This window comes from Marmota flaviventris, chromosome 10 (assembly GCF_047511675.1).
Source record: "Marmota flaviventris isolate mMarFla1 chromosome 10, mMarFla1.hap1, whole genome shotgun sequence".
In the NCBI taxonomy this organism is placed as follows: Eukaryota; Metazoa; Chordata; class Mammalia; order Rodentia; family Sciuridae; genus Marmota; species Marmota flaviventris.
Genome location: NC_092507.1, coordinates 117383892 through 117454076, shown reverse-complemented (window position 1 = coordinate 117454076; position 70185 = coordinate 117383892). Strand labels below are relative to the sequence as shown.

General features: G+C 41.7%; 1 long non-coding RNA gene across 1 annotated transcript; it reads left to right on the top strand.

The window, feature by feature from the left end:
• The first annotated feature begins 22475 nt into the window (after positions 1 to 22475).
• Positions 22476 to 40447, top strand: LOC114082428 (uncharacterized). The gene is made up of 3 exons (XR_011709050.1): positions 22476 to 22565; positions 38479 to 38823; positions 39570 to 40447. It is a non-coding gene; the product is annotated as an uncharacterized lncRNA (long non-coding RNA).
• Positions 40448 to 70185: the final 29738 nt, after the last annotated feature.

The following is a 70185-nucleotide window of genomic DNA, read 5'->3' as shown; positions in this document are numbered from 1 at the left end:
CCTGTTGTTCCCATTTCTCCTCCTCCTGCTGCTTCAGGAGCATGTACTTCCTCTTTCTCTGGTTTGTCCCCTGGTCACCCCACTCCTTGCTGCAGCCCTTTACCATTCTCAGGACTCTCTTTCTTAATGTCTCCTAACCCCACATCCCAACTTTCCACTGAGATCTCCATCCTCCCCACCACAGCCTCACCTCCTGACCTCCTCCAACACACTCACACCTTGACCTTTCTCCACCACCCCTCGTAAGGTCACCAGGTCTGTTGTGGCGTGGATGTGACATGTCCCCCAAAAGCTCATGTGTGAGACAATGCAAGGACGATCAGAGAGATGATTAGGTGTGAGAGCCTTTACCAACCAGTGAATCAACCACCTGATGGGATTAACTGGGTGGTGATGAAGGCAGGCAGCATGTGGCTGGGGGAGGTGACATCGAGGGCTTTGGGTTACAGCTGTATTTGGCAAGTGGAGATCTCTGTCTCTCACTGATCATCATGTGAGCTGCCCCCCTTCACCACACTCTCCTGCTTCCTTGAGCCCCAAGAAATGAAGCCTGCTGTCTGTGGACTGAGACCCCTGAAACTGTGAGCCCCCAAATAAGCTTCTCCTCCTCTACAATTGTGCTGGTGGGGCCTTTTAGTCACAGCAGTGAAAGAGCCGAGCAGAACAGGGTCCTAGCACCCCAGCACTTAGCACGGCTGACCTCCCTCGCTCTTCCCCGTCTCCCCCCTCAGTTTCCCTGACACTCACTCTCCTGCTCCTCCCTCTTGCCGTCCTCCGTGGGCTCAGCTGCAATGGCTCCTCTTCCTCTACCTCTCAAATGTGGGTCCTTCCAAGGCTTTTGCCACAGTCCTCTCATCATCTCATCTTGATCCTCACCCTCGGGCCCTTGTGCCCCTGGCTTCCATGGTCATTGTCACCTGCCAGTGCCCAGCCCTGCATCTCCACCCACTGCCCCTGGTGGGCCTCAGCCCCTGTGCTCCACCCTGCCAGTCTCCACTGGCACCACACCCACATGCCAGGGATTAGTTGAGTGGTAACTAAATGCACTTGTCACCGACTGCTGTTCCCGGTCTCAGTCATCACTCCCATCCAGACCCTGGCCCTGGCCTGGGCGCCTTCCTCTGCCTGACCCGGGGCAGTGGGTCAAGTACTGACAGCATGTCAGGTCCATGGCCAAGAACCTCAGATACAGCAATTGTATTTTATTGTCACTTTTTCTTTTAGCACTACTGAGGGCTGAACCCAGGGGTGCTCTGCCACTGAGCCACACCTCCAGCCATTTTTATTTCGAGACAGGGTTTTGCTAAGTTGCCCCAGGGGCCCTCAAATGTTGTCTTCCTCCTGAGTCACAGGAATTACAACATGCACCACCACCACCCTGCCGAGCTACTGCCATTATCTTAATAGATAAGGAAGAAAGAACCAACTTTGTTTAAAAAAAAAAAATTTGTAGTTGTAGATGGACAGCATGCCTTTATTTTATTTGTTTATTCTTATGTGGTGCTGAGGATTGAACCCAGTGCCTCACACATGCTAGGCAAGTGCTCTGCCACTAAGCCCCAGCCACAGCTCCAAGGATGAAGCTTTGTTTTTGAGCAATTATTAATGAAGATGCTGAAGGAGAGCTCCCTAAGCGATCACATTTTTTTTTTCTCTCTGAGCTTTTCATCATTTTTTGGCATCTGGAACAGATTCCCCATCCTCACCCAGAGCAAGGCCAGGATGTGCCCCTTGATGTTTTTATGTGTTCCAGTCCCTCCCATCACACGCTATGGCAGGGTGCCGGTTTTCTTGTGGGAAGCCATGTATGAATTGTGGGTTTGTTTGAGCCATCACAAGACAAGGGGGTTGCTTTTCTGAGAACTCCTGACCTGCACCCACCAGTTGCAGATGGCTCAGATTCAGCTGACAGCTCACCTTAGCTCACAGCCCTAGGGTCAAATGCAGCCTCCTCTGGAAGTGGGCATAACCTCCCTAGCCCTGTCCTTATCTGGTTTTCTTCTGGAAGCTTGCCACACTGAAATCTCTTGCTGTTTTTCCCCTTAAATAAAGAATTTGGGCCTTTTTCATTGTGCATTTCCAGTTTCTGCCAGGACTGAAAAACCCACTAAGCCCCAACTTTTAAAACTATTTCCTACCTCTTGTCTTTTGTTCCTTATTGATTATTTTTAGGCTTTTAAATTTTCCCAGCAGGTTCACACTCCAAGCAGGAATCTGGGCTGCTGGGGTGTTGGTATCAGTTCCTTTTTTTTTGTATAATGTGGAATTTGGCAAGATAGAGAGGATGGATTTTTCTTCTCCAAGAGGAAATGAAAGCAGAAGCAAGTATTAGGTGTGTTATCTGGAAATAAATATTTGTGTTTTTTTTTCCCATGGGAAAGATTGCCATAGTTTCAACTAGTTTACCTGAGTCTAAAATGATTGAAATGCACACTTTGAAATTCCACTCTATGGTTCTCACCTTGGCCCCAGGTTCTCCTGGAGATCACTGGTGTCATGAGGTAAGAATCTAACTGCAATTTCCCTGCAGGGGGTTGAGCAATGAGAGCCTGGAACTTCTCTTGCAGAGAAACAACTGGAGGAAGGAAGAGACACAGGATCAAAGGGCAGCACAGGGCAGGATGGTGGTTGTGTTCAACTCAGGCTGTTGGCTGAGGCAGAGCCTGAAAGTGACTCCACAGAGGGAAATCCTGGGTGGCCAATGCCAGACTCTGATGTATAGCAGTATCAACAACCCAGAATGTTCTCAGATCAGTGGGATTTTTCATAGGACCTGGTATCACGAGGGGGCAAAATTGTGAAGTATGCAGTCAAAGGGAGAAATAAAGAATGTCCATGCGCTTCTACCTCTTTCTATGCTTTATTCACTCAAATTACTCAATACAATTCACTCTATAGGTTCTTAATCAAGAAAATGATGATCCTTAATGCTAGGCACTGCAATAGACATGATCAATCCACAGCAAACAATTCTAGACTAATTCTAAGTGCTGCAAAACACACTTAATCATGACAGGCTATTGACAGGCATTCCCTCTGCATGCTAAGTTCAGAAGTCTCAAGCCTTAGGCTTTAAGACCAGCAGATGGACACTCACTCAGACCAAGTAACCAGGTCTGGAACCGAGGCAGGCTTTTCCTGGTGTGGAGCGGAGGACTGATTGAGGAGGGGATTTGTTAGACCAGGACGCAAGAAAAGACCACTGACTCCAATTAAAATCAAATTAAAGCAAGCTTATTATTTCGACCGGCCGGGCTGCCTCTCGCTCCCAAAACGGCGGGAACAAGACAGCACCCCACCTTTCCTACAGCCCAGCTTTATAGCCCAGAAAGTTACACAAAAGGGGGGTTACAGATAACAGAACTCTGACAAGCATCACACTCATGGTAGTTTACATTTTTTTTTTTTTTGCTGGCCCCAACATCAGAATTTATGAGGACCATTAGAGCCTCAGAGAGGGTCGTTGTCTGGCCAGGGAAGGCCAAGATTTGTGAGGTGTCACTAAGTTTCAGAGAGGGCTGCTATCTGGTCAGAGAGCCAGGCATGGGTGAGTTCAAGGCACAGGCAGGCATTCCAAGCAGGTTCAGAATTTGCAGTAATTTATAGTAAAGCCGAAATTATCTTTTCATGGTTTTGTGGCGAGATGCCCAATTTTAAGAAAAGATCAGGTTGGGTCTATCAGGTTGTAGGGAGGAGTTGCAGCTCTCACCAAGGTCCAGACAAGGTGGTAGAGTTTGAGAGAGGTGAGGATCATGCAGAGGATCAGGAGAGGTCCTCATCATGCTCTCCAGCTCAAATGCATCCTTGTTTCAGTTGGCTGAATCCCTGTTCATCAGCTCTATTATTTATACTAAATTTTGGGGGCTTTTTGACCCTCCATGCAATCCTTATCAGCTCCAAGACATCATTTACCCTGGGGTCAGAAGCATCTGGTCTGGTGACCTTCACCCTGATCTTCTCCCCTTTTCCTCTTATCAAGTGAGGATAGCCTGCCAGAGGCTTCACTCTGTTTATCATGTGAGGGGAAGTGACTTGTTTGAAGCCACACTGGAGGGCTCTGAGGGTGTGCCTGGGGACACTGCAAGTTTCAAACTGGAGTTTTCAAAATGGAGTTGCTGAGGCTCAGGCCTAAGACCATCCTCACACTAGGACAGAACCAAGACAGGAGGCATGGATACAGGTTTGAACAAGTTAGGAAAGGAGGTGGGGGGACTGTGAGATAGTACAGTTGGAGATTTATGGAAGCCATGAGGGGACTTCGTTGTGCCAAACCCTGGAAAGGGGTCAGACCAACTTGAAACAAATTCTCAGAACAATTGGCAGACACATGAACTGGCTCATCCAGCAGCCATGACATCTCTGATACAGGGTGCCTTCCTACTGAAGCCAGAATTAGACAGGCAGTCAGCATAGATGGGTAAATGGAGTCAGGTGGGATCAAGGAGGCCGATTTTGAGTTCTGGGAAGTAGGAGACTGTCCCCTGAGGGATTGAAATGTTAATTCCCTCAGAGCCCTTCCTCCACCCTTATCAAAACCTGCTCCTGCTCCAACCTGTTGCCAAGGTAACCTGTCCCAGAATTGCCCCGCCCCACAAGGAATGTGTCCTTGGCTGCTCCATCCTGCCCTTCCCCCTTTAGCCCACTGTTTTCCACCTTTTGGCCACCCCACTGAGCATTCCTGGGCCTAGTCACATAAGCAGGAAGGAGGAAGATAAGGGGAAGAGGGCAGGAGAACCAAGGAAGCTTAGGCCATATAAAAAGGGCAGAAGACCTCGCTTCTGGGGATACCAGGACACCAGCCATGGCCCCCTTCTTCTCCTGGAGAAGTCTATGTTACCCTGAGAAACTGAGGTGACCCACAGAGTGTTCCTAGGCACATAGCCACCATGCTGAGTCATTTGTCCATGAATAACAGGAAAGGCCTGGGGAGCCAGATATCCCTGACTGCAGGGCTAGAGGTCCTTGTCTCAGCAATGCACATTCCTGGAAAGACCAGAGAATGCTTAAGGCCTAAGTTTTGACCTTAAAGACCCAAAGCAACAACCAATCAGCGTGAGACAAGGAAGATATCTGGAATGCAGGCTGCCCTCCCAGTAGTTTCCCGATTGACAACATGATTAGGACACCCTGCAGTTTAGCATATACACTCTTGCAACCCCTGCTGGCCTAAACCAATCAGTTCAAATGTATCCACCACTTGAATTCACCAATCACCCCTACCTGACTTGTTCCCACCAACGAATACGCTAATCAAGAGTTGTTGTTTGATTTTCCCGCAGTGTGAAATGATTTGCTGTGTGACGTAGTGACGCATAGAGTATCTCCCCAAACCTATAAAATCTCACTGAACAAAGGATCAGGACTCACTCCCTGGGACCGCTGCAATGGAGATGGGTGTGAGTCCAGGCTCAAGCTTGCAATAAAGACTCTTGTGTGATTGAACCGGATTCGGCTCCTGGAGGTCTATTGGGGTCCCACGGATCTGGTATACCAACCCCTTTTTAAATAAACCCTGCTTCATAGGCTTGCCTCTGCGTGCTTCTCTAATGTTCAAACTTCAGCATGTGGGGAAGCAGGACTCATCACCGATCACCGGCAGTATCACTATCCTGAAGTGGATGAAAAACTCAAAACTACTTTTTTTTTTTTTTTGGTACCTGGCATTAAACTCAAGGGGCACTTACCTCCTGAGCCACATCACTGAATTGCTTAGCACCTTGCTTTTGCTGAGGCTGGCTTTGAACTCCCAATTCTCCTGTCTCAGCCACCCCAGCTGCTGGGATTACAGGTGTGCTCCTCAACCCCTACCCTCCGCAAGAATATTTTTTCTTATGTGGTGCTGGGGATGGAACCCAAGGCTTTGTGCATGGAAGACAAGCACTCTACCAATTGAGCTATACTCCCAGCCCCTAAAAATACATTTTTTTAGTATGCTTTTTCCCCTTTGAGTAGTTACAAAGAATGCTGTCTCTGTTATTTTTTTTATTTTTATTTTTTGATGCTGCGGATCACACCCAGGGCATTGTGCATGCAAGGCAAGCACTCTATCAACTGAGCTATATGCCTAGCCCCCTGCTAGATATTTGACTAATACAAGATGATATAAAATAGTTGCTCACAAAAGCCTTTAAAGGAAAATTGAATATGGAATTCTCTATCTAAATGACTTTGAAGGATCTAATATTTTTATTTAATTGATTTAAAAATTGTGGGAGACCAACCTTGCATGTGACTGAGTTACACTCCCTGGCTGGGTGCTGAGGTGCTCAGTCACAGAAATGTGGCAGAGCTTTCCTCACCCTTCTTGGGTTTGAGGGTCGGTGTCTCGTGCATGGGTGTTGTCAGATCAGTCGGGGCAGGCAATGGCCAAAGGAGACAGATTTAAAAGGACCGCTGAACAGGCTTTATTGAGATATCACTCCTGGGCAGAACTCCATCAGACCCACAGAGGGGACAGGGGAAGGGTCTGAGGAGAAACCGCCTGCAAGCTTGACTGGACTGGACTTTTATGGGGCTTACAGCAGGAAGGGAAGGGCTCAGGACAGGAGAAGGTATTTCTAGGGTCCCTTGCCCCTTTGGAGTTGGTCAGGGGAATTGGCTGAACACCAGGATTGGCCAGGGGGTCCTGTTGATTGACAGGTGTTAGTCAGGAGATCTGGCTGATTGACAGGCATTTCCGCAGGCAACGATTGATGATGTTCTTTTCCGGTGCGGGCTGCTTTGTTCTAAGTTGCCACTAAGTCGCCGCCAAGTTGCCGCCACCAACCTAACAGGTGTGTCTTGCTACAGCCCCATGGGTGAAGCTATGCTCACCTGTTCCTTTGTAATATAACCCCTTGCCCCCTGTTTAGGATAGAATCTTCCGTGGAAGTGCCTTGTGTGTGTCCCCTCCTCTTACTGTGCCCTTGGGTGTGGCCTACCCAGGTGTCAGTCAACCTGCTGACAGTGGACATCATGAAGATAAACTTAGCCCCCTGAAACCTGGCCCCTTGCCTCATTTGAATAGCTTCTCCTCAATAAAAGGGGTCAGCTCATGTGTTCTCTCTCTCTCTCTCTCTCTCTCTCTCTCTCTCTCTCTCTCTCTCCCCTTTTGGACCTTTAAGGTCAGAAGAGCTGACACAGGGATCCCAAATAAAAGGGTACTTGTGTCTCTTGTGTGGTTATTTTGTGCAGCCCAGTCAGCCCAGTTTAATTGGAGTGACCCCCGAGCCTTTTAGTCGTGAGAACAGAAACCTGCAATTGGTGCCCAACATGGGGCCAAAGGCCTGAGTCTTTAAGCTGCCAGGACAAAAGCAACAAATGCTGGCTCTTAAGGGGACTCCAATTTAAATATTAGAAGTTTAGTGAGTTGAAAGTTCTCTTCAGAAGTTAAGCATACTGAGGACTGCAGAGTATCGTGGGCAGAATTTTAATAAGTAAATTAGACAGAAGGAAAATCTGTGACGTTAAATTTTTTAATATTGGGGTATAATTTTTTATATATTTTTAATATATTCTAGAGACTCTAAATAAATGTAAAGAGTTATTAAGATGATTAATGGGCTGTGTTGTTGATTTGAGTCCTCTCCATGGAAAGAGTGCTTTTATGGACTTTTTTGAATTGTTTTTGTAAATCTTTATAAAAGATTTGTTGGACTTTATGTTCTAGAAGTTTGTGCTAGGAGAGTGGGCAAAAAGGAGAGAAAATGTTGTGATGTTTACCTGGAGAGAAGTAAGTTTCAATTTTCTATTGTTTTTGTCAATACTCAGAAAGTTTGTACTGACCTCTTTGCTACATGATTGTCCTATGAATCAGAATGGCTGTAACTCAGCCACTGGGGAGGAGAGACTTTAGCTGCAGCTTGCTGCTTGGTATGGGGTCCTAGCCCCTGTGGCCAGCAGTGCTTTGAACCCTTAAATGACTTGACCTGAATGCCGAGCACAGACTAACTTAATATCTGATGGTAACACTGGCGTCTGCTGCTAAAAAGCTTTCGGAGCACCCACGTGCCACAGAAAGAGGTGCAGGGTGCAGGATACACAGGCTGCAAAGGGAGGTCACAGAGACACAGCAAGCTGCTACCACAGTAGGATCTTGGCCAGGCAGAGGAAATGCAGACAAAATCAAATGAAATGCAATTGGCTAGGAAAACTCTCAGGAAACTTTTGTCAGAGAGACAATGAGCAGCAGACTCCATATTACTTGCGTCACCATAGTAATCATGTAGCGCCTGGACGGAGGAGGGGTTTTCCTGGTCCCACCTCCCACACTTTCGTGGTCTCCCGATTGGTTCTTCCACAGTCACTCAGACAGGACTTCTGGTCCCGCCTTCCAGCTGCTCACCTGTACTTCCTGTTTCAGATTGCTACTGGAGCTGCTCAGAGCGTTCATTTTTAAAAATGCCCACCTGTAAATGCTAATGAAAGATATCTTTTTCAGACAAAATTTAATTCCACAGGTTTCTACATTGCAACCCTAAATTTAAGTTAGTTCTGAGTTAAATAACCTGACTTTCTCTATAGTTGTGTTACTAAATAATGTTCTATTGATGAGAGATATCAAACATGCCTCTTTGTATTTAACTTTAATTTTGGAGGTTATGGGGATGCATTTGCTCGCCACAGGAACAAAAGCCAGCAATGTTCCTGTGATGACCAAAAAATCCTTATTCTCATTCCTGACTATAAGAAATAAATATGTATACATAAGGTTCTTATTTCAGTTACATCAAGTGATGTCACATAAAAGAGTGCACTCCTAAGTAAAAATAAATTGAAAATGATCCAAGTATTTTAAGACCACATGGTTACTATAAAGTTAATACAATTATAAGTTATGTCCTTATTCTTAATATATATTTTTCTAGATATTTAGATAACCTATAGTTGTTAATCTATAAAATAATTAGCACATGTCTAATTGTTTGGTTAATGTATATTTGTCTAATTGTTTTTCTTTAACAGAAAACCCATAATTTATACATTTTATATGTACATTCATCAGATACTCTGCTATTCAGTTACAGATATTTGAGATAAATGTATTTACTATAAATTTGCTTTTAAGAAAAAATACAATCTTCAAGTAGTTTCTAATTCTCAAGTTATTGTACAAATTTATAAGATGATAAACAAGTATAATTCTGTCTACAAAATATCTAAGGATTTTAACCATATTTTCATTGATATTTCTTATCAAAGTACAACAGAATACAACAGACACTAGTATGGCAATATGTAAATCAATGGATGTGTAACTGATGTGATTCTGCAATCTGTATATGGGGTAAAAATGGGAGCTCATAACCCACTTGAATCAAATTGTGAAATATGATATATCAAGTACTATGTAATGTTTTGAACAGCCAACAATAAAAAATTAAAAAAAAAAAAAAAGTACAACTATTTGTTTATAAATTCTAAGGCTTTCAAAAATTGTTCCAAAGTGTGACCAGGAGAAATTCTAGAAGATAAAGCTGCTTCAGCAGAGAGGAAGCACACATTGGAGACCAAAAAAAAAAAAAAAAAAAAAAAAAAAAAAAAAAGAGAGAGAGAGAGAGAGAGAGAGAGGAAAAAGAAGTCATCTTTGGGTAAAACAAGGTCTTTATATTCTAAATTTTAATGATAAAAATATTTTTCTAAATAAAAAGATCTTTATATCATTATCTAACCAGATGATATAAAAAAGTTAAAACAATTAAAAAAGAGAGTTATATGCACTGGACTGACTATAACAATTTTAACTGATTAATTCAAAGATATTTCAGGCTATTTCCCTAATTTTACTATGCTGATATGAGCTAAGATTCTGCCCATATTTTGACATGATAAAAACCTATTAAAATGTTAAGTTTATTTCCTTAAAGTTGTTTATTGCCTAATGATTCTTGCTGTTTAAGACAAAGAAATTTTGGTAAATAGATTCATATCCTTGATTAAACACTAAGTATATTAAACTGCTGACTTAGATCCCAATTTTGACAATTGTCCTTTAAGACTAAATTTGATTGTTCTAAGACACAAAGACACTGTTGATTTTTACATATTTTGTTTGTTAGATAATTATATGAGATTTAAGACAACATTTTATTAGGACTGAAGTTCTCCAAATTAAAATCGTATGTTAATTTTGAGCAATAAAAGTTACAAACTTTAAAAATTCATTGATATTATATAAGTTCTCTGGCTGGACATATTATCTATAAAAAATATGGTAAGACTTATGTACTGCTCCCTACATTGGAAAATAACCTTAATCATATTTTTAAAAACAATTAAGAGATATCTATTTAAAGGATAATATTCTAAAATATAAAGATATTTTGAGATCTTCTCAAAAAGAGATAGTGAGTTCTTACTAAATTATTAGGATGGATCAACTTGTCTAAATTAAAAAATTACAATAATCAACAAAAGGTAAATCTATTCTTATCATTTAAATACTTATACTATAATATGTAACTTATAATATTATGACTTATGTCAAGTCTTTACTCAATTTTATTAAATAAAGAAATGGGGGAAATACAGGATTCCAGAGAGACAAACTAGGATTTACAAAATGTTTTAAAATTTTTTCTTAAATTGTAATATTGAGAGCCTTAATGTTACTGAACACAATTCAGTAAATTATATTAGATTTCAAAGGAAAGTTTAAAGCAGTCATCATGATGATGACTGAGAAACCTGGCTCATGAAGGTAAATTTCCAGCTACAGAGTCTACTCCATGCAGCTTCATGAGCTTGTCAGGTAAGTAAAAATTATGAAAAGACTTATATGGACCCATTTCCCAGGTCCACCTGTAATGTGTCTTGCAGTGTGGACTGGAGAGTCCACCCATGAGACTAGATTAATTGTCCTGACTGTAATGGTCAGTTATACCTATATATTGATTGTGTGGTAAACAGACTGTCTGGAAGTATCTTTTGAGAAAAAGACAGTGTTGAAATAATGGATTGTTCTGCATCCCTATGGATGGCGGCTATGGACCAGATGTGAGTAACACCAACTAAGGGCCAGTTCTCTGTGAGGGATCACGCTCTGAGTCTTAGCACTGCCCTCCTCTTCATCCATCTGTGTCTCTCAGCTTTGTCACAATATTACTGTTTGTCTGTCAATGGCCTTTCTCCTTCCTTCCTGAACACAGCCTCATCTGCCCAGTGCTGTGAGCTGGGCCCTCCATGGAGAAGAAACCTGAGTTTGCTGATCCTAGGGTAAATGCTGGTGTGGAGGCCACAGGGGCATTATCTATCAAGGAGACAGGGAGCCCTCTCAGGGACAATGCCTTGCACACTCCACCTGTGCAAAGGCCTAATTCTTCACCCCCCTGAGAGAGATCTCCTGCCCCATGGCAGCTTTGCTCCCCATGTCCAGCTCAGATGGGGACCCAAGTGGCAGACAGAGACCTAGTCCACAGCGACTGCCCTCTCACCACAGCAGGAAACACCTGCAGCCACTGGAAAGGGCCGTGTCTGGATGCTTCCCTTTTTTCCTATGCTTTTCCCTTTTCCTTTCTTCTCTCATCAGGGTTCTCCTTTGGCAACAAATTTAATAAAAGGGGAGGAGATGTTGGAACAGCCTTCAGTTGCAACTAACAGCTGCGAGCATTTAGAGTTCCTCACAGAGAGGTTACATTAGGCAGAAGATGATTGGCTTATGGATATTGTCTTGCTTATGGATGATTGACGGGCACGACCCACTCGAACCCTATAACAGTTGTGTGCATTTCAAAAATAAACTGAGCTACTGGACGTTGACTTGAGGTTTGTCACCAGCCAGTTCTCACCAGCTCCTGGAGTCTGTGTGTTGATTCCACATCTCTACCCCCCACGACTGAGATAGCCGAGGTAGCCGAGCAACTAATTGACCACACCAGTGACAGGAACTTATGCTAGACAGCAGATAAGAAACCTAAGCCAGCCAATTATGCTGGACTTTAGTGGCTAAGACAATGTTTACCTATATGGACAATTGTTGGAAAGATTATTAAATAGATTTTTCCAATTGTACTTATATTACTGACAGATCTAATAAACTGCTTAAATGTGAGAATTAAGAAAAAAGATGATAAATATCCTGTAGACTGTAAGAATACAACTTATTGCATCATTAGTTATTGCCAGCTTATATTTCAGATCTATAATATGCTGAGGTTAATATTCAGGCTTTGAAACAGGTGTATGTCAATTAACCAGACCTAGCCAAACTGCTGGTCTCATAATCCCTGAAGTGACTACTTTAAATGTTATTCCTTGCTTATTCAATTGCAGCCTTTGTGGCTATGTCTTAAAACTTACAATGTGTGGATTTTCTTAATGTTTGACTTAAATTATTTCCAAAATCCTTCATGGTCAGATAAGTGCTGATGGAAGGATGAGAACTAAGTAATAATGCTCTAGAAGACAATGTAATAAATAATGTGAGTGAGCCCTCTGCTCTGTGGTTTATGGAGAGGCCTAAATGCCATGCCAATGAAAATGTCTGTTAGCATGGCCAAAAGCAATGCCTCCCAATAAAATTAGGAAAAGATTAAGAATCTTCTAATGAGTGTTTGGTGAAATAATAATAATAACCTGGATCTTCCAAGTTGATTGTGTTATGAAGATGATATGTTTTCTACTAATTCTTTTTGTGTTTCAATAGTGGATCATGATGACCTTGGACCAAGAGTCAAGTGACTGAAAGATAGAATTTCCCAGTTGCATTTTTAAAATATATGTTAAGAAAGTGGGGAATATGTGGTAGACCAACCTTGCACATGATTGAGTCACACTCCCTGGCTGGGTGCTGAGGTGCTCAGTCACAGAAATGTGGTAGAGCTTTCCCCACCCTTCTTGGGTTCCAGGGACTGTGTCTTATGCATGGGTGTGTCTTGCTATAGCCCCATGGGTGGAGCTATGCTCACTTTTTTCCTTTGTAATATAACCCCTTGCCCTGTTTAGGGTAGAATTTTCCATAGAAGTGCGTTGTGTGTGTCCCCTTTCTTTACTGTGCCCTTGGGTGTGGCCTACCCAGGTGTCAGTCAACCTGCTGACAGTGGACATCATGAAGATAGACTCAGCCCCCTGAAACCTGACCCCTTGCCTCATCTGAATAGTTTCTCCTCAACAAAATGGGTCAGTGCATTCTCTCTCTCTCTCTCTCTCTCTCTCTCTCTCTCTCTCTCTCCCTCTCTCTTGTTGAGGACCTTTAACTTCTGAGGAGCCATTACAGTGACCCCAAAGAAAAAGATACTTGAGTCTCTTGTGTGGTTATTTTGTGCAGCCCAGTTAGCCCAATTTAATTGGAGTGATCCCTGAGCCTTTTAGTCTTGAGAACAGAAACCCAGAAAAAATTATTTTGTCTGTCCTGTATAATAGATACTCATCTGAGTCATCTAACAAATATTACTATTATATGGTGAGATGCTGGTAGTTCATAGCACCCAGCTCTAAATGATCACCTAGAGTTACCTGGAACAAAGTGTGTATTGAAGGTAAGACACAGACATATTGAATGACTCTTGTGATAGAAAATTATAGGGAGGAAAAATAAGGACTATAAGGTTTGTGTGCTGCCCTAGATGCTTCTAAATGTGCTGGAGATAAGCTCAATGTTAAAAATTCTCAGTTTAATGAGTGATCAGACAAGCAGAAGCTTTCTCTGTCTACTACAAAATAATCGCTCAGCTCCCACAGCCAAAAATCAGATACAGAGTCAGATCCTGCAGGTTGCTGAATTTCAAAGTAGGTTGAATTCTCAGCCTTTTCAATTATCTTGTTTTAAAGAGCAGCACACTAATTGGGTAAAAACTGGACCCTGAGAACCAGGACCTCCCTAGCCAACCAAAGTGCTCCTACATCCATCTGGAAAAGGAATCCTGCCTTCCCAGTTGTAGTAACCTCATCTCCTGTGAGTTCTGGTGAAGGAAGACAGCAATTCCCCTCATGCTTTGTCTCTCTTAGAATGTAAAACAATGGAGGAGAAGTTTCTCACACTTTAAGACTTGCAAGATTTTGTAAAGTCATATGGGCAAACATCAGGGAAATACTAGTGGGAATAGATTCTCAAGGTATCACAGCATTGGGGGAGAAATGTAATAGGGTCTGGTCATATCCCATCCCATCGGACTGCAGATCTAAGTAGGGAATTACATGATGTTGGTTTGATGCAGTGAGAAGGAAATTGCAGGTGCTCTAGATGCACTGCACAACACAGAGGTATCAGGAAATGGAAGACAGATATCTTGGAACTCAGTGGACCTGATGTGTTGGCACAGTTCTAGGAGTCAAATCATTTGGGTACTATCGGCACATTACCTCAAAGTCAAAAAATTTTGCTTTTCCTTAAATGCACAGTTTTGAACAAAGAGTCACCCACCAGGCCTTGTAGTCTTTTCTGCATTTGGAGGCACTATTCATCGCATCTGGGTGTACTGTGTCAGCACATTCACCAAGATACACATATGGCAATCAACTGTATTTATTTATTATTAAATTTGTTTATTTATTTTATAGTAGGATGCATTTTGACATATTGTACACAATTGGAGCACAACTTCTTATTCTGTAACAGTGGTACCTTCACCTTATGAATGTAGCCCTCATTGCTCTAAGGCTTATTTTTAAAAAATGTTTATTTTTTAGTTGTAGTTGGACACACTACCTTTATTTATTTTTATGTGGGCTGAGGATCGAACCCAGGGCCTCACACATGCTAGGCGAGCGCTCTACCACTGAGCAACAATCCCAGCCCCTAAGGCTTATATTTTTACAAAATGTTTTTTCTCTTCTCCCCTCTCCCCTCCCTAACCAGATTGGGGAGACAGTGTTACCTTTTCTTCCCCTAGTTTAATGCCCTTGAACACACCCACTACAGGAAGGAGATGCCTGCTGAAGATCTGGGAAGTGAATATCTCCCAAATTAAAATGTGAATCCTAACAGCCATCAGGGTACCCTGGGGTCCCCCTACCAGAGCACACCTGGAATGTAACCCTTGAAGTTCCTTTAAAACCCCCCTGTCCCTCCTGATCAAGAGAGACACATTGGCATTGATTGGCACTGGGGACAGGGACCAATTCCTCTGGCTGTCCATGGTGCAGAGTCACTCCAGTAGTGCAATCATACATGTATATGGGGTAATAATGTCTGCCTCGTTCTACTGTCCTTCCCATCCCCACAGCCCACCCCCCCCACTCCCCTCTACACAAACCAAAGATCCTTCATTCTTCCCTATCCCTCCACCCTACTATGGATCAGCTTCCGCTTATCAGAGAAAACATTTGGCTTATGGTTTTGGGGAGTTGGCTTATTTCACCTAGCATGATATTCTCTATTCTATCCATTTACCTGCAATGCCATAATTTCATTCTTCTCTAAGGCTGAGTAATACTCCATTGTGTACAAGTACCACACTTTCTTTATCCAGTCCCCTGCTTAAGGGCATCTAGGTTGGTTCCATAGTTTAGCTATTGTGAATTGAGCTGCTATATTGATGTGGCTGTGTCACTGTAGTATGATGATTTTAAGTCCTTTGGGTATAAATTGTGGAGTTGGATAGTTGGGTCACATGGTGGCTCCATTCCAAGTTTTCTGGGGAATCTCCATACTGCTCTCCGGAGTGGTTGCACCATTTTGCAGTCCCGCCAGCAATGTGTGAGTGTGCCTTTCCCCCCACATTCTCGCCAACACTTATTGTTACTTGTGTTCTTGATAGTTGTCATTCTGACTGTAATGAGATGGAATCTCTATGTAGTTTCAATTTGCATTTTTTAAATTAATAAAGATGTTAAACATTTTTCCATATATTTGTTGACCAATTGTATTTCTTCTTTGAAGTATCTGTTCAGTTCCTTTGCTCATTTATAGATTGGGTTATTTGTGGTTTAGGTGTTAAGTTTTTGAGTTCTTTATATATCCTGGAGATTAGTGCTTTATTTGTGGTGAGTGTGGTAAAAAGTGTGTAGGCTCTCTCATCATGTTACTGATTGTTTTCTTTGCTGAGAAGAAGCTTTTTAGTTTGAATCCATTCCATTTATAGATTCTTTTTTTTTTCCGGGGTTTGGAGGAGGTGTTCCAGGAATTGAACTCAGGGGTACTTGACCACTGAGCCACATCCCTAGCCCTATTTTATATTTTATAGACAGAGTCTCACTAAGTTGCTTAGTGCCTTGCTTTTGCTGAGGCTGGCTTTGAACTTGCAATCCTCTTATCTCAGTCTCCCCAGCTGCTGCGATTACAGGTGTGTGCCACCATGCCCAGCTTCCATTTATTGATTCTTGATTTTACTTCTTGTGCTTTAGGAGTCTTGTTAAGGAAGTCAGGTCCTAAGCCAACATGATGAAGATTTGGGCCTACTTTTTCTTCTATTAGTGCAGGGTCTCTTTCTGTTCTAGTATCTAAGTTTTTGATCCACTTTGAGTTGATTTAAAAAATTTTTTTTTTCAACCTGCAAAATTTTTTTTTTCTAGTTGTAGATGGATAACAACACCTTTATTTTATTTATTTATTTTCTTATGTGGTGCTGAGGATCGAACACATTACCTCATGTGTGTTAGACAAGCGCTGTACCACTGAGCTACAGCCCCAACCCGACTTTGAGTTGATTTTTGTGCAGGGTGAGAGATAGAGGTTTAATTTCATTTTGCTATATGTGGATTTCCAGTTTTCCCAGTACCATTTGTTGAATAGGTTATCTTTTTCCCAATGTATATTTTTGGTGCCTTTGTCTAGTATGAAATAACTGTAATTATGTGGGTTTGTCTCTGTGTCTTCTATTTTGTACCATTGGTCTACATGTCTGTTTTGGTGCCAATACCGTGGTGTTTTTGTTACCATTGCTCTGTAGTGTAGTTTAAGGTCTGGTATTGTGATGCCTCCTGCTTCACTCTTGCTAAGGAACTGCCTTTGATTCTGTGTCTCTTGTTTTTCCAAATGAATTTCATGAGGCAATCAACTTTAAATGGCTCAAAACAAGAGAAGATTCTCCTTCTGGTGTGGCTGAAATGCTACCCTTATGGTCCTGCAAACCTAAAGGTGTTTGAAGTGACCTTGAGCTCTCTAGTTACTATTTGGAGCTCTGGCAGAACATGATAGAAAAAGACACACTGATGTTCCTTAAATATTGAGCAGAACAGCAGCTTCCTGGGAAAGTAACACCTTTCACATAGTTTTAGGTTTGCTGTTGTCCTTATCTGGATAATTTCAAATTCATGAAACCATGTGACCAGGCATAACTGAGAGCGTTTAATTACCAAGTGAAAGTCACACACACACACACACACACACACACACACACACACATGCATACAGGAGCAGGTTCAAGCAGGACTGAAAAACATAAGTCACATAAGCAGGTTACTTAGATTAGCAATGCTCCTACTCCTGCTGCCAAAACCATCTCTAACATTGGTGGAACCCAGAGCAAGATAACCAATGGAGATCCATAAATCCCATGTCTACATATTGAAAATCCACACATCATTCTTACCTGTTAAATAAAACATGTCAGTTCTCTTATTTGAAATACTCTCCTGTGAGCATACATGAATGACTAAATTCTAAGAATAACCCATGAAACTATTAGGTGCAAATTGTTTTTCCAAAGGAACCACAATTCCTTAAGAAACTAGGAGCTTTCCAGGAAAGAGAATGGAGGTCAATACTGGACCTCCAACCTGCTTTGCTTGATGAAACATCTGGCCAAAGTCTGGAAGTTGCTGCAGTGGGGTCAACTACCAGGCAGCCTTAGAACTCTGCTGAAGGAGACTCATCACCTTAAACCACAGATGCATCGTCCTCTGCAGTCAACACCTGGCAGGATTCTCCCTGGTGATGTTGGTAGACAGACTCCCAGTTGGGTTTCTGACCACACATCAAACAAAAGGTGTTGAGATTAGAGGAATTTGTCCCCTAAGACACCAGAGGTGATGGGGGGATTGCTAGCCTGCCCATGGCATTATGGGAGAATCTGGAATGAAATCTGACAGCAGAGGCCTGGACTTCACCAGAGTGGCCTCCAAATTATTGTTCTTGGTGAAGCTATTTGTGAGGGATGAAGTGACAGTGTACTTTTTGTCAAAAAGACCAAATGACGAGAGGCATCAGCTCTGATTTAGGGATCTGGAGGGATCAGGTCTGCTGAATCCTTAAAGTTAGATTTCTGCCAATATAATGGGTAAGGAGAAAATAGTTGTTTCTATATTGGCCACAGAAGCAGCTTCAGAACAAAACTCTAAGAGCTACTGACATTCAGTGCCCACTAATTAGCCTTCATGTATTAAGTGGGGGCAAGGACTTCACAAGTGGGAGCACCCAGCCCTTAGCACCTAGCAGTTCTAGTGCATTTGCAGTAGATTTTGGTAAATCAAAGCATTGCCTGGATCACGGGAGCCAGAAAATGTGTGTGCTTGTGTCCATTAAGACAAGAAAAGGTATCATGTAGCAGACTGCAGGTGAAGGCAACTCCCACCCTAGGAGTTCAGAAATTTAAGGTCAGGATGTGAGGAGAGTGCTGGAGAGGGGACAAGTTCTATACTCAGAAAACTGTCAGTCAACTTTCAATCACTGTGACAAAATACCTGAGGGATTCTACTTAAAAGAAGGAAAGGTTTGTTTCGTCTCATGGTTTCAGTTGGTCACATGGCCCTGTTGCTTTGGGCCTGTGTGGGATAATACATCATGGCAGAAGCACATCAGGAGGAAGGTCTATTTACCTCATGGCAGCAGGAAAGCCAAGAGAGATGTGGGGTGGGGGATGGGACTGGAGTCTCAATATCTTCTTCAAGGCATGACCTCAGTGACCTTCCTTCCTTCCATTAGTGTTATGGTTTGGATGTGAGGTGTCCCCCAAAATCTCATGTGTGAGACAGTACCAGAAGATTCAGAGGAGAAATGAGACAATTATATATATATATCCAAATGTGGCTTTGGGAATATATTAGTATCTGGCAAGTGGACCCTCTCTGCTTCCTGATCACCATGTGAGCTGCTTCCCTCTGCCACAATTTTCTGCCATGATGTTCAGCCTCAACTGGAGGAATGGTGCTGGATTTCTAAGAACTGAGACCTCTGAAACCGAGAGCCCTTGAATAAACTTTTCCTCCTCTACAGTTGTTTTGGTTGGGTTTTTAAGACAGCAGTGAATTAACTGACTGAAACATTTAGATTTTATTCTCCAAGGGTTGCACCACCTCCCCAAAGCACCACAGGCTGGGACCAATCCTTCAACACAGGGCCCTTGGGGGACATTCAAGATCCAAACTATAACAAATACTTTAGTGGATATATTATTCTGCTCCACTTGTAAGGGGGAAGAGCGCTGAAATCAGAGAATGGTCCCTGATTCTGAAGAGGGAGAACCCGTGGCATAAAATGAGGTCTAAATCCAAATCCTTCCAGTTCTCATTAAACACTAGTTGTACTTTTCTGAACCGGAATCCCCAGTACTTTCTAATCATGAGGGGGATCCCTGCCTGGATAGGTTGCATGGAGAGCCAGATTTAATCAGCTGTGTGTACCCCCAAGGAGAGGGTGAGAGATGCAAAAGACTGTAAAGTTACAAAACCACTATATGTGCCCCAGGGAAGAGTTCAGTCCCCAGCATTGGGAAAAGGAGGATGTGTGACATCACCTAGGACAGGCGGTCCCAGTGTCTTCCCCTTTCCCACCCCTGGCGAGAGAATTTGAGAGAATATGATAGAAGGTGCAAATATGTCTCTGAGAAGATACAATGAGATGGAGAATGTATTTTTTTTCAACTAAAAATTCCAAGGAAGCTGAGGAAGGCTGAGAAACACGAGAAAAATAGAGGATAAGCCATTGCTCCACGGAGAGGTGTTCTGTCCCTTGAGGGGACCGTGCAGGGTGGGTAGGGCCACTGGGAAGGAGAAGTTGGTTTTGAAGGGAGACAGTGACAGGGGATGGCAATGGGAAGATGGAGCGCTGGCTGGATGGTGCTTGCCCAGCATGCATGAGGCCCAGCGTGATTCCCAGCAGAAAGGGAGAAGGGAAGGGAAGGGAAGGGAGGACTCTGCAAAGCTACGCAATCATTGGAGAAGACTCCTCCTTGGACAACCTCCAGATGTTGGATGAAGCATTTTGGTTTTTGGTCATTTTGTAGGGTATTGAATCGGGCTGTGCACACGCATGTGCTCCACCACTGGGCGCACTCCCCGCCCATGGTGAAGCTATTAAGTGGATCATTTTGATGGACCTGAGATGCTGGGTGGAATTAAGGAATGGAGAAAGTGGGAAGTGGGTCATGAGGGATAGGGCTCAGAAATTACCAAAGACCAAGGATGGCTTTTGATCATCAGAGACTATCATAGGACGTTTCAGATCAAGCTTAATGAAGTTGACCTGGGTGACATCAAGATGAACATTCCAAAAGACGCTGAATCCGATGATCTCCCTAGCCTTGAGGGGTTCAGTGACAGCAGCACCGTTAATCAGTGGTGCATGGGGGATTTCTATGTTGCATAGAAGTTCAAAAGGTCCCTCCCTATTCAGGCTCCATGCCTTTGTAACACCATGAGCGAGCCAAGTCTTCAGAGGGATCCAGCTGACATGACTCCTCTCTCTCACTGCTGCTCCTCCCCAAAATCCCCAGACAGAGCCCTTCAGTATGAGCTGTGTCTGGGAAGCAAATCCTCATTTCCCAGAACATCCTACACAGCGGCTTCTCTGTCTCCTCCCCAGCCCGCATGACTCTGGTCCACCAACATCTCCCTTGGCCTTTCCTCTCTCCAGTTCAGAACCCTCCCTGGAGCCAGATCTTGTCATGGGTCATTCTTGGTGGGGAGACAGGGAGGGAGTGCATGGGAAAGAAAGGAAGAGTCTTTTCCCTGGACAAAGCCCGATTTGTGAAAGTGGACAAGTTAACTTCTAAAAATATGCTCAAGTTCACTAATCACCAGGGAAATAAAAAGTGAAACCCAGGATACCATTTAAAAAATACATCCAATTGTCAACCAGGTTGGTCATCGTGTTGACAAGGCTGTGAAAAAAATGGGAATACTCCTAGACTCTGGGGGAGAATGTAAATATGCACAGCCATTTTGGTGTGCAATTCGACAGCATATCAATATCACAAATGACCAAGGCCCTCTGATCTGGAAATTCTCCTTCCAGGGGTATAACTGAACAGAAGGAAGCCTGTCTGCACCTTTGAGGAGACATGATCTCTGTGGATCCCTTCCCTTCCTCACTCTGAGTTTGGTTGTAGTGATGTGCCCGACCCACTAAAGCTCACGTCACTGAATGGGGCTTAGGGAAAGTTCCCTCCCTCGTCCACTCTTTCCTTTTTTCTAGTGTTTGGAATTTGTACACGATGCCTAGAGTTCCAGTTGCTATTTGTGACCTGGAGAAGAAGCACTATATGCCAAGGAAGATGAAAATGTGAGGAGCCTGAGACCCTCATGCCCCAGAGAGTCCCCCTTCCCACCTCACCTGCTTCCCTACATGTGGTTTTGGACACAAGAGAAAAGAAGCCAGTAATTGTTCAGTCACTGTGATTAGGTCTTTCTCACTAGTAGATAAAGGTATTTGTTTTCTTTTCCTATTTTTTGGTGGGACTCTATTTTAGACTGGCAAATTATAATTATAAAAAATAGTGGGATTTCTTGTTAATATTCATACATGCACATAATAGAATATAATTCCCCTCAACATCCCCCCACCTTCTTTCCTCTTCCCCCCACTTCCCTCTACTCTATTGGTCTTTCAATTTTTTCTTTTTTTGGGGGGAGGGGGTAACCGGAGATTGCACTCAGGGGCACCTGACTACTGAGCCACATCCTCAGTTATATTTTCTATTTTATTAGAGACAAGGTCTCACTGCATTGCTTATCACCTCCCTAAATTGCTGAGGCTGGCTCTGAACTCGAGATCCTCCTGCCTCAGCCTCCCCAGCTGCAGGATTGCAGGTGTGAGCCACCGTGTCCAGCAGTCCTTTAATTTTCAGGAGATGCTCCCTCCTCTATGTTTCCGTTTTTTCTCTCAGCTTCCATATATGAGATCCTTGACTTTCTGAGTTAGCCAGGTTTATTTCTAGCTGATACAGATGTTTATTGTGACATTGCTTTAAACAGAGGAATGACATGAACAGTCTAAGTGTCCCTGGCTTCTGGAAGTTCCTTGAGGTTTTCAAGTACAAGAAAATCCTTACATTGGGCCTCTGCTCCTTAAAGACACCTGGCCTGGTCACTCTTGGGCACATTCCTCTCAAGTTGCTGGAGACCCACATTTGTAAAGTGACTATTTCCAATTTCCCAAAAAGAAGACCCACAGGAACTAAGAATCACGCATCTAAAACCTTACATTTTTTATTAACAAAACTCAGGAAGTGGCAGACAGATGATGCAACACAAAGATAAATTTGCTCACTTACCATCTAACGGGAGAAAACAACGTTTTTTTTTTCCAGGCAGTGGGAGGAGGGGGGGGGAGAGGCTGGGAGGTCACAAACAGGGCGGGACAGGGGAGGGGCCACGTCTCACCTGGGTCCCTAGGAGGCCAGGGAAGGCTGTGAAGGCAGTGATGGACCCTCTGGCAAGCGTCTGCTGGCTCCACACCCAGATCCTGATGCTTCAGTTCCTTCCTTTTCCTGGTGAGTAGTGGCATGGGTGTGGCGGGGTGTGGGGTGTGTGGGGGGGTGAGTATGGGTGGATGTGGGTGTAAGGCAGGTGGGAAGGAGCTAGGGCTTCCCTGGACTCAACCTCCAGATTCCCCATCGTTTCTGAAGGCTGAAGTGAGGAAAAGGGACTTGGGGACTCTCTGGGAGAGCGCCAGTTGCCCCCTCAGGCAAATCACTGTCACAGGCTGAGTGGCTCCTTGCCTGCTGAGGCAAAGGACCCAGGCTTGAAACACAATGATGTTTTTCTGACGCCAGGAATAATTCATATTGACTGTAGGAAATTTGAAAAATATGACAAATGATACAGAGATGAATAAAAAAACCCATGTTTCATACTTCACAAAACTAAATACCCTAGATACTCTGTGTACTCCTCCGGGTGAGTTTTCTGTGCTTCAGTATATTTTTCTGACTTCAGAATACAATTATTTGCCAGGCTGTGCTCAGCGGCAGCTGCTCTCTTGAGAGCCATGTCCTGAGCATTTGGTTTCTTGCTGCTTTAGCAAAAAAGAATGGGAAAAAATTACAATTTACAATGCAAATTTACAATCATTTTCTTCCATTTATGACCTACCCAGTCCTCCAGCTCACTTCCTTCCTCTACTCCTAGACTGAGAGGTAGGACTGCCTCCCCTGAACCAGCCTGACTCAGGGTCTCCTACTCTGCTCTGGCTGCAAAACCTTGTTAGAGTTGAAAGAGGGACTGGATTCTGCAATCAGACCCACTGGGTCCCTACTCTGGTTCTGCCACCTAGTGTTCATAAAATCGTGGACATATACCCCGGGACAAACAGGTGTGCCTTCTGAGATTGTTACCTCAGCAATAAAATGGCCCTCCTAAGAGTCACCACTAGAGGAGAGGTGGGGAGCCACTTCCCCTACCTGAGCCTGGGAGTAGAGGAGGGAAGCAGGATAATCCCTAACCCAAGGTGCTGTCTGAGACATTAAAAGATGGTGCACATTCTGATCACTGTGTAACATAGCAACTTAAGTGTGTGGTGTTATGTACTTCTCTATCTTGGTGAAAACTTGCAAATGGATAAAAAAAAAACAACTTTGATTTGTAATTGGTGATTTTATCATGATCCAGCAGTTTAAAAAGAGACAAGATTTTCCTCTGGGCACTAAGGGGTTGTGATAGCACAGAGATTGTTGCTTTCCTGGACGTTTCATTGTACAGCAATGGAGCATAAGGTGTTCTTATGCATTATAGACAGTTTTTAAGTGACTGAAGGCTTCTAAATAGTCTGTTGGATGTGTCAGAAACGTTTGAACATTTAACATGTTTATACCTTTTTTTTTTAATGGTATTTCCACCTCTGGGGTTTAACCCCAAAGGGGGAAAACAATGTCATGCACTCAAAGCTTCTGCATGAAGACATTCATTGTGGTCTAGTTAGAGTAATGAAAAGCCAGAACCCAAAAAGAGGGTGATAACACCTTGTCAAGTGACATTAAGGTGGTGAAACGATGGCTTTAGTAAGTGACTTTAGTTGGGCCACTGAGTTTTCCTGAGATGAGAAGATGGAAAGGACTTGGTTAGAAGGAAGGGCAGGAATAAGCATGTGTTGAGCCCTGTCATATGCAAGATCTGGACTGGGGTGTTACAGACCTGATCTCATTCCAGCCTCACACACCATGTGTTACCTGGGATGTTTGGATAATGAATACAGGAAGGGACAAGCACCAGGCACAGGAGTATTGGTTGGGAATCTGGCTTTATACTTAAGTCTTCTTAACACACAAAGCCCAAGTTTTCAATTCTGCCAATGTTTCAACTATATCAACACAGGAGCATTGAAGTAGCTTAGAAATCATAACCTAGAGCTTATATATGGGCTCAGTAGATCCATCACCCCCATTTAGCCTTTGAAGGAATGTAGGCTCTGAGAGGCTGATCAACCTGGAGGAGATCAATCATAGATCTAATAGGTTTCACACTAGGATTCCAGCTGCCCCAGACCATGCGCTGCCTCTGTGTGATCTGGCTGTGAAGCCAGGTCTTTCTAAATTCCATGCCCTTGCACTTCACCCCTGATCTTCCTCCCACCTTTCCCACCCACAGGACTCCAGCTCTATTAATTCAAGGGCTCTGGGGCGGGGTGGGGGGCAGAATCCCAAATGGCCCTCTGCTATTGGAAAGAACTTCTGTCCTCATAACTCTGCTCTCCCTTCATCTGCAGCCCCGAGGGAAGCAACTCCATTTATATCTCAATAGGAAACAGCTCCTTAGTACCTTCCTTCCCCTGTGTGCCCTGCCTTTCCTTTTTCTACTCGACCAATGCTGTCATTTTCCTGTTTGGGTCATGGGATCTTTGGGGTCAGTGGTTAGTTTGGGAAATCCTCCTCTCTTCTTTTTTTGAAATTTATTTTATTGTTATTTTCCCATATTTTTTATTGGTGCATTATAGTTCGACATATCGATGGGATTCATTGTTACTTATTCCTGTAGGCACAAAATGGATAAGGATCTAATTGGGCTAATATCACTCCCCCCACATCTTCCCCTCCCTCCCTGCCCCCGCCCCTTTGTCTCTTTCCTCTACTGATTTCCGTTTGTGTTTTAGGGGATCCATCCCCCACCTTTGTTTTCCTTTTTCCTCTCTACCTTCCACCTATGAGAGAAAACATACAGCCCTTAACCTTCCTCCTTTGACTTATTTCATTCAATACAATGGTCTCTAGTTTCATTCATTTTCCTGCACATGCTGTAATTTCATCTTTCTTTAGGGCCGTATAAAACTCCACTGTGTATATAGACCACACTTTCTTTATCTATTTGTCCATCCATGGACACTTAGTGCGGTTCCAGCCACTCTTCATTAGATGCTGGTTAACTTAGGCTGGCTCTGTGGTTCTGCCATAATGATCATCACCTTGCTAAGAAAATGGCATGGGTGGCCAAGCCCTGAACACAGGAAGCCACTCAACCTCCAGCTGCCTTCTTGGGTTTGTGTTATGGGCTGCCCAGCAACCACTGAGGGCGGAAGTCCCCCAGAGGAGATGCAGCTGCTTCTGCCTTGCCTGCATCTGTGTGCTTGGTCTCAACTAAGCAGATGGAGGCCGGTCATATCTAAGCTGCCTGGAGCCCTCTGTGATTGGGGGAGTGCAGGGAGGTGACTCCAGTGTCTCTAGCCACAATGTACTTTCCTTCCTTTAAATATTTGCAAAACACACTGTTTCCCAGAAACGCAACATTCAGGCCTTTGAGCCATGATGAACTCATTTCTGTTTAAACTGAAATGACAGAATGAATCATCCTTTGTCCTTTATTAAAAAAAAGAAAAAAAAAAGAAATTAAACTTGCATTTTTATTTAATTTATCTGTATTTGGAGTAAAAATGGGAGTTCATAACCCACTTGAATCTAATGTATGAAATATGATATGTCAAGAGCTTTGTAATGTTTTGAACAACTAATAAAATATATATATATATATATATATACAAAAAAAATTAAACTTTTAAAGAATACAGCATGACAGACTTGGTCTGCAGATGTAGCTTGGTGATGAAGTGCTTGCTTAGCATGTTCCAGGACTCAAAAAATAAATAAATAAATAAATAAATAAATAAGAAGAAAAGGAAAGGAAGGAGAACTTTTGCTCAGGGAATGTCCATATAAGGAGACAAAAACCAAGCTGCAGAGTGGGAGAAAATCTGTGCACACCTTGTATCCATGAAACCACTGAAATGTCATCTATCTACAAAGCTCCACAGACTCAGCTGCTACAATGGGGGAAAGCACATCTCCAGGAGGTTATGCAGATGGGAAAGAAGCATAGGCCAACATTTTCAATATGATTAGCCACCAGAGAGCACAGTTTAAAACTACAACAAGACGTCGACCCCACCACACACTCAACAGAAGGACTGAAATAAAAAAATGTCAGCGCCAACTGATGGAGAGGATGCAGACAATCAGATCACTCAGTTGCTGATGGCAACGTGACACATTGTGGCTTCTCTGGAAAACAGTGTCACTGTTTCTTACAAAGCTAAGCCTGGAATTGCCTCTTTAGTTATATTTCACTTAGAAATATAAAAACAGGTCAAAAATATAAGGCATACAGTATTGTATCATAATATTTATAATAATAGTAGTAGTAGTAGTAGTAGTAGTAGTTGTTATTATTTTGGTGCTGAGGATCCAATCCAGAGCCTGTGCAAGGTAAGCACACACTTTACCACTAAGCTTTAGTGCCAGCCCTAATCTTGGTTTTGTGAAATTTTGCAAGGAAAAAACTTTATGGACTTGTATTTGCATGTCCCTCAGTGCAGGGCACAGGATCTCTTTGTGCACCAGAGATAGAATAAGAGAAGAGCTGCATTGTTGGATTTGATTCTTTTTCTCTATGTTTTATCAATTTTAGATGTGTAGTTGGAAGAAAACTGGGAACCAGAAACTCTGGATCTTTTTTTTTTTTTAACTCTGGATCTTAATAGAGACTGCAGCACAAATCTCTCTCAAGTGATTTCTCTCAATTATGTTGTAGCAGGGAACTTTCTCTTTCTGTACATAGTGAAAAAACTTTTCTGTAGCCTGGTGCGAAATACCTTAATAAATTTCTTTAAGTAGGAAAGAGAGAAAAAGGGAGAGAGGGAGATCAGGTGGCTCTCAGAATATTCCAGGCCATTACAGATACGTGGACTCAACTTCCCTGGTATGTGAAGCTCTCTTTATGTTTTACCTAATACAGTTGGTTTCTTGAAATTCCCTTGTTTCTGCTGAACTCAAACCACATACTTTCTCTTGATTTAGATCTCTGTTCAAAGACTAGAGAACAAAATTTGATCAATTTTGTGTATATATGAACATGACACAATGAACCCACTCTGCACCAATAAAAAACCCTCCCTTGAAAACCTGAATACCCCAAAAAAGAAAGAAAGAAAAGAGCAGGAAATATGTACACAAAGGAAGCCAAAAGATTTTAATGAAAACCTCAATTAAAATAATCCTTTTGTAGGGAAATATAGGTTAATTTGGTGAAAATATAGTTTCTCCAGAAGAGAAAGACAATCTAAACAAATAAATTATCATATTAAAAAAACATTAAATTGTCAAAAAGTTACTTCTCAGAGAGTAAATGGCATAGTTTTACAAATTAATTATAACAAATATTTAGGGACTAGGTAATTCCACCTTTACTACTATAATTTAACAGTGTTATGCTTACTAGTTAACATAGTTCTGCCAGAGAAAGAAGTGAGACAAAACATTTCAAAGGAAAGGGTCATATTGTAATTGTTCTGTAATGATTTATTTATTTTTTCTTCAAAATCTAAAAGCACTCACTGGAAAATTATTACAAGTAATAGGAGAACCCAGCAAAGGAAAACATACAAACTTAAAATAGAGAAATAAATAGATTCACAGCATGATACTAGTAACCAGAAAGATGTTTTGGCTCTAGAAAAATAAAGTGCCTATTTACAAATACAGTAAGATACATGTAAAAGATATTGATTTGTCTAGTAAGAAAATTAAATTAGGCAAAAGTACATTCTCTTGATGTTAGTAAATAACCATGATCCTACCAAAAAATATTAAGAGGATTAAAAACATCTCAGACAAGCAGGTTCTTTATAAGGAAGAAGGAGGCAAAAACTTCAAAAATATTTCAAAAAATAAACATAGTCAGAAGGACTAGCCCTGGCAGATATTGAAACATATGTCAATATGTTTATTGAGGCAACGGGATAACATGAATAGACAAAGTACAGAGAAAAACACAATGAGTGCTTTTGTGATAGTTAGCAAGCCATCAGAACTAGGGCAAAACCAGCTACATTCACTCCACAGACCTCAAGCCAAAAGAAGCTCCATAGGACCAAGGATTTAAATGTGGAAATTTCTATCAGGAAAAGGACAGTGGTGATGATTGTGAATGTACTTAATAACACTGAATTGCACATTTAAAATGATTAAAATGTGAATTTTAGGTATATTTTGCTGTGCTGAAATTATCATACATGCAGAACCTCAAACATGAAAATAAAAAATGCAAAAAGGGATTTTTTTTTTAATGTTAACAACTGAGAGTAGGAAAGCCTTACATGATAAAACCAAAGACAAAAATAGTAAAAAGCCTCTGAAACTGGAAATCCAAGTTCATAAATTTGACAACATGATGCATCCGTGCCGAGTCACAAGTCATGGCACTACCACACCAGACTACAGTGATTTTTCAATCCCCATTGTGCATCAGGACTTCAAGGTGATGTGGCTCAGTGGTTGAGTGCCCTGGGGTTCAATGCCTGGTACTCCCCCCACTCAAATATGCCTGGGACCCAACTTTACTGTGATTAGTTAGGAATCATCTGGGACCTTGTTAAATGTGTATTCTGATGCAACATCTGGGTGAGGTCTCAGATTCTGTATGTCTAACAAGCTATGAAATGATGCTGATAACTGTTTAGACCATACTTTGATCAGCAAAGACACAGGGAAACCCAGTTAAAGCAACGCTCAACCCTGACTGCATTTTAGAAGCACCAGGAGAACTGTTTAGAGTTCAATATCTAAGGCCCAACACAGACACAATTAAATCAGTATTTGGGGGTGGAAGTAGGCACTATCGCTCTCTTTTTTTTATTAGTTGTTCAAAACATTACAAAGCTCTTGACACATCGTATTTCATACATTTGATTCAAGTGGGTTATGAACTCCCATTTTTACCACGTATACAGATTGCAGAATCACATCAGTTTTACATCCACGTTTATACATACTGCCATACTAGTGTCTGTTGTATTTTGCTGCCTTTCCTATCCCCTACTATCCCCATCCCCTCCACTCCCCTCCCATCTTCTCTCTCTACCCCATCTACTGTAATTCATTTCTAAAGGAGTGCCACCAGGGTTGAGGAATAATATTATTAGCACCTCTAGATTTATACACTTATTAGCTTTTTTTGGTTGGTGCATTATGATTCTGCACATAACATAATTTGATGGCTTTCATTCCCAGCTTCTTCCCTTGTCATCCCCTCCTCCCTCCCCCTGGTCTCCTTTCTCTACTCTTTGGTCTTTTTATTTAGTTTTTTTTTATTGGTTCTTTTTTTAGTTAAAAGTGATAGTAGAATCCATTTTGACATAATCACACAAGCATGAAATATATTTTATTCTAGTTAGGATCCCATTCTTATTGATGCACATGATGGTGGGATTCACTGTGCTGTTTTCATATATGTCCATGGGGAAATTAGTCCCTAAAAGCCAAAAGTTGAACATTTTCTCTGTTCTGTGGCAGCTGACCCACAATAAGGGGGGGAGGGGGAGGGGGAGGGGAAGAATAGACGTTCAGTAGATTAAAAAATGGAAAGACAGGTATCTCTTTGACATACTGATGTAAATTCCTTTGGTTATATATACAGAAATGGGACATAGGGTAGTTCTTTATTTCATATTTGAGCAAATTCCATATTGTTTTCCATAACGGCTGTTCTAATTTGCATTCCTACCAACAGTGTACAAAGGGTTTCTTTTCTGTACATCCTCACTGACGCTTGCTGTCTCTTATCCTTTTGGAAAGTCATCCAAAGATATGAGGCAATGTCTCATGTGGTTTTAATTTGCATTTCCCTGATGGTAGGTGATGCTGAGCCATTTTCATATAACTGTTGGCCATTTGTATATATGGCCATTTGCACCAACAAGTTGCAAAACCTAGAAAAATATGATTTCTCAGAAATATGCAACTTTTAAAATAATTCAGTCTTAAAGGTTGCATATTTCTGAGAAATTATATTTTTATAGGTTTTGCAACTTGTTGGTGCATGATTTTCAATAGTAGTGTTTTGTGATCCTTTGTACTTATGTAGTATTAGTTGTAATGTTTTCTCATTCATTTTTTATTTCATTTATTTAAATATCTCTTTTTTCTTAGTCTCATTGGTGGTTTGCCAATTTTATCTCCTCAACAAAATCAACTGCTAGTTTGATTGACCTTTTCTATTGTTCCCCTAATCTCTATTTCATTTATTTCTGCACTGATCTTTGTTATTTCTTTTCTTTTGCTGACTTTGGGGTTAGTTCCTCTTTTTTGAGCATGCCTGCCTGTCTCCTCCCTTCCTCCTCCTTCACCTCTTCCTCCCCCCCTATTATTTCATGAATTCCTTGGGGAACAGGTTCCAGCCCCTCAGGCTCCTTTCCTTGGCTCTCAGCAAGTGTGCTTCTCTGGGCACAGTGGGCGGGGGCTCCAGTGGAGCTCCAGTACCTTTCTCTTTGGTTCTCTTCTTTTTCTTATTATTTTCCTTTATGCATTTCAGGAATCTGTTTTGCTCTAAGTGCTTAATGTGCTCAATATGCACATTTATTTTCTTGGCAATAATCTTGCCCTTCACTTGCTTGTTTACAACAGTGCCCATGGGGTGCTGGTGACATGGGTTTGCTGCAGTGACAGTTGTGGGGCATTCCTTTTGAACAGTACCCATCCTCTTGATGTCTGTAATGTCACTCTTGTAGACACACATGTATGTGGCTAAAGGAACCACTCTATTATGTTTCCCGAAAGGCCGAACATGTGACAGGTGCCTATTTTTGCTCATTTTGGCAAATTACTAGAAGATGGTGGCTTTGGCTAAAAGGAAAAAAAATCGATTTCTATTTCCTGAGTTATAAACCTAGGTTAATCCTTTGAGATCTTTCTTCTTCTTTAATGTAGGTATTTATTGCTATAAATGCGCTCTTAGAACTGCTTTATCTATATACAATATTTTGAGATGTCAGGATGTATTGTGTAATTTCCACTTATTTGTGAATTTTCCTCTTACTAATTTATAGTTTCATACCATTGTGTTTGGACAAGATACTTGATTTGATTTTAATCTTCTTGAATTTGTTTAGGATTTTTTATTATTAATTTTTTATTAAATTTTTAAAAATTACATTTATAAGAATGATCTTTGGGGGCTGGGGCTGTAGCTTAGTGGTAGAGCACTTGCCTAGCATGTGTGAAGCACTGGGTTCGATCCTTAGCACCACATAAAAATAAACAAATAAAATAAAGGCATCCTGTCCAACTACAACTCAAAAAAAAATGCTATTTGGAAAATCTTGCCCACATCCTGTGTGGGCAGTGGAATTTGGGTTGGCTGTAAACTAAAGCTAAGGGCCAAGAAACCACAGGACACAGGAAGTGATTTTAGAAAGTGGGGGTGGGTCGGCTCTTGGATCTTAGGGATGGAGCTTCCACATTGGAAAGAGAGTGAGAGGCTGTGCTTGCTTTGTTTCTATGGGAAAGCATCAAAATTTTCCATGGAATGTTCTTTGCCAAATAAGGTAGGAAGTGGGCTGTCACGTTTCCAACAGGTTACTCTCAACTCCAGACCTATGAGTGGTCTCCCTACTTGAGTGAAGACAGAGGTCAAGTGCATTGCACAATCCATTGAGTGAGAGGAGCCACAAAATAGTTTGCAACATCAAACCTAAATTTCCCTGGCTCAAGGCCGAGTGAAGATGCTCAAATAATTCACAGATAGCATCTCACAGGAGTATGTTCTATGTGTTCTTGTAAAGAATGTGTATTCTGTTGCTATTGGATGGAATGTTCTGTAGATGTCGTGTTCCACGACTAAACACTCAAGGTCACCCCAGGTGAACTGGCACGAAATAATCCCACAGAGACAGAGAAATACCTTTTTTTTTTTTTTGGGTCCTGTGATGGCTCCTCTGACCTCAGGGGTCTGTGGAAAGAGAGAGAGGAGCATGTGCAGAACCCTTTTATTGGGAAAAAGCCATTCAAATGAGGCAAGGGGTAGGATTACAAAGGAACAGGTGAGTGTAGCTCAGCCCCAGCTGGTATACTTACACCTGAAGATCCACCTTGCTGTCCGAGCTGGGACAATGCCCAGATCATCACAAAGTGTAGTTATTGGTCAGAGCCTTGTGCTTCAGGAGTGGAAAGCATGGTCATTCAGAGAGGCTCCCCACAGATGTCTGTTAGGTTTATTTGGTCCATAGTGTTGTTCAAGTCCACTGTGTCCTTACTGATATTCTTTATGGACCCTCATTGTTGAAAGTGGAATATTAAGAGTAAAGTCACTTAGTATTATTGTGTTGCCATTTCTCCCTTCAGTTTTGTAAACATTTGCTTCACATATTTAGATTTAATTCTTTTTCTTTTTTTTTTTCAGTGCTGGGGATTGAACCCAGGGCCTCACACATGCCAGGCAAGGTGCTCTGCCACTGACCTACACCCACAGCCATCTATATTTAAGTTTTCTGATATTGGATATATATTGACAATTATTATGCCCTCTTGATGGATTGTTCCCTTTATCATTACATGATAATTCCTTATGACCATTTTTGATGTAAATCTATTTGTTTGATATATGTATAGCCATTCCTGCTCTTTTTAGTTTCTATTTCCACTGAATATCTCTTTTCCATCCCTTCACTTTCAGCTTATAAATGTCCTTAAAGTTAAATCAAGTCCCCTGCAGGTGCATATAGTTGAATTTAGTTTATTTATCCATTCGGGCACTCTCCGTCTTTTGATTACATCCTCTAAGAAATTGTTGTAGTTATTTTAATACTTTTCAATTTAATTCTACAGTAAAAAGTGATTCTTGTACTAACATTACAGTTTTAGAGTATTCTGAATTTGACTATATTTTTGCCCTTATGATGAGTTTTTATGTTTTAGTGTTAGGATCTTTCCATTTCGACTTGATGAACTCCTTTTAGCATTTCTTGTGAAGCATGTCTAGTGGTGACAAATTCCCACAGCTTGTTTGTCTCGGATTATCCTCTTTTCTTCCTTATTTCTGAATCATAGATTTGCCAGGTATAGTATCCTTGATCAGTAGTCCCCTCACCTTCAATACTTTGAATATATCCTTCTAGTCTCTCCTGGCCTGCAAGATTTCTGCTAAAAAATATTCTTACAGATATATTTTTATGGGTACTCTTATGGATTTTCCTTTTTATGTGATGATTTTCTTTTCTCCTCTTGCTTTCCAATTTTTCTTTTGTTTTTTACTTTTGAGAATTTAATTATAATATGTGTCAATGGAGATCTGTACTTATTTGGAGTTCTTTGGGCTTCATGATTTTGGATGTTCAATTTTCTCTCCAGATTTGGGAGTTTTCTGTCATTATTTCTTTTTTTGTTTTAATTTTATTTTTACTGGTTCTTTGTAGTTATATATAACAATAGATTCCTTTTTGGCATAATTATAAGAGCATGGAATATATCCTGTTCTAATTCAGTACCCTGTACCTCTCCTTCTCCTTCCCTTCCCCCTCCCCTGCTCCCTTCCCTCTACTCTACTGATTGTTCTGCCACTTATCCATAGTTATTTTTTAAAATTTGATTTCTTGTAGGTGTACACAGTGGTGAGATTCACTGTGGTATATTCGTATATGTACATAGGAATGTTATGTCAGATTCATTTCACTGTCTTCTCTGATCCATCTTTCCTCCCTTCCCCTCTTCATTCCCCTTGTCTACTCCACTGATCTTCTATTCTTTTTTTTAACCCCCCTGCCCTTTATTGTGTGCTATATCTGAGAAAACTCAGCCTTTAGCTTTTTGGGACTGGCTTATTTTAGTTAGCACGATAGTTTCCAGATCCATCCATTTATTGGCAAACATCATAAAGCCATTCTTCTTTAGGGCTAATACTCAACTGTGTATACATACCACATTTTCTTTATCCATTAATCTGTTGAAGGGCACCTAGTTTGGCTCCATAGCTTAGCTCTTATGAATTGTGCTGCTGTAAATATTGATGTTGCTGTGTCACTGTAGTATGCTGATTTTAAATCCTTTGAATATATACTTATTAAAGTTATTTCTTTAAATAAGCTTTTCCTTTTTTCTTACTCTGTGTTCCTCTGGGGCACTCATAATGCATATACTAGTTCCTTGGTGGTAATCTCACAGTTCCTGTTGATTCTCTTTATTCTGTTGTCTTTTTGTTTGGTTGACTAGGTAATTTCAAATAACTTGTTTTCAATCTTACTGGTTCTTTGTTATTTCCTCACTGATTGACTCTTTTATTGGTGCTATCTATAGAGTTTTTCAGTTTAGTCATTGAGTTCTTTAGTTTCAGAATTTTTGGTTCTTTCACTTTCTCCCTTCCTTTTTTTTTAATGGTTTCTATATCTCTTTCAACCTCTGAAATTTTGTTAGTTATCTATCTATCTGCATTCTCTCTCTCTCTCTCTCTCTCTCTCTCTACCAGGGAAGAACCCAGAGGTGCTTAACCACTGAGCTACATCCTCAGCCATTTTTTATTTTGAGACAGGGTCTTCTTAAGTTGCTCAGGACCTTGCTTAAGTTGCTCAGGCTGGCTTTGAACTTTCAATCCTCCTGTCTCAGCCCCCTGAGTTCCTGGGATTACAGGTGTGTACCACCATGCCCAGCTATCTGTGCTCACTTAAAGCTCACTGAAGTTCTTTAGGTTGATTAATTATTTGTTAGGTAGTTTGTAAATCATCATTTGTTTAGGATCTGTTATTTGTGTTTTGTTTTTTCCCCTTAATTCCCTTTGCTGTTGCTCATGATCCTTGTGGCCATGCGTTGGAGTCTTCACATTTGAAGAAGTAGGCTTGTCGTCCAGTTTTTCACAGACTAGCTTCAGCAGGGAAAGCCCTGGAATTGTAATCTGTCCCAGAGGTCTGGGCAGGTCATCTGGTGGGGCCCATGTGTGGATTGGCTGCTGGAGTCCTTGAGCAGGCTGGCCTGATGCCTGGGTTCATGAGTTAGGGCTTAGGGTTTGGGAAGGCCTGGATTCTGGGTTTATGGGAGCTGTCCTGTGCTAGCATCCCTTGGGATGGACCTTTCACTGGGTCCATGGGGGAGGTCTGTAAGCCCATATCTGTGGCAGCTGGCCTGAAGCCTGGGTGTATAGGCACTGACCTGACATCGGAACAGGGACTGGTGGCTGGGTCCATGGGGATGGGCCTGGATCCCGAGTCCTCAGGGACTGGCCTGGCACTGCAGTGGGCCTTGACCCTGAGTCTCTGGTTGGGGGGGGGGGCAGTGGAGCAGTCTGGGCCTTGGCTTAGTGAGGCTGACCTGGTACTTGGAGGTACATGGGCTGGTCTTGAGCCTGGGTCTGTGGGGGTCATTCTGGAGCTGGTTGTGTGGGTGCCATCTCAAAGTCTGGGATAGTAAGAGACAACCTGGAGCTGGGGCATGCTGGTGGCTGGGTCTATAGTTACTGGCCTATTATCTAGGTTTTCCTGGGTGGGCTGGCACTTAAGCAGGGAAGGAGCTAGGGATGTTGTCAGATAGTGGGGTTGGTCCGGAGCTTGGGTCAATGGGGCTGGCCAGGAAGAGAAGTGGATCTGGAGGCTGAATCTTTAGGGTTTCAATCTAGGACCTGGGCTATGCCTGGCTCTGAGCATAAGGTGCCAGCTTGATTCTGGGGTGGATCTGGAGATTGAGTCTGTGGGCCTTGGCTTGAAGTATGGGCTTTCAGGGGCCAGCCTGGAACTGACTGTGCTGGAGGCTTGGTCTATAGGAGTAGGTATATGTCCTGGGGCTTCAGTGGCAGGCCTGAGCTTTCCATGCTGTCCTGGAGTCTGGGGACTTGGGGTGGCCTGACACTGAGGCAGGACTGAAGCCTGGGGCCACTGAGGCCAGCCTGGCTCTGGGGCAGGCCTGGAGCCTGAGGGTGTAGAGCTGGCTTGGTGCTGAGGTAGGGCAGAGTGAGGCTGGAAGCTGCAGTTGAAGGCATTTGGGGCAAAAGCAGCAGAAGGAAAGAAATAGTGCAGAGATAAATGACGTAAGAATCCATGAATCCCCAAGTTAGTGCCTTGAAAATGTCAACAAATTTGGCAAACCTTTAGCTAATCTAAGAAAAAAAGAGAGGACATAGAAAGAATTAAACTCAGATCATAAAGTGTGGCCATATTCCCCAACTTTAGAGAAGTTAAATAGATTATAAGAGAATATGTGAATGATTTTACAGTCAATAGTCCAGATGCATTTTTTTTTTCCTGAATTCCTCTTCTTCTTCCCCTTCCCTGCCACCACTCTTCTCTTACTCTACTGAAAAGTTCTCTTAACTGTAACCCTTCCCCACTGTTTCCATTTTTTTTTTTTCCTTTTCTTGAGATGCCAGGGATTGAACCTGGAGCCTCACGCATGACGTCCAGTGGCCTGCCACTGAGCTCTATCCACGGCCCCCCTTTTTTCCACTCTTGGGAAATCATTATCCCTAGAGTATCTATTCTGAAGTGATCATTAACAATGCGGATCTTGTGATATCACTCTATAAAGCTCATCTGATATTTTGCTATTGAGCTCATAATCCAAACTTCCGATCCTCATAAAACCTTTCCTGACTCTCAGTCTCGGGTCTTCAGATCTCTTCTTTAGTCAATCTGCTCCAGTCGTGGTTATTCTTTCCATTCTATGTGCAGGTCAAGCTAGATTCTGTATTGGAACCTTTGTACACACTCTTCCTCTGTCCAGAACATTCCCTGTCATCCTTCATGACCCTGTGTAATTGGCCCTTCCTAGGGGCCTATCTTGATGAGTAACTCCCACCCCGTAACTCCTCCAAACCACCATTATTCCATCACGTTATCCTAAGTGTTCATCAGGGTTCTTCCAAACAACAGAAATCAGCGGACTAATTGGAAATGTGCATCAGAGACTAGCAAATGTCCTCCGATCTTTGAGGGCCCAAATGACTAGGCTTTGAGACTCTTCATCCAGGAACCACATCCCAAGTCACACCATCAGAGCTGGTCCAGTAGAAGTTGGCTTGTCCCTTCTGGCAGAGACTTCACAGCTCACACTCCAGTGTCATGGACCTGGACACTTGCCCTGCTCCAAAACAGTTGTCACCATTGCTTCAGGTCTGACTGCTGCGTGGGTTTCACATCAGCAGTACAGAGCTTGTGGCCTTGCTCTTTTGATGTGACTAGCTTGCATTTGAAAGTCTGGGTCTGGTGCATGTGATTGGGGAGCATATGTTGTGTGCTGTCTTATCTGTGAAGGAATCTGTCTTATCTATGAGTGTCTGGCATTTTAAGCTTCTGTAGTAGGAGATAGTCTCTGACTTATCAGGCAGAAAATTCTCAGATTTTTGAGAAATTTTAGTGCTAGGCAAGGGATCTGTGCTGCATTTTTAAAGTTTTCTTCATTGCACTTAAAATATCTGAAATTATTTTTTGTCTTCACTTGCAATTTATTCAAACAAAATCCCCATGGGGACAGAGATCTGCTCTGCTTGCTTGTCCTCACCTCCCAGCAACCTCAACAGTGCAAAGTGCATGAAACATTTTTTTAAATGAAGTTGAGCTGAGAGCCCAAGGGATAAACATTTGTACCAAACAAGCGGAGCTTCAAGAAAGAGAAAACTAGTCACATGTCAAATGTCAGAAGAATACGACTGAGGAGTGAAAACTGGATTTGATAAATAAGGGTTTATTAGTGACCTAATCCAGGGCAATTTCAGAGGACTGTCAGGCCAGAGGCCACACTGCAGTGGGTTGAGGAAAAATGTCAGCAGCAGAGAAAGCTGAAACAAGCTTTAGACAAATGGACTGTTGGAGTATCATTTACCAACTTTGATATTGTCAATTTCCTTTTCCTGGAATTAGACCAAGGCCCCTGTTGGGTGCAAGCTTGCATTTGAACCGTTTTCATTTATTAAATTAGAAGCTCCATGGGATGGAAATAGAAGCTCCGCCCTGCTTGTTGTCTTTGCACCTCAGCAAGAGAAGGAAAGAGCCAGAGTCCAGGAGGGGGACAGACGTGTGGCTGGAATCAAAACTGCCACATTCTAGGCAAGATCAACACCCAAGGGAGTCCCCTCTGCAACTTTGGCTCCCTCTCTGTAAATATCCATGTGACGTGAAATCCATGTGCAGATACAACGTGCTGTTTTCTTTTGCTAACTCAGCTCTTCCTTTAGCAGGTTTCCAGACTGTCAGAGACCCCAGCCCTTCCTGCACCTTGAACAGGGTCGTGGGGGAATCTGTTCAGTTGCCCCTGAACCACACTTTGAGCCCTGACATCCGGGAGATAGAGTGGAAGTGGAACACTGAGGCCGAGCAGCAGCAGCTCCTGGTGTCCTGGAAGCCCTCGGGTCCGGAGTGGTACAAATTTGAAGACAAATACAAGCACAGATTCTGCCTGACTGAGAAGTATATTTTGAACATTTCGAATCTCACCGTGGAAATGAGTGGACTGTATGTAGCGGAAATCAAATACAACACAGGAAAATCCCAGAAGAAAGATTTTAGACTCTGCGTCCATGGTGAGTCGGGTTCCACGCCCAAGCAGGCTTTCCAACAGCCATGTTGCTAAAGTAAGTTGGCCTTAAATCAGGTGACGAAAAAACCCAAAACAAAAAAATAAACTAGATCCTTTTTAGGACATCTTCTGATGTCCTAAAAATAAAAACTAAAATTCAAAGATACATCTTAGGGAAAACTAGCTGAAGTTCTTAACATTTATACAAAATGCACATGAAATGGCATTTTTACTGGCACTGGGAGTCACCCAAAAATTAAAAAAAAAAACAACTTTCTTCAGTCATGAGATACTGTAAAATTGATTATTAGAATTATAAAGGTATATTAAAAAGTCTTTAATTGACTGTTTCAAGAACTGATTTAAAAATTCTGTGACTGAGATAAACCCCCAAACTGGACATTGAAAAAATGAAGGAAAAAAAATACCCATTGAAAAGGAGACTAAGGTTAGAAATGATCATGAAGTAAAATGACTTTATTTTAATTTTTGGTACCAGGGATTAAACTCAGGGTGCTTTACCACTGAGGCACTTCCCCAGCCCTTTTTATTTTGAGATGAGGTCTTGCTATGTTGCTTGAGGCCTTACTAAGTTGCAGGGCTGCCCTTGGATTTGTGATCTTCTTGCTTCAGCCTCTGGAGTTGCTGGGATTATAGGTGTGTATTATCATGCCTGGCTTGGTAAAATGGTTTTGGATAAATTGATATGAAGTACAACTGTCAAATTTTCAAAAGAAAACTCTGTCCTAGAACCAGGTTGAAGATGCAGAGAGTGACCCAGCCTTTGTGTCCTACATCTCCCGGGCCAACAAACAAACCAACATTCTTCCCCATGAAGCAGAAGTACTGGGCAGAGGAGCAAGTGTGAGAACAGTGAGAAGAGGGAGTAGAATCAAGTGCATCCAATGGCCAGAGCACTCTCCATTGGTTGGCTCTGTCTCCGCCCATCCTCCATCCCCGCTAGTGGGTCACTGCAGCCATCTCCCAACTGGTCTCTCTGCCTTTGTTCTCTTCCCTCTTTCCAATCACCTCCCACACAAATACTGTTTCTATCTTATAAAAATGCAAATATTCACCGGGCATTGTGGTGCACGCTGTGATCTCAGTGACACCAGGTACCAAGGCAGGAGGATTGCAAGTTTGAGGTCAGCCTGAGCAACCTAGTTGTGGGAGACCAACCTCGCACGTGACTGAGTTAACTTCCCTGCAGGGTGATGTGGCATCAGGCGACACCTATGCTGCTAGACAGCCCCACCCTTCTCGGGTTTGAGGGACTGTGTCTTCTGCAAGGGTGTGCCTTTCTACATCCCCATGGGAGGAGCTATGCTCACCTGTTTCTTTGTAATATAACCCCTTGCCCTGTTTAGGATAGAATGTTCTATGGAAACACATTTTGTGTGTCCCCTTCTCTTACTGGGCCCTTGGGTGTGGCCTTCCTAGATGTCAGTCAACCTGCTGACAGCAGACATCATGAAGCTAGACTCAGCCCCCTGAAACCTGACCCCTTGCCTCATTTGAATAGTTTCTCTTCAATAAAAGGGGTTGGCATGTGTGGGCCCTCTCTCTCTTTTCTCTTTCTCACTCTTAATGTCAGAGGAGCCGTCACAGCAACCCCAAAGAAAAAGGTATTTCTGTCTCTTGTGTGGTTATTTCATGTAGCCCAGTTCCCCTGGAGTGACCCCTGAGTGTGTTAGTCATGAAGAACCGGGCAAGTGGCGTCCCTGGCTGGGCACAAGGTCTGAGTGTTTAAGTCGCTGGGAAAGAAAGCCACAAATGGTGGCCCATACGGGGACTCCAGTATAAATATTAAAAATTTAGTGAGTTAAAAGTTCTATCCAGAAGTTAAGCATGCTTAGGATTGCAGAGTATTGTGGGATGAATTGTAGAAGGTCAGTGAATTAGACAGAAGGAAAATCTGTGATGTTAAACTAGTCTGTAACTAGTCCTATGGCCAGCAGTGCTTTTAACCCTTAAATGACCTGACCTAAATGCAGACTCCTTTAAGATCTGATAGTAACACTGGCATCTGCCACTAAAACTCACTTTTAAAGCACCCACATGCTACAAAAAAAAAAAAAAAAAAGTACAAAATACCAGCAGACACAAGCTGCAACCGCAGGTCACAGAGACAAGGCAAGCTGCTACTCGCCATAGGATCCTGACCAGGTGGGGAATGCAGATGAAACCAAGTGCCACCAGCTCGGAAAACTCAGGGAACTTTTGCCCCGACAATGGGCAACAGGCTCCATGCTGTTTCCGTCATCTTGGTAACCAGGTGATGCCTGTCCGCAGGGGGGGCTTCCTGGTCCTGCCTCCTGCATTTTCCTGGGCTTCCCATTGGTTCTTCCACAGTCTCTCAGACAGGACTTCTGGTCCCGCCTTCCAGCCACTAACCTGTACTTCCTGTTTCAGACCTGCCTGAGCTGCTACCTGAGCTGCTCAGAGTGTACATTTTTAGGAATGCCAACCTGTAAATGCTAACGAAAAATATCTTTTTCAGGCAAAATATTAATTCCACAGGTTTCTGTGTTGCAGCCCTAAATTTGAGTTAGTTTTGAGTTAAATAACCTGACTTTTCTCTATAATTGTGTTACTAAATAATGTTCTATTGATGAGAGATACTAGACATACTTCTTTATATTTTACCTTTAATTTTGGAGGTTATGGGGATGCATTTGCTCGCCATAGGAACAAAAGCTGGCAATGTTTCTGTGATGAACAAAAAATTCTTATTCTCATTCCTGACTATATGATTACAAGAAATAAAAATGTATACGTAAATATCTTATTTCAGTTACATCAAGTGACTTCACATAGAAGAGTGCACTCCTAATTAAAAATAAATTAAAATGGATCCAAAGATTTTAAGAACCACGTGGTTATATAAAGTTAATACAATTATAAATTATGCCTTTATTTTTAATATGTATATTTTCTAGGTATTTAAATAACCTATAGTTGTTAACCTATAAAATAATTAGCATATATGTCTAATTGTTTAGTATGTGTATATATATATATATATATATATATATATATATATATATATATATATTTGTTCAATTGTTTTTCTTCAACAGAAAACCCATAATTTGTATGTTTTATATGTATATTTATCTGATACTCTGCCTTTTAGTTATAGATATTTGAGATAAATGTATTTTACTATAAATTTGCTTTTAAAAGAGAATACAACTTTCAAGTAATTTCTAATTTTCAAAGTAATTATACAAATTTTTATAAGATGATAAACAAATATAATTCTGTCTACAGAAATATCTAAGAACTTTCACTATATTTTCATTGATATTTCTTATCAAAGTACAATAATTCATTTAGATTCTAAGATTTTCAAAAATTGTTCCAAAGTATAACCAGAAAAAATTCTAGAAGAAAAAGATGCTTCAACAGAGAGGAAACACACATTGGAGGTCCTAAAAAGAAGAAAGAAATCATCTTTGGGTAAAACAAGGTCTTTATATTCTAGATTTTAATGATAAAAATATTTTCCTGAATAAAAAGATGCCGCAGTCTGGCTGGGCAAAATAACCAGGAGGTGACAAGCAACTTGAAGGTTGAAGCAGGAACTGCTTTATTATGGAGCAGCAGGGGTATATATACCTGATTACATACAGCTTGACTCAATTAGCATCATCCAGATACAGCAATCAGCCAGTAAGGAATCCCCACCATCTTAATGGCTCGGTGGCATTGCCTAACAAACCACTTCTCCTGGCAAACTGCCAGGTGCCATCTTGACTTGATTTGCATCCCCAACAAAAATATTTTTTATATCATTATCTAAACAGATGATATGGAAAATCAAAACAATTAAAAAAGAGATTTATATGTACTGGACTCACTATAAAAATTTTAACTGGTTAATTCAAGGACATTTCAAGCTATTTTTCTAATTTCTCCCTGAGCCATGCTTCATATTTGCTACTCGTCACCTCACTCTAATGGCCCTTCCTCTCCTTGATCTGCTGGTGGCCCTCCAGGGAAGAATAGCCACCTCCCACAGTCCCCTGCATTACAGGCAGCCTTTCACTGGGAGGGAGTGGGAGAAGGGTGAGGGACTCCAACATGGCAGATGGGAAGGCTTTTAAGAAGAGACTGGGTTGACTGGATTGAGTGTCCAATACGTGTTTCTAGTCAGTGAGTGGTGGAGAGTACACCAGCCATCTCCGTGACCTCTAGATCTTGATGCCTGCTTTGGCTTTAACTCTCCTCCTTGGCTGATAATTTTTCTGCGTAGCTTTCTGAGTGACAAAACATTGATATGTCTCATCCTATCCCTGTGGCACCATTGGTACCTGCTTGAATTAGGTCAGTATAGAGGGTTTTCTCCATATGGATGCATAGATCTCTTAGGATATAAGATCTGTAAAGGAATTCCTTTGGTTCTTCTACTCAAAAACTAGAACTAGAAAGCAGATGGCGCTGTCTCTGTGAGGGGCCACAATAGCCTGCCATCTTCCCTGCCCCCCCATCTTTATTCCCTTGGGCTTCTCCACATAGTAGGGATGATGTCCTTTTGTAGTTATGGCTTCCACATAATCAGAGAGCAAAGGGATTTTCCTGGCCCCGTCCACATAGACAGCTGGAAGAAAAGGTTCTCATTGGTGAGGTTGGAACCCATGACCACCCCTAGATTGTGCATTGGCTGGTGGAATCGCACACTCCGCCTGGCAGATGGATGCATGCTTTCCTCTGTCACTAGATTCAGAGTGCTGTGGTTGACAATCATAAAACCACACAAGGTTGGAGCAGAAGGGAGCTGCCAGAAAAAGGAGAAGTGCCACTAACTGATTTCCCTTTGGTCCACTTTCCACTCCCTACTCCACCACTGCTCCCATCAGACCTTCCAACAACTCCCCCATTCCTCACTGCCTGTGCACCCGTCTCAGTGTGAGAGAGGCCTCTGTGAATCGGAGTCATCTTTACTCCCGTGTTTCTAGGCAAGCATTTTTAACTCATCGATTGGCTCTCTTTCTCCCTTTCCTCTGGGCTTTCAGAACACCATGTCCTAAATCAAGATTTTCCTGATCCTTTTCATCCTGAAATGAACTTTTCCATTATCAAGTCTCAATATTGATGTTTTTCTAATTCCCTTTTGGATGTTGTTTCTCTCTGCCTTGTGCTGGAGTTATTTGTGTGTGGTCCACTCTCCACCCAAGAGCAGAGTTCGTGTCCTGCTCTCTTGGGCATCCACCTTGTGTCTTGAGCAGCACCAGTGAGTGTTCAGAAAGTATTTCCTTAGAGCTCATGTCAAGAAGGGAGACCAGTAGAATAGAAGAAGGGGGTGAGGGCAAGGGAGGGGGGAAGGGAAAGGGAGGTACTGGGAAGGAAATGGGTCAAATTATGTTATGTGCAAGTATGAATATGTCACAACAAATCCCATTAATATACGTAATTACAATGTGCCAATTAAAAATTTTAAAATAAAGTACTCCTTTAACCAAACAGATTGAAGCTATATTTAAAGGATACTGACAGATACTTAAGTTTTCTTAAGTTTTAAAAAAATTCAACCTTGATTCATTCTTTCATCCATTGAAAAGAGCATATAATAAAAAAATCATATAAACAAATTGCTGCGTGAGTATTTTAAATACCTAAGAGTGTCAGCTTTCAAAATACTCCTGTATGTCTCAGAACACTTTGTAGTACATATTTCATTTTGCTTTATATTTAAACTATTATCTCTTCATGAAGTCAGCTGCTTTAAAATAAACTTAATTTTTTTTACACAAATGGAGCACAGCTTTTCATTTCTCTGGTTGTATGTTATGTAGAGTTATACCATTCATGCAATCATACCCATACATAGGGGTAATAATGTCCATACCATTCTACCATCCTCTCCCCTCCACACCTCCCTCCCCTTTCTCTCCTCTGCTCAATCCAAAGTTCCTCCCTGCTTCCCTTGTCCCCTGCCCATTATCAGCATCCACTTATCAGAGAAATCATTTTGCCTTTGTTTTTTGGGGATTGTCTTACTTCGCTTAGTATGGTATTCTCCATTTCCATTCATTTACCCATAAATGCCATAATTTAATTCTTTTAAAGGCTGAGTAGTATTCCATTGTGTATATATACCACAGTTTCTTTATCCATTCATCTATTGAGGGCATCTAGACTGCCTCCACAGTTTAGCTATTGTGAATTGAGGTGCTATAAACATTGAGGTGGCTGCATCACTGTAGGGTGCTGCTTTTAAGTGTTTTGGGTGTAGACTGAGGAGTGGGATAGCTGAGTCAAATAGTGGTTCCATTCCAAATTTTCTAAGGTATCTCTGTACTGCTTTCCAAAGTGGTTGTACCATTTTGCAATCTCAACAGTCATTAATCAGTGTTATCTTTTTCCCCACATCCTTGCCAACATAAAATAAACTGTTTTTAAGTATCATCATGTGTAACTCATGTTTGATCCTCAGCAGTGGCCAAATAAAATAAAATAACCATCTTCTTCAGGCACATGTTCTGTGAATTTAGGGAAGAACTCAAGAAATGAACTATTTTATATCTGTGGTTGGCAAATTGCAGCCAGAGGTCAAATTCAGCCCAATGCCTGCTTTTGTAAATAAAGTTGTATTAGAACACAGACACATTTATTCTATTACAAATTGTATTTGGCAGTTTTTGTGTTCTAAAAGACAAAGGTTTGTAGCTGTTACATCAAAAACCTAAAATATAATTTGACCCTTTACAGAAAAGTGTGCCTATCCCTGCCCTGGATAATTTTGTTGACACAACTGATCCATGAGACTTTATAGGGTCATGACAAGGAGTAAATTAATGCATGTAGGGCACTTGTTGCTGTGCCTGGGGGCTGTGGATATAGCTCAGTGGTTGATGCTTGCATGTGTGAGGCCCTAGGTTCCATCCCTAGTACAGAAAAAATGGAGTAAATGACATTCATAAATTTTCTAAGTATAATGTCTTTGCATTCCTGTATTAAACACAACTTGATCATGATGTATCGTGAGATTATATTTGCTAATATTTTATGTAGGGATTTTAACTTCTCTGTTTATAACTGGCATTCACTCATGTGTTTTGTCCTGTTTCTGGCATTTTCTGTGTCTAATGTGAGTACTGAAGTTAAACCATCCTTTCTAAATGAACCAAGGAGTATTGTGGTTTTTTCCCTCTTAATTCTGGAATAGTGTACACAGCATCAGAATTTCATTTTGTTTGGCAATTTGTTAGCATTCACTCCTAAAACCATATGTTCTTCAATGTCCTTTGTAAGGACATCTGCCACGTGACCAGCACTGGCTTCATGAAAGAAGGTTCAATTCATCAGTGATTGCTAAGAAGTTTTAAATTAAAGAGACAAGGCTCTCATTACCTTTAAAACCAGCTCCAGGATGGCTTCTCCTAGGTCCCACCTCCAGCCACCTAATGTGGTAGCAAGGTTTACAGAAGAGACTAGTGAGAGAGAGAGAGAACACACCAGGGAGTGGGCTTTTATTGGGGAACAAAAACTTCTGTGGAAAATCCCATCCAATGAAGGTTAAAGGGGGCAGCATCCCAAGGTCAGGGGTGATGATTGGGTCTTCGGGGCAGTGACCAGACACGCCTCTGCAGACAAGCCCTCGGACCTGGAGAAGGGTGGGGAAAGCCCTAACACAGCTGTGTCTAAGCGCCCCTCACCCAGCCAGGGAGGTAACTCAAATCACGTGCGAGGATGGCCTCCCACATATTCCTCCCTTTTTTCTTTTAAAAAGCAGGCGATGATTTACTCTCTTGAGTCTCTGCACTCTTGCTCTGAAGACATGCCATCCTATAATTACAACACAAAAAAGAATTAACAGCAAAGAGAACAATCCAATAATGTACCAGGCTGAGTGTTTAAGAATATTTCCAGGGTTAAATCCATTTAATTCCTTCAATATTTGATTAGCCATAGAAGAAGGATCTGAACAATCAGCTCTATTATTTTGAATATCTTGGATATGATGATGGAGTTCCAAAAGATCCAAGCTATTATTATTGTTTTGCCAAATACCCAACAAATGGTTCTTAACCTTCTCCCAATCCCAGAGAGAAGCATTGTACTTGGCAGCTGTAACACACACATGTATAACTTGCATGACATTTAAGCCTTTCCTTAAACTTTAAAGCCAAAAGTTCATAACTTATATTTATAACAGTCACCTCTAAGGTGTTTAACTTAGTCTCAATCCTTTCATAAATATTTACTTGATTACACAGAGCTTTGGAAGTATTTTGGGCTAAATTATTAAGAAATTTTGCATGTTGAATATTTTGAGATAAAGTTATCAAGGCTGTGACAGTGGATGCAATGAAAGAAAACCAAAGCCAAAACTCCCACAATTATAATTCCAATGGCATGTCTAGGTCTTGCTAGCTGGGTATGAATTTGCTGTAAGACTTGAAAACCAGCATCAGCGTACCATGGCTCTGAAATATTAGCAGACAATAAAACAAAAGAGGGCTGATGAAGTATCAGCACTCCTTTTCCTCTATTATATCTAGTAACACAATTGGTTAGGTTACCTTTGTTACATGTTACAACATATCTGTCATCTATCCATTTAACTTTTACTTTTCCAATGATTAAAACGTAAGGAGATTGGACACAGGCTTGTAAGTCATAGCAAGATCCCTCCTTACAGCTCTTGCCAACAAATTTTGGTAAAGGCTTGTCTGCAAAATGTAAGAATTCTGAGGCAGCAATTAAGCGCCAAACATCTTTTTGAATACCACCCTCACTGTAAGTCAAAACATTACTAACAAATCCTGCAGGTGTCATAGCAGAATTTTTTCGTAATTGTCTTTTATCAATTTTTGGAGACCAGTCTAAAATATACCCACTATCTTTAGACACCTTATATTGTACAGGAAAAGTATTTACACAATATATCCATCTAGGAAAGGTGCCAATCTCAATTGTAGAACTATTTGGACAATGAGGTATTTGTGGAGGTTTTGCAGAAATGACTCGTTTGTTATGGGAAAGTCCCATTTTGATCACTGATCTAGTATACGGTTTTAAGTCTCCATAAATTGTATGATTAGTCAGTCTAGGTCTCCCAACAACTGTCTTTTCCTCAAATGATACTCTCAGACAGCCAGCATGTTTATCATGGGACCAACACAAAGGTAATTGGGCACTGTAGCCAGAATAATTCAATCTAGTCACATGATTGGGAGTAATATGAGTATCTGTAAATCATCCCATCATGAGTGAGTCATTAGTAAACACTGGAATAGATTCTCCAGTCCACACAGCTGGGTGTACCAGGGGTGGATCTGGGAAATACATCCAGTAAGTGTCTGCTCAACTCCCTTTTACCTGACAGCCCAGCAGGGCAATTACTGTAGCTACCATCATCAATGGAATCTTATTTCTTTCTAGGAGTCAAATTATTCATGAAGCTTGTGTTGTCAGCTTCTTCATGTCTTCCCTTGAGATCAGCTTTTCAGCTGGGTCATGTTGGTTCCTTTTCATTCTTCTTCAATATCTCTTCCTTTTGAGTGGAGGCTTTTCTGGGTTGATTTTCAGTCACTTGAATCTCAATTCTGTCTGATTGTGCATTCAGGCATCCAGATAGGATGGAAAGCACATTCTGGAAATATACAAGCATGACCTCTGCCCTACATAATCACTGGATCTTGGACTTTCCATTGACCAGTCTGTAAATCTTTCCACAAAACTCTGCCTAAAGGGCCTGTTGTTGTGGAAGACATAGGTCTCTCAGCTGCAGTGTGACCTTCTGTGTCACAATTTAAAAAATTTAAAACAAACAATGCATGGTTGAGGCTATTTTGGGGAGCCATAAAACTATTCCCCCCTTTTAATTTTTATAATTGCAGCTTAATAGATAAATGAGCTCATTCCACAATGGCTTGGCTTTGGTGGTTATAAGGAATTCCTGTTTTATGATCAATTTGAAACTCTTGGCAAAATTGTTGAAAAGAAGAGCTTACATAAGCTGGTGTATTATCTGTTTTAATCTGTAAAATTAAATCTAATACAGCAAAGGCTTCTAGGCAATGAGAAATTACATGCTGAGTATTTTTTTTTGTATGTGCTGTGGCAAAAATAAGTCTGGAATGTGTATCAACTATCACATGTACATAATATTGTTTACCAAATTGAAGAATATGAGTTACATCCATTTGCCATATTTGATTTGGTTTTAATCCACGGGGATTTACCCCTGATGGCAGAGATGGAGTGTGAATAACACACTTAGGGCAGTGACTTACAATTTGATGAGCTTGTTCTCTGGTAATATTAAATTTTTTACGTAAGCTAGAAGCATTCTGATGATGAAAGGAATGTGAAGCTTGTGCACAATCAAATGGAGACATCTGTTGACAAACAGCTACTAGTTTATCAATCTTGTCATTACCTGAAGTTAAAGGTCCTGGAAGATTAGTGTGAGCTCATATGTGTCCTATGAAACATGGGTATTTTTGCATTTCGCATTTCAAAATAACTTAAATAGCTCTTGTGGTGAGGTATACCCAATAACTGAAGTTTCAATATTTTTGGTAACCCCAACTGCATATAAGTGTCAGAATAAATATTAATAGGTTTATTTGTAAAGTAATTTAAGGCAAAAATAAGAGCTTGTAGCTCTGCTCTTTGGGCAGAAGTATATGAGGTTTGTATTACCTCTGTGTGAACATGGCTATAAAAACCTGCTTTACCTGACCTTGAACCATCAGTGAACACCAATAGGGCTCCATCTATGGGCTGGGCACATACAATCTTTGGAAAGATAAGTGGTGTTATTGATACAAATTGAATAATTTTATCACAAGGTTAATGACTTTCTATCTGACAAGGAAAATCAGCAAAAGCTATTTGCCATAAACTAGAAGCTTGAAAAAGCCAATTATTTTGTTGAACAGAAAATGGAGAATTCAAGCTCCCGTTCACCTGCATCACGCAGACAAACCGCTGTGAATCAGCACTAAATGATCCCACTGAAACAACTGGTCGGCCCTTCTGAACCTGTGGAGGTTAATACCAACCGAACATTCATAGGCAGTGGCCACAGGATTGAGACGGGGCTTGGAAGAGCCAGTCAGGACCCACCCATTGCATTGGTCACCCAGCAAAGGGAACGAAGTGTCGCCATTTGCATGGGATACCACCATGGCAGAGAACTGACATCACCAGAATGCAGCGGAGGAGATAACTTCATTGAAACCAGTGGCGACAAGTGTGTAACCCCCTAGCTTTCCCTCTCCACCCAGCAGGGAAACCTTAAAGGCCCCTCCCAGCTCTCCCATAAGGGCCCCATCCCAGCTCTCCCAAGGGAATCAGGAGTGGCGCGGGACCCGTGGTGCAGAACCCCCGGCTACCGCTCCCACCAGTGCTGACAACTGAGGTCTCTAGCACCAGCTACCGGGGGTGTGGCTACCGGAGGGCAAGCAAAATATGCTAAGGGTTCTCAGCCCCAAGCTCTACAAATTTAGGGTCTGAGGGAATGGCAAACAGGGAGAGTGTGCCCAGTCGTTCAAGAAAATAGGGCTCCCGGGAGCAGCAGACCTGGCGTGTAGCCAGTATTGTGGTGAGCATCACCGGTGAGCAGGGCCTGGCTTGAGGAAAAGTGGGGAAGTGGGTAGACACAAGAAAAGGCCCTAGGCACTCAGGATTGGAGACCCGCACAGTCTGGGAGGAGGAGCTGCTGCTCAGTGATTTGTTCCTGCGTATTGAGAGGAGAAGCTTGGCCCGGTGGGCACAGCTCCACCTACTGGAAGAGAAGTTAATCAAACTCTAAGACTGCATTTATTAATTTTTTTTTATTATTTGGGTTTTTTATTTTCATTTTTAAAATTTTTAAAATTTTATTTTTTATTTTTATTTTTTGGATTATTTTATTTATTTATTTTTTTCTTTTCTATTTTTTTCTTTTGTCTTTTCATTTCTTTTCAATTTCCTTATTCCCCCTTCCTTGAATTCTACCTGTTTACTCTCATTCTCTTTAGTGACTTCTTTCCTTCCCTTCTAATACCTTTCCTCCCAAGCATCAAATAAATTTAAAGGAGTAAACAGTAACTCAGCAGTCAAACAGAACAAGAAGTAACATGAGCAGCATGAAAAAGCAAGGAAGAAAAGGAGTACAAACAATGCAGGACAGCCTAAATATTCAGGAGGACCTAGAGGCATCAGAAAAATGGTCAAATAAAGAACTCAAGGAATACCTTAGACAGATGGAATGGAATCTTAGAGAGGATATGAGACAGCAAATTCAAACAATGAAAGAACACATTGAAAATGAATTACATAAACAGATAAAAGAAGCAAATAAGCATCTTTATCAGGAGATAGAGATAATAAAAAAAATCAAACAATAATTCTAGAAATGAAGGAAACTATAAACCAAATTAAAAACTCAAATGAGAGTATCACTAACAGAGTGGAGCAAGTAGAAGCCAGAACGTCAGATAATGAAGACAAAATATATCATCTTGAAAAGAGTCTAGCCAACTCAGAAAGGCTGGTAAAAAATCACGAGAAAAACATCCAAGAGATATGGGATAACATAAAAAAACCAAACTTAAGAGTCATCAGGATAGAGGAAGGTATAGAGGTTCAAACCAAGGGAATGAGCAACCTGCTGAATGAAATAATTATAGAAAACGTTCCAGAAATAAAAAATGAAACAGATGTACAAATTGTAGATGCATACAGGACACTGAGCATACAAAATCACAGTAGACCAACGCCAAGGCACATTCTCATGAAGATATCCAATATACAGAACAAAGAGAAAATATTAAAAGCTACAAGAGAAAGGAGGCAGATTACATTCAGGGGTAAACCAATAAGGTTAATAATGGATTTTTCATCACAGATGTTGAAAGCGAGAAGATCCTGGAACAACATATTTCAAACACTGAAAGACATTTGTACATTGTTGGTGGGACTGAAAATTGGTGCGACCAATTTGGAAAGCAGTATGGAGATTCCTGGGAAAGCTGGGAATGGAACCACCATTTGACCCAGCTATTGCCCTTCTCGGACTATTCCCTGAAGACCTTAAAAGAGCATACTATAGGGATACTGCTATATCGATGTTCATAGCAGCACAATTCACAATAGCTAGACTGTGGAACCAACCTAGATGCCCTTCAATAGATGAATGGATTAAAAAAATGTGGCATTTATACACAATGGAGTATTACTATGCACTAAAAAATGACAAAATCATGGAATTTGCAGGGAAATGGATGGTACTAGAGCAGATTATGCTAAGTGAAGCTAGCCAATCCCTAAAAAACAAATGCCAAATGTCATCTTTGATATAAGGAGAGCAACTAAGAACAGAATAGGGAGGAAGAGCATGAGAAGAAGATCACCATTAAACAGGGTCGAGAGGGGGGAGGGAAAGAGAGAAAGAAGGGAAATTGCATGGTAAAGGAAGGAGACCCTCATTGTTATACAAAATTACATATAAGAGGAAGTGAGGGGAAAGGGAAAAAAACAAGAGAGAGAAATGAATTACAGTAGATGGGGTAGAGAGAGAAGATGGGAGGAGAGGGGAGGGGAGGGGAGGGGGGGATAGTAGAGGATAGGAAGGGCAGCAGAATACAAAAGACACTAGTATGGCAGTATGTAAAAACGTGGATGTGGAACCTATGTGAATCTGCAAGATGTATACGGGGTAAAAATGGGAGTTCATAATCTGCTTGAATCAAATATATGAAATATGATATGTCAAGAGCTTTGTAATGTTTTTTTTTATTTTTTTTTAATTTTTTATTGTGGGTTGTTCAAAACATTACAAATTTCTTGACATATCATATTCCACACTTTGATTCAAGTGGGTTATGAACTCCCACCTTCACCCCATACACAGATTGCAGAATCACATCAGTTACACATCCATTGATTTACAAATTGCCATACTAGTGTCTGTTGTGCTCCACTGCCTTTCCCATCCTCCACCCTCCCCCCTCCCCACCTCTCCCCTCCCATCCCCTCCTCTCTCTCTACCTCCTCCACTGTATAACCCTGAGGGTCTCCTTCCATTACCATGCAATTTCCCTTCTCTCTCCCTTTCCCTCCCACCTCTCATCCCTGTTAAATGTTAATCTTCTTCTCCTGTTCTTCGTCCCTACACTGTTCTTAGTTACTCTCCTTATATCAAAGAAGACATTTGGCATTTGTTTTTTAGGGATTGGCTAGCTTCACTTAGAATAATCTGCTCTAATGCCATCCATTTCCCTGTAAATTCTATGATTTTGTCATTTTTTAATGCAGAGTAATACTCCATTGTGTATAAATGCCACATTTTTTTTTATCCATTCGTCTATTGAAGGGCATCTAGGTTGGTTCCACAGTCTTGCTATTGTGAACTGTGCTGCTATGAACATCGATGTAGCAGTGTCCCTGTAGCATGCTCTTTTTAGGTCTTTAGGGAATAGACCGAGAAGGGGAATAGCTGGGTCAAATGGTGGCTCCATTCCCAGCTTTCCAAGAAATCTCCATACTGCTTTCCAAATTGGCTGCACCAATCTGTAGTCCCACCAGCAATGTACAAGTGTACCCTTTTCCCCACATCCTCGCCAGCACTTGTTGTTGTTTGACTTCCTAATGGCTGCCAATCTTACTGGAGTGAGATGGTATCTTAGGGTGGTTTTGATTTGCATTTCTCTGACAGCTAGAGATGTTGAGCATTTTTTCATGTACTTGTTGATTGACTGTATGTCCTCCTCTGAGAAGTGTCTGTTCAGGTCCTTGGCCCATTTGTTGATTGGGTTGTTTGTTTCTTATTGTCTAATTTTTTGAGTTCTTTGTATACTCTGGATATTAGGGCTCTATCTGAAGTGTGAGGAGTAAAGATTTGTTCCCAGGATGTAGGCTCCCTATTTACCTCTCTTATTGTATCTTTTGCTGAGAAAAAACTTTTTAGTTTGAGTAAGTCCCATTTGTTGATTCTAGTTATTAACTTTTGTGCTATGGGTGTCCTTTTGAGGAATTTGGAGCCCGACCCCACCGACTGTAGATCGTAGCCAACTTTTTCTTCTATCAGACGGCGCGTCTCTGATTTGATATCAAGCTCCTTGATCCATTTTGAATTCACTTTTGTGCATGGCGAGAGAAAGGGATTCAGTTTCATTTTGTTGCATATGGATTTCCAGTTTTCCCAGCACCATTTGTTGAAGATGCTATCCTTCCTCCATTGCATGCTTTTAGCCCCTTTATCAAATATAAGATAGTTGTAGTTTTGTGGATTGGTTTCTGTGTCCTCTATTCTGTACCATTGGTCCACCCGCCTGTTTTGGTACCAGTACCATGCTGTTTTTGTTACTATTGCTCTGTAGTATAGTTTGAAGTCTGGTATCGCTATACCGCCTGATTCACACTTCCTGCTTAGCATTGTTTTTGCTATTCTGGGTCTTTTATTTTTCCATATGAATTTCATGATTGCTTTCTCTATTTCTACAAGAAATGCCGTTGGGATTTTGATTGGCATTGCATTAAACCTATAGAGAACTTTTGGTAATATCGCCATTTTGATGATGTTAGTTCTGCCTATCCATGAACAGGGTATATTTTTCCATCTTCTAAGATCTTCTTCTATTTCTCTCTTTAGGGTTCTGTAGTTTTCATTGTATAAATCTTTCACCTCTTTTGTTAGGTTGATTCCCAAGTATCTTATTTTCCTTGAGGATATTTTGAATGGAGTGGTTGTCCTCATTTCCATTTCAGAGGATTTGTCGCTGATATACAGGAATGCCTTTGATTTATGCGTGTTGATTTTATATCCTGCCACTTTGCTGAATTCATTTATTAGCTCTAATAGTTTCTTTGTAGAGCCTTTTGGGTCTGCTAGGTATAGAATCATATCATCTGCAAATAGTGATAATTTAAGTTCTTCTTTTCCTATTTTTATGCCTTTAATTTCTTTCGTCTGTCTAATTGCTCTGGCCAGTGTTTCGAGAACTATGTTGAACAGAAGTGGAGAGAGAGGGCATCCCTGTCTAGTTCCAGATTTTAGAGGGAATGCCTTCAGTTTTTCTCCATTCAGAATGATGCTAGCCTGAGGCTTAGCATAGATTGCTTTTACAAAATTGAGGTATGTTCCTGTTATCCCTAGTTTTTCTAGAGTTTTGAACATAAAGGGATGCTGTACTTTGTCAAATGCTTTTTCCGCATCTATCGAGATGATCATATGGTTCTTATTTTTAAGTCTATTGATGTGGTGAATAACATTTATTGATTTCCGTATATTGAACCAGCCTTGCATCCCAGGGATGAATCCTACTTGATCATGGTGTACAATTTTTTTGATATGTTTTTGTATCCGATTCGCCAGAATTTTATTGAGGATTTTTGCATCTAGGTTCATTAGATATATTGGTCTGTAGTTTTCTTTCTTTGAAGTGTCTTTGTCTGGTTTAGGTATCAGGGTGATGTTGGCCTCATAGAATGAATTTGGAAGTTCTCCCTCCTTTTCTATTTCCTGAAGTAGCTTGAAAAGTATTGGTATTAGTTCTTCTTTAAAGGTTTTGTAAAATTCTGCTGTATACCCATCTGGACCTGGGCTTTTCTTAGTTGGAAGTCTTTTTATGGTTTCTTGTATTTCCTCAATTGATATTGGTCTGTTTAGGTTTTCTATATCCTCCTGACTCAATCTGGGCAGATCATATGACTTAAGAAATTTATCTATGCCTTCACTATCTTCTAATTTGTTGGAGTATAAGGATTCAAAATAGTTTTTGATTATCTTCTGTATTTCTGAAGTGTCTGTTGTGATATTGCCTTTTTCATCCCGTATGCTAGTAATTTGAGTTCTCTCTCTTCTTCTCTTCGCTAGCATCGCTAAGGGTCTGTTGATTTTGTTTATTTTTTCAAAGAACCAACTTTTAGTTTTGTCAATTTTTTCAATTATTTCTTTTGTTTCGGTTTCATTAATTTCAGCTCTGATTTTAATTATTTCTTGCCTTCTACTTCTTTTGCTGTTGTTTTGCTCTTCTTTTTCAAGGATTTTGAGATGAAGTATGAGATCATTTATTTGTTGGTTTTTTCTTTTTTTAAGGAATGAACTCCAAGCAATGAATTTTCCTCTTAGAACTGCTTTCAATGTGTCCCATAGATTCCGATATGTTGTGTCTGTGTTTTCATTTATCTCTAAGAATTTTTTAATTTCCTTCTTGATGTCTTCTATAACCCATTGATCATTCAGTAACCTATTGTTCATTCTCCAAGTGATGTATGCTTTTTCCTTCCTTCTTTTATCGTTGATTTTCAGTTTCATTCCATTATGATCAGATAAGATGCATGGTATTATCTCTACTCCTTTATATTGTCTAAGAGTTGCCCTGTGACATAATATATGATCTATTTTTGAGAAGGATCCATGTGCTGCTGAGAAAAAATATAACTGCTTGATGTTGGGTGGTATATTCTATATATGTCAATTAGGTCTAGGTTATTAATAGTGTTATTGAGTTCTATAGTTTCCTTATTCAACTTTTGTTTGGAAGATCTGTCCAGTGGCGAGAGAGGTGTGTTGAAGTCTCCCATGATTATGCTATGGTGATCTATTAGACTCTTGAACTTGAGAAGAGTTTGTTTGATGAACATAGCTGCACCATTGTTTGGGGCATAAATATTTATGATTGTTATGTCTTGTTGGTGAATGGTTCCCTTAAGCAGTATGTAGTGTCCCTCTTTATCTCTTTTGATTAACTTTGGCTTGAAATCTATTTTATTTGATATGAGTATGGACACTCCTGCTTGTTTCCGAAGTCCATATGAGTGATATGATTTTTCCCAACCTTTCACCTTCAGCCTATGTATGTCTTTTCCTATCAAATGCGTCTCCTGTAGGCAGCATATTGTTGGGTCTTGTTTTGTGATCCATTCTACTAGCCTGTGTCTCTTGATTGGTGAGTTTAAGCCATTAACATTTAGGGTTATTATTGAGATATGGGTTGTTCTTCCAGCCATATTTGTTTATTTCTGTTACTAAACATGGTTTGTTTTCCTCTTTGATTATTCCCCCCCCCATTACTGTCCTACCTCCCACTGTTGGTTTTCATTGTTATTTTCCATTTCCTCTTCCTGTAATGCTTTGGCGAGGATGTTTTGAAGAGATGGTTTTCTAGCTGCGAATTCTTTAAACTTTTGTTTATCGTGGAAGGTTTTAATTTCATCCTCCATCTTGAAGCTTAATTTCGCTGGATACACAATTCTTGGTTGGAACCCATTTTCTTTCAGTGTTTGAAATATGTTATTCCAGGATCTTCTAGCTTTCAGAGTCTGTGTTGACAGATCAGCTGTTATCCTGATTGGCTTACCCCTAAATGTAATCTGCTTCCTTTCTCTTGTAGCTTTTAAAATTCTCTCCTTATTCTGTATGTTGGGCATCTTCATTATAATGTGTCTAGGTGTGGATCTCTTATGATTTTGCACATTCGGCGTCCTGTAGGCTTCTAGGATTTGGGGTTCTGTCTCATTCTTCAAGTCTGGGAAGTTTTCTTGTATTATTTCATTGAATAGACTTCTCATTCCTTTGGTTTGGAGCTCTGTACCTTCCTGTATCCCAATGACTCTTAAGTTTGGTCTCTTAATGTTATCCCATATTTCTTGGATGTTCTGCTCATGGTTTCTTAACAGTCTTGCTGAGCTGTCTATGTTCTTTTCCAGTTGAAATACTTTGTCTTCATTGTCTGATGTTCTATCTTCTAAGTGTTCTACTCTGCTGGTAGTATTCTCCATTGAGTTTTTTTTTTTTAAATTTTTTATTGTTGGCTGTTCAAAACATTACATAGTTCTTGATATATCATATTTCACAATTTGATTCAAGTGGGTTATGAGCTCCCATTTTTACCCCATATACAGATTGCAGAATCACATCAGTTACACATCCATTGATTTACCTATTGCCATACTAGTGTCTGTTGTATTCTGCTGTCTTTCCTATCCTCTACTATCCCCCCTCCCCTCCCCTCCCCTCCCCTCCCCTCTTCTCTCTCTGCCCCCTTTACTGACATTCGTTTGTTCCCCTTGTATTATTTTTCCCCTTCCCCTCACTTCCTCTTGTATGTACTTTTGTATAACTCTGAGGGTCTCCTTCCATTTCCATGCATTTTCCCTTCTCTCTCCCTTTCCCTCCCACCTCTCATCCCTGTTTAATGTTAATCTTCTTCTCATGCTCTTCGACCCTACTCTGTTCTTAGTTACTCTCCTTATATCAAAGAAGACATTTGACATTTGTTTTTTAGGGATTGGCTAGCTTCACTTAGCATAATCTGCTCTAATGCCATCCATTTCCCTGTAAATTCTATGATTTTGTCATTTTTTAATGCAGAGTAATACTCCATTGTGTATAAATGCCACATTTTTTTTATCCATTCATCCATTGAAGGGCATCTAGGTTGGTTCCACAGTCTTGCTATTGTGAATTGTGCTGCTATGAACATCGATGTAGCAGTGTCCCTGTAGCATGCTCTTTTTAGGTCTTTAGGGAATAGACCGAGAAGGGGAATAGCTGGGTCAAATGGTGGCTCCATTCCCAGCTTTCCAAGAAATCTCCATACTGCTTTCCAAATTGGCTGCACCAATTTGCAGTCCCACCAGCAATGTACAAGTGTACCCTTTTCCCCACATCCTCGCCAGCACTTGTTGTTGTTTGACTTCATAATGGCTGCCAATCTAACTGGAGTGAGATGGTATCTTAGGGTGGTTTTGATTTGCATTTCTCTGACTGCTAGAGATGGTGAGCATTTTTTCATGTACTTGTTGATTGACTGTATGTCCTCCTCTGAGAAGTGTCTGTTCAGGTCCTTGGCCCATTTGTTGATTGGGTTGTTTGTTCTCTTATTGTCTAATTTTTTGAGCTCTTTGTATACTCTGGATATTAGGGCTCTATCTGAAGTGTGAGGAGTAAAGATTTGTTCCCAGGATGTAGGCTCTCTATTTACCTCTCTTATTGTATCTTTTGCTGAGAAAAAACTTTTTAGTTTGAGTAAGTCCCATTTGTTGATTCTAGTTATTAACTTTTGTGCTATGGGTGTCCTATTGAGGAATTTGGAGCCCGACCCCACCGACTGTAGATCGTAGCCAACTTTTTCTTCTATCAGACGGCGCGTCTCTGATTTGATATCAAGCTCCTTGATCCATTTTGAATTCACTTTTGTGCATGGCGAGAGAAAGGGATTCAGTTTCATTTTGTTGCATATGGATTTCCAGTTTTCCCAGCACCATTTGTTGAAGATGCTATCCTTCCTCCATTGCATGCTTTTAGCCCCTTTATCAAATATAAGATAGTTGTAGTTTTGTGGATTGGTTTCTGTGTCCTCTATTCTGTACCATTGGTCCACCCGCCTGTTTTGGTACCAGTACCATGCTGTTTTTGTTACTATTGCTCTGTAATATAGTTTGAAGTCTGGTATCGCTATACCGCCTGATTCACACTTCCTGCTTAGCATTGTTTTTGCTATTCTGGGTCTTTTATTTTTCCATATGAATTTCATGATTGCTTTCTCTATTTCTACAAGAAATGCCGTTGGGATTTTGATTGGCATTGCATTAAACCTATAGAGAACTTTTGGTAATATCGCCATTTTGATGATGTTAGTTCTGCCTATCCATGAACAGGGTAAATTTTTCCATCTTCTAAGATCTTCTTCTATTTCTCTCTTTAGGGTTCTGTAGTTTTCATTGTATAAGTCTTTCACCTCTTTTGTTAGGTTGATTCCCAAGTATTTTATTTTTTTTGAAGATATTGTGAATGGAGTGGTTGTCCTCATTTCCATTTCAGAGGATTTGTCGCTGATATACAGGAATGCCTTTGATTTATGCGTGTTGATTTTATATCCTGCCACTTTGCTGAATTCATTTATTAGCTCTAATAGTTTCTTTGTAGACCCTTTTGGGTCTGCTAGGTATAGAATCATGTCATCTGCAAATAGTGATAATTTAAGTTCTTCTTTTCCTATTTTGATGCCTTTAATTTCTTTCGTCTGTCTAATTGCTCTGGCCAGTGTTTCGAGAACTATGTTGAACAGAAGTGGTGAGAGAGGGCATCCCTGTCTTGTTCCAGATTTTAGAGGGAATGCCTTCAATTTTTCTCCATTCAGAATGATGCTAGCCTGAGGCTTAGCATAGATTGCTTTTACAAAATTGAGGTATGTTCCTGTTATCCCTAGTTTTTCTAGAATTTTGAACATAAAGGGATGCTGTACTTTGTCGAATGCTTTTTCCGCATCTATCGAGATGATCATATGGTTATTATTTTTAAGTCTATTGATGTGGTGAATAACATTTATTGATTTCCTTATATTGAACCAGCCTTGCATCCCAGGGATGAATCCTACTTGATCATGGTGCACAATTTTTTTGATGTGCCTTTGTATCCGAGTGGCCAGAATTTTATTGAGGATTTTTGCATCTAGGTTCATTAGAGATATTGGTCTGTAGTTTTCTTTCTTTGAAGTGATATTGTCTGGTTTAGGTATCAGGGTGATGTTGGCCTCGTAGAATGAATTTGGAAGTTCTCCCTCTTTTTCTATTTCCCGAAGTAGCTTGAAAAGTATTGGTATTAGTTCCTCTTTAAAGGTTTTGTAAAACTCTGCTGTATACCCATCCGGTCCTGGGCTTTTCTTAGTTGGTAGTCTTTTGATGGTTTCTTCTATTTCCTCAATTGATATTGGTCTGTTTAGGTTGTCTATATCCTCCTGACTCAATCTGGGCAGATCATATGACTTAAGAAATTTATCTATGCCTTCACTATCTTCTAATTTATTGGAGTATAAGGATTCAAAATAATTTTTGATTATCTTCTGTATTTCTGAAGTGTCTGTTGTGATATTGCCTCTTTCATCCCGTATGTTAGTGATTTGAGTTCTCTCTCTTCTTCTCTTCGCTAGCATGGCTAAGGGTCTGTCGATTTTGTTTATTTTTTCAAAGAACCAACTTTTAGTTTTGTCAATTTTTTCAATTGTTTCTTTTGTTTCGATTTCATTGATTTCAGCTCTGATTTTAATTATTTCTTGCCTTCTACTTCTTTTGCTGTTGTTTTGCTCTTCTTTTTCTAGGATTTTGAGATGAAGTATGAGATCATTTATTTGTTGGTTTTTTCTTTTTTTAAGGAATGAACTCCAAGCAATGAATTTTCCTGTTAGAACTGCTTTCAATGTGTCCCATAGATTCCGATATGTTGTGTCTGTGTCTTCATTAATCTCTAAGAATTTTTCAATTTCCTCCTTGATGTCTTCTATAACCCATTGATCATTCAGTAACCTATTGTTCATTCTCCAAGTGATATATTCTTTTTCCTTCCTTCTTTTATCGTTGATTTTCAGTTCCATTCCATTATGATCAGATAGGATGCATGGTATTATCTCTACTCCTTTGTATTGTCTAAGAGTTTCCCTGTGACATAATATATGATCTATTTTTGAGAAGGATCCATGTGCTGCTGAGAAAAAAGTGTAACTGTTTGATGTTGGGTGGTATATTCTATATATGTCAATTAAGTTTAGGTTATTAATTGTGTTATTGAGTTCTATAGTTTCCTTATTCAACTTTTGTTTGGAAGATCTGTCCAGTGGTGAGAGAGGTGTGTTGAAGTCTCCCATGATTATTGTATGGTGGTCTATTAGACTCTTGAACTTGAGAAGAGTTTGTTTGATGAACATAGCTGCACCATTGTTTGAGGCATATATATTTATGATTGTTATGTCTTGTTGGTGTATGGTTCCCTTGAGCAGTATGTAGTGTCCCTCTTTATCCCTTTTGATTAACTTTGGCTTAAAATATATTTTATTTGATATGAATATGGATACTCCTGCTTGTTTCCGAAGTCCATATGAGTGATATGATTTTTCCCAACCTTTCACCTTCAGCCTATGTATGTCTTTTCCTATCAAATGCGTCTCCTGTAGGCAGCATATTGTTGGGTCTTGTTTTGTGATCCATTCTACTAGCCTGTGTCTCTTGATTGGTGAGTTTAAGCCATTAACATTTAGGGTTATTATTGAGATATGGGTTGTTCTTCCAGCCATATTTGTTTATTTATGTTACTAAACATGGTTTGTTTTCCACTTTGATTATTTTCCCCCCTTTAGTGTCCTACCTCCCACTGTTGGTTTTCATTGTTATTTTCCATTTCCTCTTCCTGTAATGTTTTGCCAAGGATGTTTTGAAGAGATGGTTTTCTAGCTGCAAATTCTTTTAACTTTTGTTTATCGTGGAAGGTTTTAATTTCATCTTCCATCCTGAAGCTTAATTTCGCTGGAAACACAATTCTTGGTTGGAACCCATTTTCTTTCAGTGTTTGAAATATGTTATTCCAGGATCTTCTAGCTTTCAGAGTCTGTGTTGAAAGATCAGCTGTTATCCTGATTGGCTTACCCCTAAATGTGATCTGCTTCCTTTCTCTTGTAGCTTTTAAAATTCTCTCCTTATTCTGTATGTTGGGCATCTTCATTATAATGTGTCTAGGTGTGGGTCTCTTATGATTTTGCACATTCGGCGTCCTGTAGGCTTCTAGGATTTGGGGTTCTGTCTCATTCTTCAAGTCTGGGAAGTTTTCTTGTATTATTTCATTGAATAGATTGCTCATTCCTTTGGTTTGAAACTCTGTTCCTTCCTGTATCCCAATGACTCTTAAATTTGGTCTCTTGATGTTATCCCATATTTCTTGGATGTTCTGCTCATGGTTTCTTAACAGTCTTGCTGAGCTGTCTATGTTCTTTTCAAGTTGAAATACTTTATCTTCATTGTCTGATGTTCTGTCTTCTAAGTGTTCTACTCTGCTGGTAGTATTCTCAATTGAGTTTTTAAGTTGGCTTATTGCTTCCTGCATTTCTAGGATTTCTGTTTGTTTGTTTTTTATAACCTCTATTTCCCTGTATAGTTGATCTTTTGCTTCTTGGATTTGTTTATGTAATTCATTGTTGAAGTGATCTTTCATTGTCTGATTTTGCTGTCTGATGTCTTCCTTGAGACTCCAGATCATCTGAAGCATGTATATCCTGAATTCTTTATCTGACATTCCATCAGCTGCAGCTATTTCCTCTTCTAAAGTTGAGTTGACCTGCAATGCTTGTGGTCCTTTCTTTCCTTGTCTCTTCATACTGTTCGTGTTCCTTTCTTCTTGGTGAAACTGTTGTGCTATTGAATTTTCCCCCTATATATTTATATTGGTCTTGTATAGTTGCAAAGTCTCCCTCGCAGGCGCGGGCGGCGGCTCTGCCCCTCCGCCAATTGGGGCAATGTGCCTAGCACGCCGGCAGGCCGCTGGGCCTGCTCTGCCAGTCGGTAGCAGGTCCGCCGTCCTTGCAGGCGCGGGCGGCGGCTCTGTCCCTCTGCGGGCCGCTAGGCTTGTTCTGTCGGTGGTCGCAGTTCTGCCTACTTTGCAGGCGCAGGCAGCGGCACTGCCCCTCTGCAGGCCTCTGGGGCTGTACTGCCAGAGGGTCGCAGGTCCGCCTACTTTGCAGGCGTGTGGGGGGGGCGGCTCTACCCTTCCTCAGGCCACTGGGCCTGTTCTGTCTCTCGGTTGCAGGTCTGACCTGTTCTGATGGTGGTCTCAGTTCCGACTACCTTGCAGGCGCGGGGGGGAGGGGGCGGCTCAGCCTCTCAGCAGGCGACTGCTCCTCTTCTGCCGGTGGGTCGCAGGCCCGCCTACCTTGCAGGAGTGATTGGAAGCTCTGTCCCGCCCTGGGCCACTGGGCCTTTTCTGTCGGTGGTCACCCTTCCCCTACCTGGCAGGCGAGGGGGGTGGGGGGCGGCTCTGCCCCTCAGCAGGCCACTGGGCCTGCTCTGTGTTTGGTCCCAGTTCTCTCTACTATGCCGGCGCAGGGGGAGGGGGCGGCTCAGCCTCTCAGCAGGCGACTGCTCCTCTTCTGCCAGTGGGTCGCAGGCCCGCCTACCTTGCAGGAGTGATTGGAAGCTCTGTCCCGCCCTGGGCCACTGGGCCTTTTCTGTCGGTGGTCACCCTTCCCCTACCTGGCAGGCGAGGGGGGTGGGGGGCGGCTCTGCCCCTCAGCAGGCCGCTGGGCCCGCTCTGTGTTTGGTCCCAGTTCCCTCTACTATGCCGGCGCAGGGGGAGGGGGCGGCTCAGCCTCTCAGCAGGCGGCTGCTCCTCTTCTGCCGGTGGGTCGCAGGCCCGCCTACCTTGCAGGAGTGATTGGAAGCTCTGTCCCGCTGCGGGCCACTGGGCCTTTTCTGTCGATGGTCACCCTTCCCCTACCTGGCAGGCGAGGGGGGTGGGGGGCGGCTCTGCCCCTCAGCAGGCCGCTGGGCCTGCTCTGTGTTTGGTCCCAGTTCCCTCTCACTCCATTGAGTTTTTAAGTTGGTTTATTGCTTCCTGCATTTCTAGGATTTCTGTTTGTTTGTTTTTTATAACCTCTATCTCCCTGTATAGTTGTTCCTTTGCTTCCTGGATTTGTTTGCGTAATTCGTTGTCGAAGTGATCTTTCATTGTCTGATTTTGCTGTTTAATGTCTTCCTTGATACTCCAGATCATCTGAAGCATGTATATCCTGAATTCTTTATCTGACATTCCATCTGCTGCAGCTGTTACCTCTTCTAAAGTTGCGTTGACCTGCATTGCTTGTGGTCCTTTCTTTCCTTGTCTTTTCATACTGCTTGCGTATCTTTCCTGCAGGTGCGGGCGGCGGCTCTGCTCTCTCCTTATTCCAATTGGGGTTTCGTGGCTACCACGCCGGCAGGTCACTGGGCCTGTTCTGGGAGCTGGCAGCGGCTCTGTTCTGCCCCTACTCCAATTGGGGTGACGAGTGTACCACGCCGGCAGGCCACCGGGCCTGATCCGCCGGTCGGTTGCAGGTTTGCCTACCCTGCAGGCGCGGGCGGCGGCTCTACTCTGCCCCTACTGCAAATGGGGTGACGTGTCTGTCGTACCGGCAGGCCCCTGGGCCTGTCCCGCTGGTCGGTCGCAGATCTGCCCACCTTTCGGGCACGGGTGGAGGCTCTGCTCTGCCCCTACTCCAATTAGGGTGTCGTGGCTACCCCGCCTGCAGGACGCTGGGCCTGTTCCTGGCACGGGCGGCGACTCTGCTCTGCCACTACTCCAATTAGGGTGGTGTTTGTACCACGCCGGCAGGCTCCTGGGCCTGATCCGCCGGTCTGTTGTAGGTCTGCCTACCTTGGAGGCGCGGGCGGCGGATCTGCCCTGCCCCTCCTACCACGCCTGCGGACCCCTTGGCCTGATCTGCAGGTTGATCACTGGTCTGCTCACCCTGCGGGCACGGGTGGCGGTTCCGCTCCGCCCCCACTCCAATTGGGGTCACGTGACCACCACACCAGCAGGGCCTGATCCGGGTGTGGGAGAAGGATCTGCTCTGCCCCTACTCCAGTTGGGGTGACGTGTGTACCACACTGGCAGGCCACTGGGCCTGACCCGCCAGGCTGACAGAGGTCTGTTTACCTTGCAAGCGCGAACCGCGGCTCTGCCCTGCCCCTCCTACCACGCCCATGTACCACTGGGTCGCGGGTCTGCCCACCTTGCGGTTGCGGGTGGCGGCTCCGCTCCGCCCCCTCTCCAATTGGGGTCACGCGGTCACCATGCTGGCGAGCCGCTGGGCCTGCTCCGGGCGCTGGCGGTGGCCCGGCTCCTTCCCTCTGGCTCGACGACAAATTGAGGAGACTCGGGTGACTGTGCCTCACCCCCCCTACCAGGAGACCAACTGCTTATGTCACCACTGGTATTGATGAAGTTCCCTCCTCCGCCGCTTTCTGCAGACGTCAGATCTCTGCCATGTTGGTATCCTATGCGAATGGCAGCATTTCGTTCCCCTTGCCGGGCAACCAAAGCACCGGGTGAGTCCTGACCGGCCCTCAGCAGGACCCGGACCGAGAAGCAGTTTCCGTGGGCTCCTAGCCCCGGGCCCTTTGTAATGTTTTGAACAACTAATAAAAAAATAAAATTCAACCCTGAGGACCTAAAAAAAAAGAAAATGGAATAATTATAATATCAGGTTTAGATCCAATTAATTGTAAAACTTTCATTCTACCTTTAATTACTAATTGAGCAATAGAGTCATGGAAAGGAATTAATGTGTTTTGGGGAGAGTGGGCTAAATGAATCCACTCAAGAACTCCCAATCTTTGCCATATGGCTCCCATAGGGTTATGTACCATTGGAAATATTAATAAATATATTAGTTTTTGAGGAATAATCCTAGAAAGCTGTGCATTTTTAATTGCACTTTCAATCCCTTTTAAAGCTCTTCTAGCCTCTATTGTCAGCTGACATGGAGAGGTTGGATAAGGATCTCCTTGCAATATCTGAAATAAAGGATTTAAAACAGAAGTAGTCAGTTTTAAGGATGGCCTCAGCCAATTAATATCTCCTAATAATTTTTGAAAGTCATTAAGGGTATGTAATTCCTTAACTTTTATCTGTACATTTTGAGGACGGATTGTACATCCTTGGATTATCTGACCTAAATATTGAAAGGGAGGCATATTTTGTATCTTTTGAGGAGCAATGCACAAACCCATTGCTGTAAGTGAAGCCTCTAACTGAGTAAAAGTTTCTGAAACTACTTCTGGATTATCATGAGCCAATAATATATCATCCATAAAATGAATAATATATGCATCAGGAAAATTATCTCTTATAGGAGCTATTGCTTGACCTACAAATTTTTGACATCAAGTAGGACTATTACGCAGCCCTTGAGGTCTTGAGGCAAGACCTTCCAGCAATATCTTTTAACAGGTTCTTTAAAATTAATTGCTGTGACATTGAAAGCAAAATTTTCACAATCCTCAGGATGCAACCTTATTGAGAAAAAACAATCTTTGAGATCTATTACCATTGAGCTATAGTTTAGGGGAATTGCTGTGGGGGAAGGGAGTCTGGGCTGTAATGATCCCATAGGCTGAGTTGCATGGTTTATTGCCCTTAAATCCTGTAGTAACCTCCAATTACCTGACTTTTTCTTAATAACAAAAATGGGGATGTTCCAAGGACTAAGCGTTGATTCTATATGACCAGCCTGAAGTTGTTCCTCAACTAACATATGAATTATGTTAAGTTTTTCCCCTGAGATGGGCCACTGAGAAATCTATATAGGCTCTTCTGTGAGCCATATGATCTTTTCTGCTGTCTTTTGGATCGGGGAGACACTCAGGGCCCCAAGTAAAAATTTTGGTTTGGAGTATTTACTAATCTCTGTTGAGGATACTGGTTTGTAAGCAGATATTCTCCTTGATAAGTTCCCTCATTATCTCCAGGAATAAGCCCTTGATTAATTTCCTCAAATGATCTCATAGAATTTGGAGTTACTAATAATAATTCTATTTTGCTTAATATATCTCTTCCCCATAGGTTTATTGGTAAGGACTCTCACACATAAGGTTTAAAAACTCCACTATTCCCATCAGTATCCTCCCAATGGAAATAATTTGCACTTTGAGCAGGCTGTGTGAAATTTGTTCAATTAACTCTAGATTAGCTGGTGCTATATGTAAGGGCCAATTTTTAGGCCAGAATCAACTAGACAGGGCTGAAATATCAGCACCTGTGCCCACCACGCCTTTGAACTTTTTATGATTAATTTTAAGTTCTAGTAGGGTGCGCTCCTGCTGCACTAATTGAGACCGGTACACTCTGTCTGGCGGTTTTGAAACTGAATTTACTTGTGAGTGTCCATCCGAATTACAGGGTAATAAAATTAATTGAGCAAATGTATTTTTTGGAGTAAGCCAAAGGGCATAATTTGATTTTACAGTAACATTTAACTCTCCTTCAAAATAAGAATCTATTACTCCAGGTATTACCTTGATGGCCCCTTTTAAGTTGTTACATCCCAAAATTAACCCTATACTTTCTCTGGGGAGTGGCCCCCCAAAAATCCCAGTAGGGATTTGTTGTGGCCTTAATTCAGGATTTAATTCAATTTTCATTGAGTGTCGTAAAGAAACTGTCTGTGAGATTTGCTCCGGTAAAAACGGCGGCTCCCCATGATTGGCAGTGATGATGTTAAATTGTGCAACCTTTCTTTTAGTTCCCCTGTTTTTTCAGCCTGGGGAGGGGCCTATTGGAAGTTTTTTGTCTTCCTACCAGGTGGAAGTGAGGGCAAGAAGGCGGGCTGATCAGCGCCATCTTGGTCCACCATGTGGTCTTCAACCCTGTAATATCTACTACCAACAGCAGAGGGAGCCCTGGGCTTAAAATTACGAGCATTACAATTCCTCGCGTAATGGCCGGTCCTCCTACAATGAAAACATTTTCCGTGGGGTCTGCTTATTAATTTTGGAGGCTGCAGAGTTTGTTTTAAAGCCTCGACGAGCGTAATTGTTTGTAAATGGGCTGGATCGATATCAGAACATAAGCGAATAAATTCTGAAACTGTGCCCTTTTTTCTATGGGGTCTGAGAACATCTTGACAATATTTATTTGCACTTTCAAATGCCAATTGCTTAACAATAACTCACAAGCACCCGGATCACCAATGGAATGGTTTGCAGTTTGGTAGAGCCATGCTACGAAATCAGAATAAAGCTCATTGGGACCTTGTTTAACTTTAGTCAGAACTAAGCTAGATTGTTCCCTGGAGACAATCTGTCTCCAGGCACGCTTTGCACAGGCTGTAATCTAATCATACACTGAAAATTCATAATTTGGCTGCCTTTCCAAATCAATAAGTTCACCCATTCCTAAAAAATCTCCATGGGTGTTTGGAAATCTTGCCTCTGATTCCTTTCTGCTTGCTCGGAACAAAAGTCTGTCCAGTATGACCTCCAAAGTAGGAAATCCCCCCCACTCAAGCAAGCCCTGGTGATGGAAATCCAGTCACTCGGTGGGAGCGGTTGAGAGCAAATAATCTCAAGCAAGTTCTGCACGAATGGTGAATTTGGACCTTAGACCTCACAGGCGTTTTTTAACTCTTCAATAGTTTTAAAAGGAATTATCAAGTGGACGCGAACATGCTGGTCTTGATCATTAACCTGTTCAAAAACTGGGAAGAGCTGAAATTTGCTAGTATCTTCCCCAGCTTCCTATGCCTTCCTAATTCCCCACTGGAATGGAGTAAGAAAAGTCATTGCCAGCTCAGAGTATCTGTTAAAATTTGTCCTTTTAACAGACAATGGCTGAATTCGAATGGCCGGGGCAGGTGCTGTTAAGCACAGCCTATTGAAATTCCCTGGTAAATCCTGGATTTCATTGTCTGATTCCTCTCCCTTAGACTGCGATTCCTCCGTAGATTCTCCCCTGTTGCCATCTTGAATTTGAGCTTGTAAGCCACGTGGAAGAGAAGGACTTTCTATCTCTCTATGAATTTCTTCTGGATTCTCCTCTCTGGGAGAAGGACCTACTATGCCCCCAGAGGCTTCCTCTCTATGATCTCCCTCTCAATGTTCTTCCTCCAGACTACTCTGGCTTGGCTCAGGCAAGGCTAAGTTTTTTACTTTTGATTTTTCCCAGAGGACTTTTGTTTGAATATAATTTGTCTTAGTTTTTAGCCTGCTTAGAGGAAAGGAGATTTCCTTAGCCTCAGGCAATTTTTCCATTTGAATAGACTTAATGGCTCCCTGAATACCTTTCAATAGATCTTGAGGGGGTGGGGCACGGACTGTGGCCCATGTAATCAAAAAGACAGATCTCTAATGCAGTCTAAACATTTTGAATATTCTCAAAATTTCCAGGTAATTCATTAGAAAGGCAAATTTTATGTAATTTCCTTCCTAATTTGTCCCATGTATGTAAATTTGGTGAATCTTGGTCACAAAACCAAGGGCAAAATTCACCTACACCCTTTAAGAATTGTAGCAACTGAGTCTTTTTAATTTGCTTTCCCTTCTGATTAATTATTGTCTCTAAAATAGTCAAATACATGTCTTTATCAGTAGAAGATGAATTCCCCATTATTAAAATTTTTAACGTCCCTTTGCTCCAAAAACTGCCTGGTACTTCCGTGACCCTAAAAATGTTACAAATTCCATATTTCTATAGCATGCTCCCTAACTCAACCTAGTCAATTTACTCACGCCTCACTGCTAGGCACCACTTCTGCCATGCGACCAGTGCTGGCTTCATGAAAAAAGGTTTGATTCATAAGTAATTGCTAGGGAGTTTTAAATTAAAGAGACAGGCTCTCATTACCTTTAATACCAGCTCCAGGACGGCTTATCCTAGCTCCTGCCTCCAGCCACCTAATGTGATGGCAAGATTTACAGAAGAGACGAGAGAGAGAGAGAGAGAGAGAGAGAGAGAGAGAGAGAGAGAGAGAGAGAGAGAGAGAACACACCAGGGAGTGGGCTTTTATTGGGGAACAAAAACTTCCGGGGAAATCCCATCCAATGAAGGTTAAGGGGGGGCAGCATCCCAAGGTCAGGGGTGACGATTGGGTCTTCAGGGCAGTGGCCAGGCACGCCTCTGCACGGA